This window comes from Zootoca vivipara, chromosome 7 (assembly GCF_965207765.1).
Source record: "Zootoca vivipara chromosome 7, rZooViv2.hap1.1, whole genome shotgun sequence".
Classification (NCBI taxonomy): Eukaryota; Metazoa; Chordata; class Lepidosauria; order Squamata; family Lacertidae; genus Zootoca; species Zootoca vivipara.
This window is the reverse complement of record NC_142590.1, coordinates 22,816,410-22,877,357: the sequence shown is the minus strand read 5'-3', so window position 1 is coordinate 22,877,357 and position 60,948 is coordinate 22,816,410. Positions and strand designations below refer to the sequence as shown.

Below are 60,948 nucleotides of genomic sequence, written 5' to 3'. Positions count from 1 at the left end.
CCATAAAACTGCTTTTCTAAATTCCCTGGGTACTTTTTGGCTTACTAATTTAGGGCAGATATTACATAAAAGCTCCCAGCAGAGGGGTAGTTGGGGGGGGAGCTCTTTTGTAAAGGTTGGGGGTTTTTGTGTGTGTGTCTCTGGTGATATTTTAAGTATGCAACAAGGAAACATCTGCCAAGGATGGTTCTGTTTGTTTGAAATATGCAAATGCAGTATTAGTTTTATATCAGTTTAACTATCATGTTGTTGTTTAGTCGTTTAGTCGTGTCCGACTCTTCATGACCCCATGGACCATAGCACGCCAGGCACTGCCTCCCGCAGTTTGGTCAAACTCATGTTCAAACTTCAAGAACACTGTCTAACCATCTCGTCCTCTGTCGTCCCCATCTCCTTGTGCCCTCAATCTTTCCCAACATCAGGGTCTTTTCCAGGGAGTCTTCTCTTCTCATGAGGTGGCCAAAGTATTGGAGCTTCAGCCTTCCTTCAAAGAATCTTGGGAATGGTAGTTGTGGTGAGAATTCTCTGTTAGAGGTTCCTAGAGTTTCTTGCAGAAATAGTAGTGAATTGGAAAAACTTGGGAGACCATGAATATATGTGCTTCCTCAGCAGGTGTGACAAGGAAGGAACACAGACACACACACACGGCATCAAAATTTCCATTTATCTCATGTGTAGGAGCCCTTCCAGCTTGCAACTACATTATGATCAAACACAGAATCATAATATTTTCTACTCCTGACAGTAAGTTGGCTTTGTTACTTACACATCCAAAGTCTATCAGTAGCTAGTAGCATCTCCTTGGGCTGTTTTAGGGTCCTTCTCTAGATCATCACTATTTTTGGTAGGATTCATTCACATGCTGGCATTTAAAGCTGGTTTGACCTCTTGCAGGAAAGAAAACTCCTTCCCCACTCAGCCGCAAACTGGACTTTTTTTTGCAATAAGGATAGTGACAAGTAAGTACACTGGAAAGTGTGGGATAATACTTGTGTCCCACTTGCAGGGGCATAGGAAGTGGGGTGCACGGTGTGTGGTCTGCCCCAGGTGTCATCCCTGAGGGAGTGACAAAATGGCACACTGTGTGTGTGGGTGTGTGACATTTACTGCGGGGCCTGGCCCGCAGCGTGCCCGAGCCACACATCTCTCCTGGGAGTGACGCAGTGGCTCAGGGCCCCACGCTGCCCGAAATGGCAGCGTGGGGGCTTGTGTCCACCGGGTGGACTCCGTAGGCAGCTCACCGCAGCACCCCCGTGCACGGATTGCCATGCCCCCATAGGCAGATCGCCCTGCCCCTGCTGCTCCGGGTACCAGAACAGCTAGCTATGTCCCTACCCACTTGCACTGCACATTTAAAGCAGTATCATGCCACTTTAAACAGCCGTGGCTTCCATCAAAGAATCCTATGTATGAACTGTAGTTTGTTATGGGTGCAGAGAGTTATGCGAAGACCCCTATTCCTTTTATAGAGCTGCAATTCCCAGAGTTCCTTGGGAAGAGGGACTGGTTGATAAGTTGCTCTGATAATCATAGCTCATAGGGGGCTCTTCACATCTCTCTCTCTCTCTCTCTCTCTCTCTCTCTCTTAAAGGAAATATTTAATAAAAAATATTTTTTTAAAACAACGACTCACAACCCTCTTAACAAAATGTAGTTCCCAGGATTCTTTGGGGCAAGAATTGACTGTTCAAAGTGCATGATGCTGCTTCAAATATATAATGCAGATAGCAACATTGCCTAACTTTCCCATGAACAATGGAATGCTCAATAAACTACTAATATTGCCTAACCTCCCCTTAAACTTTGTTCAAACAAATCAGGATACGTGCTCAATAAACAGGTCATCTGGAAGCAATCTTCCTCTAGTTGTCCCAGAAACCTACTACTTACGTTATATCAAGGGCTGTAATCAATGTTTCATCTTCCCCTTAATTAGCAAGTATGTTGTATTGTTATATGTGCTCTTTTTGTTGCCTACATTTTTAACTTGTTAACTTTAAAATGGTGTGTGTGTGTGTGTGTGTGTGTGTGTGTGTGTGTGTGTGTGTGTGTTTTAAAAACGAGCCACAGTTCCCAGGGTTGTGAGGGAATGACTCTTAAACGAATTAAGCCTGTATTGTGGATGCTTGAAGAAAATAGTCATTTTAGCCGGAGCATCAAAACTTTCACATTAGTACTCATTACCATACAGAATGAAAAAGAGCATGCCAATTTAAATATTTAAATATCAAATATAAATATTTAAAATATAAACACTCTGCTCCTCCACACGTGGTCCTGCTAATGGCAGATAGGTCGCCAAATTTGTTTTCAAGCTTTCTCAATATGGCTTGAGCAATTCAATTTTGGTTTTCCAGATGGGGTCAACAATACCGATGGAACAGTACACGTGGCAAAAGAAAACAGCTGAGTGAAACACTTAGGGGATATGTGTTTTGGCCAGCATGTGTCACCTTTAAATCAGGGTTAACTACTGCTTCAATTGATGCATTTCATGGGGGATGGGCTCTCACTGTGTAGAAGATGGGCAGCTGACTTACAGCAAGTCAGAGCATAGAGATTTCTAGCTGTCGTGAACTGGCTGTGTAGGAGTGGTGGGAGGCACCTAGCTGGGGAACCCCCAAGGCAATGCCCATGGGAAGAAGACTCAGATTTCGGGGAGTGGTGGTGAGATGACGATGAGTGGTCAGAGGGAGAAGAGGGAGCAGACTGGGAGGGGTAATTGTCGGAAGCTGAAGAAGTAACAGGGTTTAGTGAGCAGTATGAGTCTGTGGCAGAGAGCAGTCCAGAATCAGAGACAAAAAGCAGAGGCTGGAGAGAAGGAGGACCAAGAGGCGGAGATGAGGCAGGCTGCTGAAGAGGCCAGGGAGGCCTCCCTCTCCTGCTACGACCAACTCCCCTCTCCCAGAACCAGAAGATGTATGAAGAGGGAGGAGCAAAGGCAGGCACAGTGATCAAGACTCAGAATGCTTGGAAAGGACCCAGGGGAGGAGGAGATGTAGGGAACCCCACAGCTGCCTCACAGTGGCAAGACATGCTGTGCTCACTAGGCCTGGCCTCCCGAGTTGACCTTGTTTCCTTGAATATAGAGTCAACTTCACTGACGCCGTGTGATTTATTGCTGACCTGCTCCTGGCTTCTCCTTCTGACACTAACCCAGTATTGTCTACAGTCACTGGCACTGTCTCTTTGGGATTTCAGCAGGGCATATTCCCAGCCCTACCTGGAGATGCCACTGAGCTTTCAGCGGTCTGCCTCTGCAAGGACTGCTGCCTACAGATATTTTTGGCTGTAGCATGGAGACAATCTCATGGGTGGGCACAATCTGCGTGGCGAGTCAGTACACATGGAACTGTTTGGTGCATGGTTGCAATGTGCAACTTTTGAGTTGCCTCGCTGTATTTGCTACACCCAGCGGTGGCTGGTGCCCATTGGGGCTAGTGGGGTTGGAAGGCAAGGAGGCCAACAGCAGGTGGCGCCAAAGCTAGTGACAGATGGGGTCAACTCATTCTAAGTTTGTCCCTCTCCCTGGCAATTCTGCAAGGCCAACACTCAGTTAGAAAAGGAGAAAGCTGGCAAGTGGTGCCAACCCCTGGACTTGGCATAAGCAAGAAAGCAAGCAGGTGGGGGCTGGATGTGGGCAGATGGAGGCTGGCAGAGCAGTGCTCCATTAGCAATAACAGATCAACACCCCACCCCACCCCAGTTATAACATGTGAAGTGGCCCTATGCAAGAGAGTAGGAAGAAAAGGCAACTTCTGCCCTGCTTGATTTGTTCTTGAACATAGCACAAACAGGGCTGATAAATTCTTTATTAAAGACCCATGTATATTTCTTCTGTGATCAAAACTGTAAGTGTTTCTCATACCCATTTTTGCATGCAAGTTCTTTACCCCTGTGTCAACAAGGACCTCTGCAAGGCTTAATTGCCAATGCTGCCAAATCCCCATAGAGAATATGTCTCTTTTGATACCGGTCTTCCTTTTCCTTGTTAATGCAGAAAGATGATTAAAATTTGAATTTCCATAATGCTGCAGTATAAACGGCTATTTATAAGCAGATAACTGGATCAGTTGCTATGGAAACAGAAAATATCGTGCCGAAATCAAATCAGCATAATCTAGAAAGGATCACTTCTGTTCAGGCCCGGCACCCTGTTACTTCTCTATTCATCTTCTCTGCTCCCACAGCGATGGCTGTAGAAATCCCATCACGGCCCCCACATCCCTTTCTGCATTGGTGGTCGAAGTGGGATGGGTGGGGGGTGGAACGAGAAAAATCATACTGTGGAACTAGGAGGAGGTCTGCAAATTTTGCGCTCTCTCTCTCTCTCTCTTGAGAATTGAGCTTCAGAATTTGGTTTTTGTTTCGGTCCATGAAACTGTGGGGGCTAATTCACCATTCCAAGCAAGCCATACCATAATCGCCACTTTGCAATTCTGAATGCCGATGTGCTGTCAATAAAGCTATCAAAAGAAGCTGAGCCATGTTGATATACAAAGATGGCAATGCTTGCCGTGGGCACGCCAGGCTCCTGTGATGCTGGTATGTTTCTATGGCAACAGGCCTCTTGCCTCATCACTGTAGCAACAGGTGCCTGATCCCTTTGGCAGCCAGTCTGAAAATCTGCAACAGTATTGTAATTGTATCCTTTTTGCTGGCTCACAATTTTCTCCTCTCCAGCGCTGCTAATCAGGGCCAACGGAAAGAGCCCAGATCTTGCAATCCCGCTTGGCCACATTCGGTATAAAAGGAACTCAATAAGCATTTTCTTATCTGAACCCTCATTGCACATTTTTATCAATGAATTTCTTAAAGGTGGTCTGAAAGTACGGTAATTTCATGTGGACCACCCAGAGCTCGCTGATTGCTGGAATAGTGACAAAGAATGCTTAGACTAGGATGGTCTTAAAACAAATCTACTAGGGCACTTGAGCTTTTAAGCAAGAGTGACTACTTAAAATAATTTAACAGACATTAGTTTCGCCTGACCTGTTTAGTAATCCTGAGTATGTGCTTTGGCCTTATAACACGGGGATTCTAGTAAAAGAATTGGGCTACACAATGACACACCATGCATTTAAAGCACTATTATACCACTTTAACTGTCATGGCTACACCAAATCCTGGGAACCTATAGTTTGCTAAGGGCGCTGAGAGTGGTTAGGGAGACCTCAATCCCCTCACAGAGCTCCAGTTCCCAGAGTTCTCTGGGAAGAGGAATTGATTGTTAAACCAGTCTGGAAATTATAGTTCTGTGAGGGGAATAGCGGCCTCCTAACAGCTCTCAGCACGCTTAACAAATTATAGTTCCTAGGATTCTTTGAGGGAAGCCAAGACGTGATATAATAGCGCTTTAACTGTTTACCACAGATGCAACCTATAACAGTGCAACTCTATCCGTGCCTGCTGTGAACTCAGTCCTGCTGAATTTGGTGACGCTTTCTCCCAGATAAATGAAGAAACTAATGCTAAAACTTTGAGAATATCAAATTCTGTCATTATATCCTTTAATCTTCTGCGTTCTTCTGCATTGTTAAGGGCTCTTTGTTTTTACTTAATACAAAGTGTTCACTTTACATTTTGGGAAGTCCTGTGAGAGGTCAGTCATTTTTTAATTTTACAGATGGTGCGGTCCACAGCCTGCCTGATCATGGATATACAATCTCATTTAACTGAATCAGTTGCACTGTTTGTATTCCAAACTACAAAAAAGATTCGCAAGCAATTATTACAGAACTGTTGAAGAGGTACTGGTTTTAATGTTGTCCTAAACTTGTTAAAGTTTTTACTAATTACTGAGATTTATTTATTTTTAAAAAATGGAGCTTCTTTCCCCCTTGTTGTATGAAATGAATGCCCCATGGCCACCCAGCTGTTGCAGTGACTTGAGATCCATTTCCCCAGGTCATGAGAGGGGGGACAGCTAGCAATAGGAACCTCCTTTTTTAAAAGCACAACAAAACTGCACAACACCTCCTGCATACATCAGGGATGTTGTAAGGAAGATTTTCCCATGGAAAGCTACTTATTTGTCCAGTGTGATTTAGGAGATATATTCTAAATGAGTATGTTTAGGCATTTCGGTGAGTATAGATCTCAATGGCAGCAGTGCAACACCACTAAGAACTTTGTAATATCACTTTCATAGAATGTGAAGTCAAGGCAACCTGCTCATTTGCACAACTCCAGCCTAGGTTCCCCTCTATGTGCCCCACACCTTTGCCAAATCTCTGCAAGGTTGTGACAGCCCCTAGAAACAAATTCAGGGGGCAAACAGGGAGAGGGGAGAGTCCTGTTACTCAAGTGCAAATCTTTGCACTGATGGGATGTGTTACTCAGTGCCACTTTGGATACAACCCCTGGTACCGTTTTCTGTGCCTATTTTAGATTTTGTGTTGCCAAGCACAACACGTAGCAAAGGAGCATTAGGAAAGGGTCCTTCTAGATACATGATCCGACACATGGCCTTCGAACCCAGGAATGCTTTAAATTGATGGCAATTATTCACAAATATCCAAGTACACAGAAGGGTTATGTTGAAGACCTTTAAGCACCACTCGTTATAGAGAGTCTGCAATTCTCCCGTTTATATTTGGTTTTTGTACCCAGAAAAATGTTGGGGCTTAGGAAACTTCTCTTTAATATTAATATTTGATTGAAAGAATTTCAATTATACATTGCATTTTTGTATATTTTTTCTTACACACATTTTTGTTCTCCCCCCCCACACTTCCCCCTTTCCGCCCTCTGTATCACTTTATTTCTTCATATTTTTGATGCCACGGCTTCATTTCTCCATATTGCTTTAAAAAATTAATTACCACATGCCCGCGTACCTGATTTAACTCAGGAAACTGATGCAGCAGACTGTGTCCCTTCAAAGCTTGTGCCATGATAAATTTGTGAGTCTTGAAAGACCTACGAGATCTTGGTTGCTTTTGCTGCAACACATGAACAGGGCTGCCCCCCCCGACCTTCTTCATCATGTGAATCTTTGTTAATGCTTTGAAATGTTCTCAGCTCATGAACTGTGCATGAATAGCTCTGTATCGTTTTGTTGTTTAATCATTACAGCACAATCTGGCTTCTCACCATTGGGACCTTGGTCTACAGCTGGCCTTGAATCCTGAACAAATGGGAGTAGCATACACTTTGTTGATCAATGCCTGCAAAAATACTTCTTTATGCAATTAATTTTCCTGTTCTGGGGGGATGACTAAGGAATGAAGCTCAGAGGCCTCCCTCCCAGGCCTGCAGGCGGAGTTATCCAGGGTTGGCCAAGGGAAGACCTCCACTGTGGATCACCTCCTCCATCCCAAGACAACATGGTCCATAGCATTCTATAGTCCTTGAGATGCCCTCCCAGAGACTATAGAGTCACACCTTTAATCTTCAGAACTGTACATGCATATTCTATTACAGGGAACCAACCAGAGGACAAATTGACAACTGTAACTCTTGCGGGACACAGACCAGATACCTCTGCTTCAATGAGGAATTTCATATTTATTTTAATGATATTAGCACAATAAACTCACACAGTAGCATTGATTCTGTAATTATTTAACAAAATACATTTATAGCAATTTACAAATAGGTTTTTTTTGTTTTCATTTTAAAACAGTGCATAACATTTTATTAGAACACAATACTTTATATAGAATTCTCATTTAAAAACATATATTGTATTTTACCCAATTTATTTGTTTTTCTTAGTAAAGCACAGCCCAACAAAGAAATTGGTGCCCGTTTTAGCGAGTAAGAAAAAACTAGAAGATGCCACCTGTCAATTTATCCGATTTGTTTGAAATTAAGGTATCAGTGGAATGTAAACAAAGGTTAATTTTATAAAAGGCTCCATAAATGATATACATGCCGGAGTCAGAGTTCCAATGTATATCTTATTATTATTATTTTGTTCTTTATTGTAATTATGTTTCTGAGAAGCCAGTATTAAAAAGAGTAGCCTTTGGCACTTCCGAGTAAAAAAAGAGTATTTTCAATATTTTAAGTAAAGAATGCAATTACAATGATTCTGCAAGTGCTTTTAAAATTGTCTGCTATTAAGTAGGAAAAGTTTAGGTAGGAAAAATAGCACACTGCACTTGAAAGGGTGCAGTGAATTTCAGAGACTTAAAAGCAACTTGTGATGCCTTTATCTATGGTAAACTAAGTAAAAGAAAGAAAACTATAAACCAGGCATCCCCAAACTGCGGCCCTCCAGATGTTTTGGCCTACAACTCCCATGATCCCTAGCTAACAGGGCCAGTGGTCAGGGATGATGGGAATTGTAGTCCAAAACATCTGGAGGGCCCAAGTTTGGGGATGCCTGCTAAACCATCGCTCCCACTAAAGCTCACTCCACACCACCTACTGCTCTTCCAGAAGGGCTATTTTCTAGTCCTTGTATTATTGCAGTTGCTTAAATTGTCATTTTCCCTTCTTAGATTACCAAGTTATTAACAACTCTATGTTCTCTCACTATATTTCTAGGTCAGCCATGATTGTGTCCTTCCCCTTCATAGGTATCTATGTGGTGTATCTAAACTAAACTACAATCCCTCATTAAGCCAAGTGTTTGCAATATTTTTTTATAAAAAAATGTGTGTGTGTGTGTGGGGGGGGAAGGTCAATACCAAGCAGATCTGCTTGGCTTGTTTTACAGTTTTTTAAAAAAATGCTTATAAATACTGTATATGGAAAACCATCACCCCCAACCCAGCTAGGTAGATCTGTATGCAGATTTTCTACACAAAACGTTGGGATCTTTGGGTGCAAGAAAGTGCTGGATATGAAAATCTGCCGGCCGGATGCCTGCATCCAGCGATCAGGGCGGCATGCTTGGTTCCTGAGCTGGATTGGGGATTTGCATGGATGGCAACCGACACAGGGTCGGTTGAAATGGGATCTGGAGATACAACTGGATACCCGGGTCTCAACATGGCGCACCCATTAGCTCCAAAAAATGGTATGAAGATCAACGGTGCCTTTGAATCTAATCCAGATGAGAAATGCTAAACCCAACCTGCTCTCTGAAGTCACTGCACATGGGGCTTTCGTTTCCGCCCGAGTCACTGCCTGCTAAATATTGTTGCACGGGACCGACATGGGGTTTTTGAGCCGTTATCTGAAGATAGCGCAGGAGAGCGTGTTTTGCAGGTATGAAACCTCAGTTCTGTCACTGTCCGGGCAAGTGTGAAAGGCTCTCAGGTAGGAAAACTGGGAATGACCTCTGTTTTAGGACCCCAGAGACTAGCTTTATTTAGATGGGGGCAAGGTGTGAATGTGTAGCTCAGCTGTGAAACCGGGTGATCTTGGGCAAATCAATATCTCAGTCTAATTTACATCACAGCTGGGGTGAGGGGGAAATGCCACTGGGCTCCTTGGCAAGGGAAACGGCTGCAATCTTATACACAGACTAGTGGATTTTAGCCCGTTTAAAAACGGGCGCTAGAGGAAGCGGCCTGCCGGGACTGGCTTGGCGGTGGCGGGTCTTCCCGCCACCACCAAGCCAGTTCGCAGCGGGGGCTTTTCGCCGTTTGCCTTCCCCTGAGGGGGAGGCAAACGGCGAAAAACCCCGCCGCGCCGCAATTCGGCTCCGGGACTGGCTTGGCGGTGGCGGGAAGACCCGCCACCGCCAAGCCAGTCCGCAGCGGGGGCTTTTCGCCGTTTGCCTTCCCCTGGGGGAGGCAAACGGCGAAAAACCTCGCCGCGCCGCAATTCGGCTCCGGGACTGGCTTGGCGGTGGCGGGTCTTCCCGCCACCGCCAAGCCAGTCCGCAGTGGGGGTTTTTCGCCGTTTGCCTTCCCCTGGGGGAGGCAAACGGCGAAAAACCCCGCCGCGCCGCAAATCGGCTCCGGGACTGGCTTGGCGGTGGCGGGTCTTCCCGCCACCGCCAAGCCAGTCCGCAGCGGGGGGTTTTCGCCGTTTGCCTTCCCCTGGGGGAGGCAAACAGCGAAAACCCCCGCCGCGCCGCAATTCGGCTCCGGGACTGGCTTGGCGGTGGCGGGATGTTTCCGCCACCGCCAAGCCAGTCCGCAGCGGGGGCTTTTCGCCGTTTGCCTTCCCTCGAGGGGGAGGCAAACGGCGAAAAACCCCGCCGCGCCGCAATTCGGCTCCGGGACTGGCTTGGCGGTGGCGGGTCTTCCCGCCACCGCCAAGCCAGTCCGCAGCGGGGGCTTTTCGCCGTTTGCCTTCCCTCGAGGGGGAGGCAAACGGCGAAAAACCCCGCCGCGCCGCAATTCGGCTCCGGGACTGGCTTGGCGGCGGCGGGAAAAAGGGGAGGAATTCCTCCTCTTCTTCCCGCCGCTGCCAAGCCAAAGCGGGCCTCCCTCCGCGCCCGCTGCCGCTTCGGCTTCCTCGGGTTCCCCGAGGAAGCGCCGTCCCATGCCGGAGGTGTGCGGCAAGGCTGCCGGGGGGGGAGCGCTTCTCTCCCCCGCCGCCTCACCGCGCACCTCCAGCATGAGACTGGGCTTCGGAGCGGCGGTTGGCGGAGCGGCAGTTGGCTGTTCCCTGTGTCCCGAGAGCACGGGTCCAATCCCTGTGTCCCTGGTTGTCCCTCCGTCCAATCCCTGTGTCTCTGGGGGACATGCGCAGTACCCCAGGGACACACGGGACATCTGGACGCAGGGACAACATGGACATTATTGTATAGGATACCTGGGAGTAAGTCCCACTGAACCCAGTGAGGTTTGTACTTCCACGAACACATGTATGTGATTGCATAATTAGATGAACTTTGTGTCTTTATACCTACTGTCTGTTTGTCTGTTATTTTATAGCACTGAGCGAGTTTTGCCCAGAAAGGCGCCCTATAAGTATTTTAAACGAACAAACAAACAAAAAGGTAAGGAGGAGGAAAATCATTAGCATCCAAAGGTTGTATCCAGTGCTAGTTTTGCTTGGAATAGACTCACTGAAAATAATGGACACAACTAATTTAGGTCCAATATTTTCAATCAATCTGCTCTGAGTAGGACTTAGCTGGGTACAACTCCAAGTATTTCGAGGTCATTGGATTCTGGATAGGTCTGCAGGTTTTTCAAATGGCAGATGCTCCTGCGACTTTCAACGTTTCTAACTGACTACTGCAAGAGGCATTCACAGAATTTGATCTTTGGGAGTTTCTGATATGAATTGATCTTATCCGTCTCTCCAGATTAATGTGGAGATTGGAATTTTGTTAAACTACAGATTTTGCACTTCTTGAATATTCTCATGCAGTTCTTGGCAAAACAGAAAGTATCAAAATACTGTATGTTTAAAAAATGTGTTTTAAAATACGCTGTAACATTTGTATCTTTTCTTTTAAAAAATCATAATTTGAGAGAAATAGGTTTTAAAAGTCACATTTAAATGTGAATTTTCATGTCAGATTTTTATAAAAGAAATAGCAAACTAATGCAGAAACATGGAAGGGACTGAGTGAAAAAATGTGAAAATGTCTCAGATAAAAAAATAGTGTGGTTTGTCTATCCCTAGATATCTCCATTAGCTACATTCTGCATGACTTAGGGCAACACTTCAGTTTACAACTGCCATAATCCCTGATCATCGGCCAAGCAGGCGGCGATTGTCATTCCAATTCCAAACCGGTCAATTTTCTCCTTAGAAAATTATCTCGGCAGCACCTCATCTCCCCAGGATGAGTTCACAGCAAGGAAAGGCTTTTCAAATCCCTAACTGAAAAGTATGTTTAATGAGAATATCCGATGAATCTAATCTGTGGTACAATACAGCACTTGTGTATTAATTTGGCTGTTGCGGGCCATTCCAAATCTCAAAATAATGACAACCCAAATGAACATTGTAGGAGTAGCTTAATGGGCATTATGTGCCAAGCCAAACAAGTGATGGAACAACGTCTTGGATTGGGACTTTTGTCTATGGCAGGCATAGGCAAACTCGCCCCCCCCAGATGCTTTGGGACTACAACTCCCATCATCCCTAGCTAACAGGACCAGTGGTCAGGGATGATGGGAGTTGTAGTCCCAAAACATCTGGAGGGCTGAGTTTGCCTATGCCTGGTCTATGGTATTAGGCCCAGAGAGATTACCAGATGTCTTGTTCTCTGACACTACCCTCATCAGGTTTGCCTTATGGGATCTTAAATAACTCAGAGGAAGGCTAAACTGCCACAGTGGCGGCAGGGATACAGTATAAAATACTGTACTTGCTTAATGCCGCCTTACTTTGAGTCTTTATGATGGCAAAAACCCACCTGGGATAGGACCTCGCAACTTAAACACCCAGTAATTTAACTGATGCTGTTTCAGGTCAACCCCTTGACCGTTTTACAAGCTAAAAGGAGGTTAAGGTAAGCGCATTAGGATCGCTTTGCATTCTTAATTAAGTTCATGTCATCTCCGAAGGCAGAGAATGTGGCTCAGGTTCTGGAGGAGGGTACAAACAGGCCCAAATCTTGTCTAGGAGGCCCTGATACCTATGGCCAATCCAGCTGATTGATTTGGAAGCCTGAATTATAATTCCCCCCCAACTTCACAACATAGTAGCAATTATCAGAGTGAAGCACTAGATAGTCAATAATGAATAAAAAATAGGAAAGATAAGCAATGAGAGAAATCGAGAAACTGTTAAAAATGAAGTGTTAATCAGTGCTCTAAGAGATCCCTGGTTGTTGTTTTTTAAAAAAGCCCATGCTGTTTCAACTAGTCCCAGATTAGCTCAATGAGAAGTGACCTCTTTGTAGCACCTGAAACTAAACAAATTTTTGGAAAGAAACAGAAAAATTAGCCAGAAGAGAAAATGTTTCCATTTTCACGGAGTATCATTCACATGTGTGTGTGTTTTTTTTTTGTTCCAGTAAACATTTCAAAGAACTACACAAAACCTTTGCAATCTTTTTAATGTGAAATACTCACTATAACGAAGCTGTCGATATTTGTCTACTCTAAATGAATGCAGCCAGCATCATATTTTCAGCAATATCACTTGGAAAGGAATTACACATCAAAACGTCATGTGTCTGTAGCAATGAACAGGTATGTAAGTTTACTAAAAAAAGTAAAAGTAAAAGTAAAGTTAGAATCAGCACCGACTTGTATTAAATTTTGGTGCAAAACCCGCAAAGGTGAAGTACGACACTGATAGAGTACACCTTTTGCCCCTCGTCCTTAGACATATATAAATCAAAAAGTTGGCACATTCAGGAAATAAGGTGTCTGTATTTAAGATTGCTGTTTTTGTTGACATTGTTCCCATTGGAAAAACATTTTGAGTCTGGGGGGAAAGAAAAACCTGTTAGGAAACACCCCGCTCAATAGGTTCTTGCATTGTGCTTCCCCTTCCCCCTCCACTGGCAACATGAAACCCACAAATTCATGCACAATCACTACACATCAGCAACATCCAAAAATGGCCAGGCTGATGGTCGATATTTTGGCACATCAAGAATATTTCGGCATCAGCTCAAATAACAGAGAGAGCACAAAGCTAGTACCAAACGGTGTCGGATTGTCAGAGGCATGGCTGGGCGGAAACACCGAGCCTCATTCTTTGTAAGCTCTTGTGGGGGATGTGCCCTTGTAGAAGATGTTCCTGGTGTTCTCGGGGCTGCTTCCTCTTTCAGGAATCAAAATGATATTACCTTTCCTTCGAAGCGTAGAATCACGGCTGGAGGAAACGGACAGGGTCTCTGAGCCAATCTCGCTGCCTTCCACTGGCGTGACCCTGATGGTCGTCATCCCGTGATGGTGGTGCTCGCTGTTGTCGATGTTACTTCTTTTCCTGTCCCCGGACCCGTAACTGTCTTTCAAAGATTCACAGCTCTCCGAGTCTCTGTTGAGATCATTGAGCTCGTACGTCGGACGAAGGCTTCCTTTCTCGGGAGCTTTCCATTTCCAGGAGCCACTTCCTTCCCCTTCCGACGGCATCTGAATGATGGGCCTGTTGTTTTCGGGGTGGGCTTCGACCCGCACGATGCTGCTCGGCTCGTGATCCGTCAAGGTTTTGTATCGGATGGAGCCCGTGCAGGTGACGGTGCTGCCGTCGGAGCTCTTGGGGCTGCCCTGAAGGACGCCTTGCTGCTTTGACATGGCGATGACCTGCATGATCCTCGGCTGGCTGTTGCTTCTGCACCCGACAGTCTTCTCGGCGGCTTTCAGCCACTTAGCTCGGGCGGAGCTCGTTTTGGGAGACGTGTTCACATTCTCCTGCGTCTCTTCGGGGATATGGACAAGCTGCGAAGAACCCGGCCGTGACTGAATAGAAACTCTGGGCCCACCAGAAAGGCCAACGCTATTGCAGCCTGGCATGCTGCCGGGCTGAATTTTCAGGTACTGACTGGGAGGCCCATGGTGATCGCCATTGACGCCAACTCTGGACGGCTCAGAGCTACACCTCATTTCAATTGCTCGAGGTGGTGACTGCCCAGAATCTGTCTCTATCACCTGCAGGGACAGCTTCCGGCTTTCATTCTTGTTCTTCCACTGGGACAGAAGCTGTTTGGAGCGGGCAGAATCCATAGATGCATGGATGGTTGCATTCCGGCGAGCCGACTCTTCCATTGCAGGCGTGTTGGCTCTCGGCAGCGTGTTGCTGAAAGTCACCATGTTCTCCTTCCCCATCGGACTTCGTGGCGTTATAATTTCCACGTCGGCATTTGCCCTTTTGAGGTTGGTCAGGGAGCCAGTTTCCCTGTGGTTCCTGTTCAACATACTCTCGGCATGGTGAGGGGGGATGACGTCGTTGCCGCTTACGTTTTTCCCTGGTAAAATTCTGCTGGGATCTTGGCTCAGGTCAGTTAAAGACCTCAACGGTTCTCTGTGTGGGTTCTGGTTGAACATATTGTCTTCGCTCGGCAGGAAGTTCCCCACAGCATACAGGCCCTGGTGTTGGGAGAAGAAAACAAAACACAGGATCCCATTATGAAAAATAAATATTTGGACGTTATTGACATTCAGTGATTGTGTGTGCAGAAGCTAGCATGAGAATCCACTTTATGAAGCCTTGGTTCTAATATGTCTTGAGAGACCAACACAGACAAGCCAACAAATTGCAGGACATTTCTGGAAATGTCGCCTTGAGATATTTTAAGATTCTGAGCATGCCCAGTGAGATTCTGTTCCCCACCGTGCTCCAAACAACAGGCTTCACCAATTGTTTTGAAACATCCCACAATTTAAATTTCAAAAGTTGCTTGCCAGATGCTCCTGGGCAAGAAACATCGGCCTTTCAAAGCCCTTGCTGGGTGCTTGGGTTAAGCCAAACAGCCCTCTGAATCTCGACCACTGTGGGAAGCATCCGTTGATGCTTCAACATAGCTTACCTCCAAATCAAAAACCATTTTGATTTTGTGTGCATCATGTTCTAATCTAAACAATGTGACTTAAAATGAAAAATGAAAATGAAAAGGAATGGAAATAAAAGCAATAACCTACTAGAAATGCTATCAATTACTGTTTTAAGTTTGTGGTAAGGTGATGATTTCTCATCATAATTCACCAGTAAATGAGTTAGAACAAAAATTAATCCGAGGCAAGTTATCAATGTTGCTGAACATAAATTTCAAAGAATTCTCAAAAGATTATTTTTCTTAATGTAAATACTGCCATTTCCTATTCATATTCAGCTTGGGGGTAACTCCTGTCCCTCACACTCAATTTTACAGTCACACCAGCCTGATTTACTGATCCTGGCCTCCACCTGATTAGTTTTCTGCTCAAAGGTTATGCCCTTTCTGTTGCTTAATAGCCATGCAATGCAATATCTTGGCGAGAGACAAATTCATCAGTTTCAAATCAATCTGTGCAGAACCTCAGCAGGAGCTGGAGCTTCACTCTATTTACACATTCAGTGGTCCATTAAAAAGAAAATGCATTGCACTCTCCAAGAACAAAAACAAGTCTCAAGTTTGAAGAATGCCAAGTTCATCATGCGTGTACTCCAAATGGGCTTTATAAATGATATAAGGCTGCTACAGCTGCTCTTATCTATTTTAATGGTAGAAGTGTTCAGGAACTTGTCTCTATGTGTGTTGGGTGGTGGTTTTAGGCTGACTTCCCCCAACTTGGTGCCTTCAAGATGGTGGGACTACCACTTCCATCAGCTTGAGTCAACACAAGTGTGCGGTCTAGGACTCATAAGAGATGGGAAAATGTCTGAATGTGTTTACATGCCAGAGACCAGAGGCGCCAAGTTTCAACCAACATATCTGCCAGGAGCAAGCAAGTGGGTGAGGGAGCTCAGCTGCTCAGTCCGCCAGCCCTTGCTGTTGGGAATTGACAAGTAGGAGGCTGGGCAGGCAGGCAGGTAGGCAGGCACCATGGTGGCTTTTCTTGTACTTGCTGTGTGCAATGCCTGCCTGGGAGCTGACTGTCCAGTGCTGAAGGTGAGCCTTACCACCATGCAGGCCCAGTGGCACTTGCTGCTGCCTCTGCTGCCTCCCAAGGTAAGGTGCTGGCCTCACATTCACCTTCGGTCAGTCTCTGTTGGGCTGCTAATGCTGGGGGCATCCTCTTCCCAAGCCCCTGTAGGGTGATGGGAGCATGGGCATAGGCAAGGGGGGGCAGGAGGGGGCAGTTGCCCCCCCTAGAAGCAGGGCCGCTGGCCAGCCTGCCCCACTGCCCGCTGCCGCCCGGTGCCGTCTCCCTTCTCCGTGGCTGGCTGTGGGGCGGGTGGAGAGAAAGCCCCAGAGCCACGCAAAGCGTTTGGCTGGCTTTCCCTCCGCCCGCCCCACAGCCAGCCAGGGAGAAGGGAGACGTCCCTTCTAGCCGGCTGGCTGCGGGGCGGGTGGAGGGAAAGCCAGCCAAATGCTTTGCGTGGCTCTGGGGCTTTCCCTCCACCCGCCCCACAGCCAGACGGCTAGAAGGGACGTCTCCCTTCTCCCTTGCTGGCTGTGGAGCGGGTGGAGGGAAAGCCAGCTTTCCCTCCACCCGCCCGAGTGATCGCGGAAGGGGAGGAGGGGATCGGAACAGCCCGATTTCGGGCTGATCCTGGCGCCCCCTCGCCCCTACCGATTGCGGAGGGGGTCGGAGCAGCCTAATTTCGGGCTGATCCTGGAGCCCCTTGCCCCTGAACGACCATGGATTTCCTTGCCCCACTGTGGCCCCTCCCCCGTGCCTTGGCCCCACCCCTTGCCCCTTGCTCCCCCTAATTTTGATCCTGGCTACGCCCCTGGATGGGAGGAGGACTTCTCTTGGAGGCGGGTGTGTGTGGCTCAGACCAGGGTGGCTGCCTGAGGAGGTTGAGGGAACACTCCACAAGGGAGGCTGTTCGAAAAGGGTAATGGGCTGCCAGCTTTGCAGTCGAGGGTGACATAACTGGGCCAGAGCTGCCAAGTTCTGGATTGAAAAATATGGGACCAGCAGCAGCACGGCACCGGAAGGTGCTTCTATACAACTTCCAGACATGCGTAGAAGCAACTTCTGGTGCCGCTCTGCCCATTTCCAAAATGTCCGCAGCGCCAGAAGTCGCTTCTACGCACTTCCGGACACATGGCCGAAACATGGCCGCCGGCAGGAGCTGCTTTCCGGGGGATTTACAGGATATAAATCCATTCAGGAGACCATCGGGAAACGGTAAGAAAAAACGGGGTACTTGGCAGCTATGAACTGGGCTTCTAAGGCTCAGAGCGCATTGCCTCACAGGGGAGCCGCAAAAAAAGAAAGTTGGCCAAGGGAGCCATGGGCTCAAAAAGGTTGAAAACCTCCCTTCTACAGTACCGTGCAGAACAGAATCCATTACAAATAAAAGTGAAACACAGTATTTCTTATTTGTAGGGCATTTAGCTCCCCAAACGCAGGCATCTCTGCACACATCCAGTCTACTTACCAAGTACAGGGCAATTCCGCCTCCAATTAAAAAGCCACAGTAAACATCAACTGGGTGGTTTTTGTACTGGGTGATGCGAGTCAGTCCACATATAATCCCACAGATGATAAATGCGAATACTAGAAGCGGTTTCAGAAGTTTAGAGGAGTCGGTTAACGTGGAATTGAAGTACATCTTTAAAAAAAATACAAAGAAAAAGCAATTTAGTTAAATCTTCCAGATGGGATGGTTTGCTTTCTTGTTTCCTTATTGAGCTAGTAATGTGCCTCTCCTTAGGCCTGAAAGGTCCATAGCTTTTCATCCTGAGCTTTCGCTTTGAACTCCATGGGGTTCAGAACGTGGAAAGTTTGTAGAATCATAGAGTTGGAAGAGACCACAAGGGCCATCCAGTCCAACCCCCTGCCAAGCAGGAAACAGGAAATTAATCACATACTTCTCAACACTTTTCGGTTTCATTCATTTGATGTGGAGGTTGGAGGTATCTGATCTGCATTAATGTGAATTGGTGGCATTTTAAGAAGTACTTGACTTATTCTGAAATTAAAAAAAAACCAATTTCATAAAAAATTACCCTCTAATTTCAGCCCTGATTTCCGATTTTTTTCTGTTTCAGGCCTCCCTAAATAAATAAATGGGGGGAGGGGGAAGCAGAGAAAAAGCTTTTTTCTGCTTTTTTTGGGGGGGAGCGCTTGGCACCTGTAGTCTCAACCTTCCTGCTTTAAACAAGACATGAAATGACATTCTGACGTTACCCTTTTGTACACATTATTGCAAAAAGGCTTAATTACTCACCGAAACATACACAGCTGCAAATGCTGCCAGGGTGGCATGTTGCGAAGGGAATGACTTTCTGCAAAGGAAGGACACCCAAATTAAATTTCTCACTTAAAAATACATTCCGCAAGGGCTGATTTAAAAAAGAACCAAAGCACTGGGTGGCCCAGTATTGTAATCATATTTAAACCTACAAGCTGTAATATAATCACGTTATTGGGCTTAAAAAAAAAATCCCGTTCGGTGTCCTGGAGGGAATGTGGAATTTAGGCACCATTAAGAGAGTAAACAGTAAACTTCTGGTCTCAAATAATACGGGTTTTGATTTATGTATTGCAATGGACAGATTCTACAATTACACGGAAGAATCTGTAATGCACAACAATCTAGGGAAAAAAGGTTGAGTAATTATAGCCATTGGGTTGAATCCAAATAAATTCTGCTCAGAATAGACTTCTTGAATTAATGGACTTAAGTTAGGCATCCTATTACTTCAAATGGATCTACTCTGAGGATGACTAATGTTGGGTGAAATCCATTAATTTCAACAGTGGAGAGATCTCTCTCCCCACTTAAGGCCAGGCTCATACATGTGTATCGCTTGATTTCTCTTTCCTTCATTGCTCCGTACAGGATGATCTGCAGCTGAATTGTTGCCATTGAGAAGCAGGATGTGAATGAAAATGAATGTCTTGTCTGTTGGAGCTGTAATGGCCCTTTCACACATGCAAGCCTTCGCTTGATGTTTATCATGTGATCGGAATCACATGATTAAATGATATTGATGCTTATCATTTGAACATAGATATAGGCGGATCTGCCAATTTCAGCTTCTTTCGCTATTTCACTTTTCCAATCTTAAGTTCAATTCTCCACATTTGCACATGTATTTGCACACACACACACACACACACGTTTATATGTCATTTTCCCCAATAGTCCCATTTTGCAAAACAATTTTTCATCAAATAGCACATGTTTGTACGTATGTTCTTTTCACAAATGCATACATTTTTATGTGCATTTTGCACTAAATGTTCAGAAACACAGAAGGGATCTGGGGACTGTTTTGGGTGATAAAACAACTGCAAAGCGAGGCAGGCAAATTTTAGGGAGCAAGTGGCTGGGAATGATGCTTAACATCACTTTTTTGTTTTTGAACTTTTGTTTCTTGAAGCCACATTTTAACACCTGCGTCCTCTTAAAAGATTGCAAAAAGGGGCAATTGTTATAAATATCCCCTGCCATGGGCAGGTTTTAAGAACTTCTGCCAAAAAAAATGTACAACAACTCTGTAAAGAAAAAATTGTACTAGTATGATTGGCATGTGGAAAAGGGGCAGAATTTGTACTGACTTCTTGCTTGGGGAATATAAATAGATGTCAGCACATGGTTTGTGACGTGTCCAGGGCTTACCTTCCAAGTTCCGGACTGCAGAATCCGGGACCAGCAGCCATTTGACACCGGAAGTTGCGTCAATGTAACTTCCGGTGTCGCTTTGCCCTTCTATGGGCACAAAAATGGCCGCCGCCGGCTTCGAAAGTCGCTTGTACGCATGTCAGGAAGTGCGCCAACGCAACTTCCGGTGTCGCTCTGCCCATCTATGGGCACCAAAAATGGCCGCCGCCAACACCGGAAGTCATGTCTATTCACTTCCGGACATGCGTAGGTGCGACTTTTGAAGCTGGCGGCGGCCATTTTTAGTGCCCATAGAAGGGCAAATCGGAAAGAAAAAAAAATGGCTGCCGGCAGGAGAAAATAACTGAGAAAAACGGGAGACAAAGTGATACGGGGGACCACCGGGAAAAGGTAAGTAAAAAAGGGGTTTTCCCGGGGAAAATGGGAGACTTGGCAGCTATGGTCCAGGGGCGGCACTATAGGCTAAACAAGGAGTGCTGCCTTGCCCTGCTGCTGCTGCCGCCACCACCATACCTGCTGCTGCCACTGCTGACATCAATTTCAGGCAAGGTCATGCCAAAATGGATACAATCTGTCCCAAAATTGGTGCTGGAAGTGGCAGGGCAGGAGAGATGTGTTTAAGGGTGTCACTGTGTGGGCTTCCGCTGCCTGAGGCAGCAGCCTCACCCTGCCTAATGCCTGGGCCAGCTTTGTATGTGGCCCCTTAGCATGCCAAAGGGATGGGGAGTCACTGTTAAGCACATGAGAAAGTAAGGCAAGGCAACGGCCTATCTAGTCCAGCACCCTGTTCTCACAGTGGCCAATCAGAAACCCACAAGCAGCACCTGGACATAAGAACACTCTCCCCTGCACTCGTTTCCCGCATTATTGGGGAGGCTCTGGGGAGCTGAGAGGTTTTGAAGATTTTCAGACTAAAAAGTCGAGCCACATATTTGATGCTAGCCTTTCTGTGTCCGTCTTCTCTGAATAATCCCTGGCCCAAATGTCAGTCCTCTCCTCTGTATGTGTCTTTACAGGTTATTATGGTTTTTATGTGGCCATCGTTCCCCTTGAAGCCAGTGCAAGTTTTTAATAAACAATGCAGAGAGGTGCCCACATCTCCTTTGAAAATCCCAGATGCACGGCACTCTCAAATAACTACTGCATGTGTGCAACCACTGGCAGCTCTGGATGTGAATCAGGGATCGTGAAGGAAACAACAATAGAGCCATATCTTGTTTCTTTAGCTTTGGTTGGAGGAGCAGATCTGGCTCCTCCCCCCCAGCCACCTTGCCATTTGTGCCATATGGCTTCATGACAGCCAATGAAAATGGAGTCTGCTCTTATCTGCAAAGCTCCACCCCTTCATCTTGCTCCTCCCCCCCTTAGATGCTGCTTATTGGCAATATTAGTGCAAAATGGAGTTGGGTATGATATATCTAAATCATGAGAATAAAATGCACGTATGCGTGCCCAGGTCTTAGAAAAGCTTGCAGATATTATCAGCAGATTTTGGTCCACAGTTATGGATGGAAATAATTGGCAGCAAATTTTTGACTGGGACATAGTAAGTTGCCTTAAACTGAGCCAGACCATTAATCCATTTAACTCAGGACTGTTTACCTACATTGGCTCGCCAGAGTTTCAGGCATGGATCTCTCGCAGCCCTCCCTGGAGATGCTGAGGATTGAATTTGGGACCTTCTACATGCAAGACAGATGTTTTACCACTGAGCTACACCCGCCCCCCCCAAACAAGACATAATAAACAATGAAAGACCATTATTTTCCCCCCTCCCCCATCTTTTTGTGTCTAACCTTCCATCGTTGATGATGATGGGATCGGTTCCTGAGCAAATATCCTCCACGATGTAAGAATTTTCTGAGCAGGATACGTTGAGTGATGTATAGTTAGGCTTGCATACAGTCAGGAAATATGGCGTTTGGTACCCAGTTGACAGCTGTATGATGTCAGTGATGAGAGCTGTGGCACAAAGGCCAAAGACGTGGACACCTAGAAGTGAAGCAGGAGAAGCTTTAACATCGTTGGCCAGATAGATACACAGCACTTCATCCTAGGTCAAGGGATGGCAAACTGGTGGCCTGTGGCCCAAATCTGCCCCCACCGAACAATTTTATTTGGTTATCGTATTTTAATCAATATGTGTTTTCATCGAGAGCAACGCGTCATGGCTTAAAGCTAAATCTCTCTTTAGATTTAGGATGTAACAGCTCAGCTGTATCTTCACATGCACACTCTACAATTGTAAAGTTCTCGTAGTTGAATGGCGCTTCATCATTAAAGCTTGCTTCCCAGTTGGAGTTTGCTTGTGTAATAAAACATCCTTCTAGCCTTGGGATCATAATCTGGATAAGAGAGTGCTTTGCCTCCCTTGGAATCAATAGAACAATGCCCAATTAACAATGAAAAATGGATAAGGTCATTGGTGCAGTTAGGTAATTCTGTAATCATGATTTAATGGTTTTAAGGGAGCCTCCCTTCTTTAGAGAGTGGCCTGTTTCACACCATGGTCTGTTTAAGGCATGGTTTGTTTAACAAACCATGGGCTAGCCACAAGTTGCGCCACAGATGATCTAACAAGCCGTGGCTTGTTTCTCCGAAGTCTGGTTTGTTTTCCTGTGGCTCTTGTATAACACCTTTGTAGTCAGGTGAGTGTCATACAAACCATGAGTAAGGAAAGGTGCTGGATTCACACGTAACACCAAGCTAGAATGAAAACAAGATAATATAACCAAGACAACTATCTGGAAACAAACAATAAATGTCCATAAAAATGGCAAAAGTAGTTTCCTTCCCAAATAGGTATTATCTTAAACAACAGCAGACACAGTAAAGAAAGAGTTCTTTATCAGTGGCTCAGTGCTCATTTCTTCTCTTTCCAAAATAAATTTTATTTTGAGCAATTGCGAACACAGTAATAAAGAGTCCATTTGTGATATACCAGTGGTTCAGTGCTCAGACATCGTTCCAGTAATCAGACGTTTCGTTGCTAAAGAGCTTAGTCATCAAGCTTTGTAGTAAATAATATACAAGACAGTATGTAAACGACTTAAAGCAGAGATATATCTGTCCCCATCTGCATGTTTCCATTGGGAGGAGCATAGAAAGAAGACGGTGTCTTTCAGTTTGTTAAACCTGAAGGAGGTTGATGACTAAACTCTTTAGCGACAAAACGCCTGAATGACGCCTGAGCACTGCACCACTGGTATATCACAAGTGGGCTCTTTATTACTGCATTTGCAATTGTTCAAGATAAAATCTATTTGGGAAAGAAACTACTTTTGCTATTCTTATGGACGTTTATTGTTTGTTTACAGATCGTTGCCTTGGTGGTATTATCTTGTGTCGATTGCAGTAGTCATTGTATCACCACCCTGTTCATTGTTTTATTATGATGAAAGCAAAGCAAGGTTCTTAAGTCAACAAAAAGCATGGATTCAGACTGTGGTTTGTTGGCAGGAAGCAAACAAACCACAGTGCAGCTGCTGAGTGGGGTTCACATACAAAAGCTAAGCCACAGTTCAATGAACCATGGTTTAGTGGAGTACGCAAAGCAGGCTGGCATGTATAATATTTCACTTACTTCAAAATGTGATAAACAAGACCTGCTGTGTTTGGGGGGTTCTTCTGCTCAGTCTGGACTTCTCCCCAAAGTTCTGGCTTTGTAGCACAACTAATTCTAAACAGGTAATTTAGTTGCTAGCCGCAATGATTTTAATGGGACCTGCTTCCACTAAGTATTATTTTTACTTTCTATTTGTTGTTTTTGAATGCATTATACTTTTTATTGGTAATAAAAGTAATATACCCAGGATAGCATGACTGATGTTGTATCATAATTAGTTGGTGGTTTTTTTTTTTTAAAAAAAATGAAGTATATTTACATCTCTTCAACCATCTTACAGCAGGATACACGGTCTTCCCCCCACCTTTCTCCACAACAACCCTGTGAGGAGGGTAAAGTTGAGAGATGATGATGGGCATCAAATGAGCATCTTGGCTGAGTGGGGATTTGAACCTGGAGCTCTACATGTCTAGTTCTATACTCGTGCTGCTACACCACACTGACTTAAGTAGCAGTGGGATGAGCTGTGCTGAGAAAAGTGGGTAGGTGCTTAGTAAATTGACTGTGCAATAGTTCAATATTATAATGAAAAGGAACACATTGTGCACTGTGGGAAATGGATACTGAGCCTTGGTGGTGTGAAGCTAAGAAATTGCTCAATGTGTGTGTACCCCCCCCCAAATGATTTTAGCTGTAGACTTTCATTCTTTATTTCAAACAGAGCCATGGCAGTTGTGTTTTTATTTCTCATTTAATCTTGTAAAAGGGGATCTATAATAAGTCTTCTTCTTTTTTTTACAATCAAGTAAAATGTTGACTTTTCCTTATGATGTTTTGTATTTACTGCCCATCAAAAAACCTCCTTATTTATTTTTTAGCCTAACATTTCCAGATGTCAGGGCCAATTCAGATATCCTTCCTAGGTTGTACTATTTTATACTGCAGAAATATTTACATTTTTGAACATAAGCAAAGGCAGGGATTCCCACCTGTCCAGATTGGATGATACTGATGAGATTATATAACTTCAGAAATAATATCTTACTTTCCTCTTCCCTTCTCGTCCCTTTCTCCCTTTTGTGTCATGCCTATTAGATTGTGAGGATGTCATATAGAGGAGGGAGAAAAGTTGTTTTTTGCTGCTCCAGAGAAGCGGACACGGAGCAATGGATTCAAGCTACAAGAAAGAAGATTCCACCTAAACATTAGGAAGAACTTCCTGACAGTAAGAGCTGTTTGACAGTGGAATTTGCTGCCAAGGAGTGTGGTTGGAGTCTCCTTCTTTGGAGGTCTTTAATCAGAGGCTTGACAGCCATCTGCCAGGAATGCTTTGATGGTGTTTCCTGCTTGACAGGGGGTTGAACTGGATGGCCCTTGTGGTCTCTTCCAGCTCTATGATTCTATGGTGGTCTCTTTTAATCTCTGTATATCACTTATGAAGATGTTTGACCCAGCCCTCATTCTTGTAGATCTGAAATCTGACATGCCCTTCAATTTATTTTTTCAAAGAGACTAAAAGCAGCAAGATTCTTAAAAATCAAAACCAGAAATTCTTCAACAAAGGCATGAGCCAAAACCCACCAACAAATCGGACGGCTCTCCTAAGGAAAGAGTTGAAGTTGCAGCCTCCCGCATTGATATTGGCCTCGGCTCCTATGCCATTCCGACGTTTTGAAAGGCAGCAGTAGAGAATTCCTTCGCCCACCATGATCTGTTATGACAAAGGAAAGGTTCAAGGCAATGCTAGCAGTTGTGTAACCAGAGCATGATTTGTTTAGAAGTACTTATATATAGTCATAAGAGACCAAACTTCATTTGTGCCTGTTAACATTGTTTCAAGAACATGGCAAGGTTAGATGTACTGCATTTTCACTATCTTGAAAACTCATTGTTTTGCAAGGGAGATATTTTGATCTGTTGGGATGGGGACAGTGGTTGACCTTGGATCTGTTCCACCTCTCTAACAGTGGCATGCTTTGGCGCTTCTTGGATTGATTATATGACTGTATTAATAAACACAATTAGAACATCTGCACCCACGCCGTCCTCCTCAAAAGAGCCCCTTGTTCAGTATTTTTTTTTCCACAACAACCCTCCCAGGTAGTCAGATACTAAGATACAATGCCCAAGGACACTAAATTAAACTCATCGCTGGGTGGAGAATTCAAGACCGGCCATTTCCAAACCCAATGCTTCACATTTTGAAATGCCTTGTTTTGACACTGCCGTCAGGACTGAGCTGAAATAACTTGCCCCGCTCTGTGACCAAACATGAAAGGAAGGAGACAAAAACACACTATGGGTGAATTGGGCCACTTATTTTAAAGCAACCAGCTCCCTACTCATAACCAACTATGGGTGAGCCAACCCTGCCAAAGGTGAGGGGTACCATTTCATCTAACCTGTCCCTTAAGCCCCACCTTTCAGGTGAATAAAGAGGCCCTCAGAATTATAGGTCGATGTTACACGTTGGCCCCAAAGGTCCCCAGTGAGTCCCACAGCCCTGAAGGCGAGTCTCAGAACTACAACCTTAACTGCCTGATAACCTCTGGAGACCTGCCTGCCAATGTTTAACCTATTTACCGTCATTCTTTGTTCATTACACCTGCCAGCAAATCAGTACAGAATAGTGAAGAATAAAACCACCAAAGCCAATCAACTGTTGACTCCCCCCCCCAAGCTGGCCCTAAATGGTGACCAGCAATGCCTGTACTGAATAAAGGATGGGAGGATCGGTAGAATGAAAAGGTTGAAGGCAGGCCAGGCCAGGACTAAATAACCCTGCACTGGCCCTATCCCCAACACTGGGGCTGTGTGTGGGGCACCATTTTGTCTATATATGCAACAGCACTCACATAAACACTGGCAATAGTTTGGGGGCCATTCTAGATTTAACATCCTTTAAGCCAGGCATGGCCAAACTTGGCTCGCCAGCTGTTTTGGGACTACAACTCCCATCATCCCTGAGCACTGGTCCTGTTAGCTAGGGATGATGGGAGTTGTAGTCCCAAAACAGCTGGAGGGCCGAGTTTGGCCATGCCTGCTTTAAGCTGACTGAATGGCTTGTGAGTATAAAAATCAACAACACTCCGCAGTTGTCCCTGTTAAGCAAAAATTGCAGCGAGCTGTTCATGCGCTGAGGGAAGAACTCAGTAGTGCTCTTTCGCTTAGATTTTATCCTACCCAAAGCCTGAAATGCCCACAAGATCAATGCACAGAAACCTATGTTCGTTTTAATCTCTCTTGCACCTAATGGAACGTAATAGTTCCTTCAGTTCTTCGTGGACTGTTTAAAAAAACAACAACACAACCACCCACAAACCCACAACCTGAGCGTTGGCACACATTTGCCTGTCCAACCCTTGATGAAAGCAAATTCATCCAAGGTGTAAATTGAGCTATCAGAGATTTAGCAGACACATGGTGGCATTCAAAATGCAAAACCTTTCCACACGTTTACTTGCCTGTCGTCAAGGAATACCAGACTTTTAGAAGACATCTGAAGGCAGCCCTGTTTAGGGAAGCTTTTAACGTTTAATAGACTATTGTATTTTAATATTCTGTTGGAAGCCGCCCAGAGTGGCTGGGGAAACCCCGCCAGATGGGCGGGGTACAAATAATAAAATTATTATTATTATTATTATTATTATTATTATTATTATTATTTATATGCATGAATATACATTTAATGCTCACTCTTTTGTTGTTGTTGTTGGAGGTATAACCATAAAGAAATGGATTCTAATTACCATAAAGAAATGGATTCTAATTACCAATAATCAGGGTGACCTCCACGTATTTTAAGTATGAAGCAATGCTGACGAGATGTTATTTATTTATTTCATGTTGAAGCTTCAATTAAAAGCTGTGGAAACCCATGACTGCTGATGCAGCAGACATCCTGCTGTGTGCTGAGCGGAGAGTTCAGTGGTCTGACGTTCTTGCTAGCCCAATAACCTTCTCCCTGCTGCACTGTGTATCTTAATGGGCTTTTCTTATTTCGCCTACAGGAAAATAAGGGCAGCGGAGGTGGTATAATTCCTCGAGAATGTAGATGGCAAAAAGGACCATGGGGGTTCTATAAACTGAGAGCTACTGTCAAAAACAGCCTCCGAAAACATGATCTGTCTCTGCACAGTCATTATGAAGGTGTCGCTTCGACAAAGAGCAACTGATGGGGATTCTTAAATTTGCGTTTTGTTTAACATTGCTCTTTAAAGCTCCATCAGAGCAAATGGCAATCTGTGAGAAGCCCACATTGGTGTTTTTCCTCCAATTCCGGTTTAAAGAGTGGGTTTTCACAGGGAAAGCTTGGGGCAACAAACAGACCACACTCAGACACAGAACATTAAAGTGAAGGTCTCTGCCTGGAAAGAGTGAGGCAAAAAGCAAGTGTGGATAAGCCCTGGGTGAGTAGTTTCTGAACAGGGCCGGCCCTAAGGCAAGGCTGGGTGGCGCAATGCACCAGGCCGCCGGGCCGCCGGGGGCACCACGCTGTGCCCGCCAGCAGAGGCGTCTTTCCCTTTGGGGTTACTGGCGTGTGGCACCAGGGCTCTCAAGGGCGCCTGAAGCCGAGCGAGCCCAGCGCCGCCTGGAGCCCCTCGACTCCACCGCCGGAGCTTTGGATGGGCGAAGCGGCAGGAGAAGAGCCTGAAGCCGCATCTGGGCCAAAGCACAGGGCGCACTGACACTCCGCGAGGCTGCCTGAAGAGGAGCGCCCAGATCCCGACAGGATGGGGTGGCCAGTGAAGCCCCTGCCAAGCGCCCTTCTTATTCCGCGCTGCCCTTCCTCTTCCGTGCCGCCCCTGTCCTGCCGGCCCGGCCAAGTTTCCCTCAGCGGCTCCGGGCGCGGAGCAGGCATGAAGTCCGACGGGACGTGAAGCTCCTGGGCGACGTGAAAGTGGGCAGCAGCAGAGAGTGTGGATGCTTGAAGGAGAGACAGATAAGGGCTCCTGCACTCCCCCCCCCCCCGCAGGAGATTCGCTTTTCTCCTTGAGGCACTAGGAGAAGACGAATTCATGAATGGAACTGAAGCTTGTGCACCGTTTTATTTCTGAGCACAGGGGATTGCTAGAAATAGACAAATCCTTTGCACACGCTGCCCAATCCAATTTAATATTGGGGGGGGGGCACCGGATAGATTTTTGCACCACAGCGTTTTATACCCTTAAGACGGCCCTGTTTCTGAATTATTCAGCTGTTATTGATTGATTTATATCCTCCCTTTTTCTTCATGGGCCTCAAGGTGGCTTGCATGGTCCTCTTCATTTAATTCCCACAACAACTCTGTGAGGTAGGGGAAGCTGAGTGTGAGTGACTTGCTCAAGATCACCCAGTGGGGATTCGAACCTTGGTCTCCCAGGTCCTAGTCTGACACTATAACTACTGCACCATGCTGCTCCTCTAATTAGGTGGATCACCTAATCTGGATGGGGTTGCACTCTTCCTGAAGAAAGAGGGGAACACTTCTCTATATTTATCTATCTATCTATCATCTATCAATCATTTATCTATCTATGATGCTGTATTGTTTTTAATATTTGGTTGGAAGCTGCCCAGAGTGGCTGGGTAAGCCCAGCCGGATGGGCGGGGTATAAATAAAATAATAATAATAATAATAATAATAATAATAATAATAATAATAATAATAATATTAATTCTGTCTATCTATCTATCTATCTATCTATCTATCTATCTATCTATCTATCTATCTATCATCTATTATACCACCATTCATCCATAGATCTCAGGGCAATGCACAGCATAAAAATACTGTGCAAAAACACAAAGTAAAACCAAAACCAATACAATAACCCCTCTCCCCACCCACCACTACATCACTCTTGTATGCAGATGTAACTGTGCGATTCAAACATTTGCTGATTTATTCAAACATTCCCTTATGAAAACGTGAACTCTGCTCTTCTGCCGATGCGCCGGCAGTAGTTTGAAAGGGTGTGAAGAGGAGGGGTAAGTGGGATGTTCTGCAACTCACCGTAATGGCGGGTGCCGCAAAAGCCAAGCTGAGCAACATCAGGAAAGGAACAGCCTCTTGTGAAGGTTCGATGTACGGCATACTGAGACTCCTGTCATAGCAACTGAATCCAGAGTGAACTGGTTTGAAGACATCCGTCAGCTCAAGGAAATAGAGGCTAACCACAGAAGATGCCAGTATGGGCAACTGGGAAGGAAGGAGGACGACGACTTGTTAAAAACAATGCATACATTTTTTTTGAGTCTCATCTGCAAGCCTATATAGCCATAGCTGCCAAGTTTTCCCTTTTCTCGCGAGGAAGCCTATTCAGCATAAGGGAATTTCCCTTAAAAAAAAAGGGATAACTTGACAGCTATGTATATAGCAACACAAGCAAACTGAAGACACAGAGTTGTGATGACTTTGTAGCTGAAACGGGGCTAATCAGAGAGAGTTGCGTGCCAAGGCCCTGGGCCCCACAGTTCCCTTCAATAATAAACACACAGACCTGGATATTTTAGGTTTATGGGATAAATTAGGCCACAACTTTATTGGTTACAGATGTGAGCGGGTTGGCTTAGGCATTGAGTGAAACCAGGCTATAACCTGACTCCTGCTCATCTGCAGGATCCACACCCCCGGATCCCAGAATACCCTTACTACCCCCCCCCCTCGGCTGCATCACAATTTAAATCGCCCGTGGCCACGCCCCCAGCTGCACCGCTTGGCCAGCTGGGGGGGGGTGACAGTCAGGCACCAGCATGACGCGGGCGGCATCCCTCCACCCTCTGGCCGGATCACTAAGGATACCAGATGCCTGGCCACAACACCGCCCACTGTTGAAGGTGAGTGGACTTAGCAGCACACTTGGTGAAACCCCAAGGTCAGCGTAAGCAGAAACATGATATTTAGGAGCAAAAACATCCAAGGGGCAAACTGGTTAGGATCTCTTACTCGCAAGTAGGACCCTGGTAGAGGGACATGCCCGACTGGCATGTTCTCTCCCTCCTGGTCGATCGTTCAGGAGCTTCATAAGCATTCTTCAGCCCGAACATCACAGCGACTGATGCCAAGAAACATCAGCACACTTACGGATGCACAGAGTTTGCGCAGTTGCGTAACAGAACTCAGTAGCTCAGCATTTGGCTAATCTACGTTTATTTACATATAAACACACACAGATCACTGCAACATGGCTCCCTCTCTCTCTAGCATCAGACAGCAAAGAGAATGAACAAAGGACAATAGTCCCACTTCAGGAAACACAGTAACACAAACATCCTGTCTCTGTCACGTCCCACCCTGTGGAATGAAAACATATACCATCATGTGATAGACAACAATCCCATGAATGCAAACACGGAGAATGAATCTCCAATATTTAGCAGCAAAAGCATCCAAGGGGCAAACAACTCTCTCAGGGTTTGCTTCCACAATATTTGTGTACTTCTGAAACATAAAAGCACTGCCACTCAGAGACTGAGTTTGCCATTAGCACAAACGATAATTTAAGCACCTTTAATTTTTTTTTAAAGGTAGCACGTGGTGTGCTATGGTCCATGGGGTCACGAAGAGTCGGACATGACTAAACGACTAAACAACAACATTTTTTTAAAAAAGCACAGAAACCTGATCATAAATCGGTTTACATCTCTTAAATGTGTTTGAATGTGCTACTGCAGCCCCCAGGGCCACATCATGTGCCTTTTCCTGACGAGAGGCTTTTCAGGGAGCTGCAGTATCTTGGGGGGGGGGCGGCGGGGGGGAGAGGAAGTGGGAAAGTTCACGCTGGGTTAGCAGACTTTCTCTTGCACAAATCTGCGATGTAGCACCCTGATTGCTTTTTTCACACCTTCCTCTGGAGCAGCTAACCCCTAGACTGCGGGTCACATCAACCCTCCAAGCTCTCCAGTAAACACAGCACTGAGATGGCCAGAGAGGTTTAACCTTCACCTCTCAGCTCAGTGCCCTGGTAGAGATGCAATTTGTTCCCTCTCTGCTCATCAGGCTGGTCATTTGACGCCTGGGAAGAGGCTGATAACTTAAGTCTCTACATCCTGGTCCATACAAATCTCAGATCCCAAACCAAATTGGGCCAATATGGGTCACTCTGAAATTTGTCCAGAGTGGGTTGAAGCAGCACTAGATCACACTGAGGCAGTTCAGGTCCACCTGCTGTGATCTGGGGCTGTCAAAAGGTGGAGGGAGGGCAGTGGTGGTCAAGTAGTGAAGAGACGACAATACAGGCAGAGATGTTGCCTGCACCATCTCTTTCTTCCTTTCTCTCCTCGCCACCAACCACATCTTAAATTAGAGTTCAAAGCACTGATTCAATGTGGTCAGAAGGGGGAGAGAGGAGATGATGCAGGTGAGAGTCTCTGCCTGTATAGTCTCCCAATGATGCCCAGGACACATTTAATTGGGGTTTAAAACCTTGATTTTTAAATAGGGGCTATATATGTCCCTCTCCATTTGGTCTGGGTCCTGAGTTGGGTCCTGATTGGTCCAGGTTGGACTGTGGCCTGATCTGGATCATCAAACTGGACCCCAAACAGAATTGGGGGTACCTTCCACAGCCCAGGTGATAACCCCCCCCTCCAGCTCTTCAGCACAGATCAGTTGTAGAAGGTGGGGGCTGCATGCCTATTCTTATTTTGATTATTTATTAAATCTGTATACTGTCCTATACCCGCACGCCTCAGGGAGGTTCGCAACATAAAATCCCAATACAAACACAAGATACATAATAAGAACAAAAACAAGGACAACCCAATTATCCCTCTCCTCCCCAACACATTTTAAAAGGGCATTGGATGACAATCAGCCAAGGGCCTGGTTAGAAAGGAATGTTTTTGCCTGGCGCTTAAAGGTGCATAATGCCTATGTGCCACACTCACTGCTGCCATGTGACCTCAGAGGCTTGACCCGAGTGCGAATTCAGACCTCAGGCCAAAAGAGTTTTGCCACCACTTGTATGTAATAGACTTTTTTTAAAAAAGAAAAAAGCCAAGGGAAAACCATGTATGTTTTCAAAGGAGAAGTTGCAGGTAGGTATTTGAACTTATGAATATTTACTGAGTGTGTTGCTTTGAACAGCAGGAGCATTGCAATTACAAGTATTAACATCAAACACCTTGAGCATGTCCGATGTAATTAGATGGCATTGCTTTAACTTCTGGACTCAAATTGGAATCTTAAAGGCAAACAGATACAAAAGAGAGAAGGGGCCTAATATCGGAACACTTTAGCTGGTTGATGGAGAGCTGGCTTCAGCAATTAAACCTTGCTCCTCTTTGAAATTTACGGTGGGGAAAAAACAAGTGAAGCTTCTGTACAGTGGGTTTATGGGAGATGCTTCTAAGTATTCAGTGACAAAACTGTAAGTTTGGGATCCTGATTTTCTGGAAATGCATTGTGCAGGAAACAGTAGCCCTTGATTTCAGGAGAATAGGAGGCGAAGATGATCAGTATAATTAATAAGCTTGTTTAACCTCAAAATTGCCTGAGTTCTTTTTAGTATCGCACAAGTGCCATGATAATAAAAAGGACAAACATCGCCATGTTAATCCTTAGGAAAGCAGAGTGAAAAGATAACCACCAAATCAAAAGTATTCAACATGAGGAATTATTCTACTATCTCTTCAGATGCTTCTGCTAGGTATTTAATCACTCTCCCAACACAATGAAATTGATTGGCAATGGATTGAGGACTGAAAAAAGGATTTACGTCACAAAATGCATACTTTTGTCTGCGGAATTTAAGATGACCACTCACATAGATGTAGCTTTCTAAATGGTTTAAAGAAATCCAAGGACAGGTCAATGAACAGCAGTGAGTTCTGAAAGGAGGATTGATGGCTCCATGTTTTAAAGCAGTACACACCTGATTATTCGATACCTGGGGCCACCAGGGGGGGGGGGTTGCTACTGCGTGCTTCTGACTTTCATTGGCCAATCTGTCTGTCCGCTGTTGGAAACAAGTGTTCAAGGCTCCATGGATGTGGAGCGAACCTGGCAATTTATGTGGTTTGGCCAGAAGCAGATGTGATCAAGAGCACACACTTTCTACTTGCATCACGACAGGAACAAGGCTAGCCTCACATGAAGGTCCTGAATCTCACTCCCCATCCTCTTCCGGCCCAGGAAATTCAGAAACATTTGCTTCTGCTTTTTCATTGATTGCAGCTTGTTGCATTGTTCAAATCCAACAAACTGTGGTTAAGCGTAACTATGGTTTGTTTTAAACTAGCCAGCTTCCAACTGTGATTTATGATTCTGCCTTACTTCAACAAATCACAATTTAGATTAGTGTTTGGGGGCAACACAAAAATGTGCTTACTTGATCTCCTAGCAGCCACACTGCAGGAGAAGTAAGGTAAAGGTAAAGGGACCCCTGACCATTAGGTCCAGTTGCGGACATCTCTGGGGTTGCGGCACTCATCTCGCTTTATTGACCAAGGGAGCTGGCGTACAGCTTCTGGGTCATGTGGCCAGCATGACAAAGCCGCTTCTCACAAACCAGAGCAGCGCACGGAAACGCTGTTTACCTTCCCGCCGGTAAGTATTTATCTACTTGCACTTTGATATGCTTTCGAACTGCTAGGTTGGCAGGAGCAGGGACCGAGCAACGGGAGCTTACTCTGTCGCGGGGATTTGAACCGCCGACCTTCTGATCGACAAGCCCTAGGCTCTGTGGTTTAGACCACAGCGCCACCCGGGTCCCTTGCAGGAGAAGTAGAGGCGAGCTTTAGGATATAATAATAATAATTAAAAGCTTCCCTAAACAGGGCTGCCTTGAGATGCCTTCTAAAGGTCTGGTAATTGTTGTTCTCTTTGACCTCTGTTGGGAGGGCATTCCATAGGGTGGGTGCCACTACTGAGAAGGCCCTCTGCCTGGTTCCCTGTAACTTGGCTTCTCGTAGCGAGGGAACCGCCAGAAAGCCCTCGCGCTGGACCTCAGAACGATGGGGGCGGAGATGCTCCTTCAGGTATACTGGACCGAGGCTGTTTAGGGCTTTAAAGGTCAGCACCAACACTTTGAATTGTGCTCGGAAACGTACTGGGAGCCAATGTAGGTCTTTCAGGATGTGGTCTCGGCGGCTGCTCCCAGTCACCAGTCTCGCTGCCGCATTCTGCGTTAGTTGTAGTTCCTGGGTCACCTTCAAAGGTAGCCCCACATAGAGCGCATTGCAGTAGTCCAAGCGAGAGATAACTAGAGTATGCACCACTCTGGCGAGACAGTAGGGTCTCAGCTTGCGTACCAGATTGAGCTGATAAACAGCTGCCCTGGACACAGAATTGACCTGCGCCTCCATAGACAGCTGTGAGTCCAAAATGACTCCCAGGCTGTGCACCTGGTCCTTCAGGGGCACAGTTACCCCATTCAGGACCAGGGATATCCAAACAGGCACAGAGCCCAAACTTGTAGAAATTCTCTGACAAAAAAAAGTAAGCAAGAATTAATATCCTGTACTGTAGTTACATGAGGGGAAGGACTTGTTGGAAGTGAATATGCACACCTTTTGTGGAAATGCCCTGAAAAATACTCTGGAATTGTTCATGGTTCTGTTCAGCCTGCCCTGTCTTACCCAGGTGCTGCTGCAGTTCTTAATAGTTAATACAGAGTTTTTTTGCAACACATACACAAGCCACCCACCATTTCTCCTCCCAATTTGATTGACAAAAATACATGCAAAATGATTAAGTAAAATATATTTATTTCAGAAACATGCTGCTTTTTTTAAATATAAAAATTTATCGATATAAATACATACAAAATACAGTAAAAATAATGTCTAACCAGTACTCCCCTTTTAAATATGAGATAGTTGAATGCTATATTGTATTCTCAGTTGCTTTCAGGTTCTCCTCCCCATTGTATTGTTGCTTTATTTTTTCTGTCTCTGCATGCGTTTATATTGCATTGCTTAATTGTGCTCTCTCCCGGTTTCTTTATTTCTCTCTCTCAGAAGGCCATAAAAGAAATGCAAAAGAAACAAACAAAAGCTCCCCAATATAGGAAACACTACCTATTGCTTCTCTGGTTATTAGAACATGCTGAAAGCTACAAGGAAATCTGGCCTTCAGAGAAAGAGCTCTGAGCATGCTCAAAACAGAGCTATCATTCTGCTGGGTTGCCACATGGTGCAGGAATGCATGAAACAACTTCCCTGTACAGGGTTGCCCTCAGAGGTCTTCTAAAGTTTGCATAGTTGCTTATCTCCTTGACTCAGAGGTCACAGAACTCTATACCCTCCAACATTTCTCCAATGATAATAGGGACCTCCTAAGGCAGGCATAGGCAACCTTGGCTCTCCAGATGTTTTGGAACTACAACTCCCATGATCCCTGACCACTGGCTCTGTTAGCTAGGGATCATGGGAGTTGTAGTTCCAAAACATCTGGAGAGCCAAGGTTGCCTATGCCTGTCCTAAGGGAAAGCAGGACATTCCAAGTTCAAATCAGAAACTGGGGCGGCTTGTATAAATCCTGGAAAATAGGTACACTTGGAGAGTCTGCTAATCTGATCCGACGCTGCTGGATTGTTCTACACAACAGAGGGGTGGGAACCTGCCCAGGGAGGGAGGGGAGAAAACTGAAGGTCTAACAGCAAAGAGTGTAAGTGCTATGTGTGTTCTGGATCTAACCGAAGCCTCAACGAACTAAAATTCCTGGTGGCTGCTTCTCTCACATCAGACATACTTAGAAGAAGAGGGTGTAACTGCCAAACATGTAGCCAATTTAGGCCCAGATCTTGTACAGCAGCCATCAGATGCTGTTCTGATAAAGGGAATGTTTTTGAACTTTCCTTTCCTGCACTAAGTGACACTCCTGAACACACATCTTCTCTAAACGAAATGGAATGAATCAAAATCAGCACGGAACAGTTGACAGGCAGCTCCTGTCCAATTCAGTCAGTGACAGGTCCGTAAGCTGCAGTTACACAGAGATGCTTCCTTCCCTTGTCAGCTGTTCCCTGTCTTTGTGTAACTGCAATGGCCCTGCCTCTTCCACCAGCTACTCCAGATGCAAAGTGTCTCTGAGCAAGTACATTCCATAGATGGATAAGAACTCATCTTTGAGCTTCTATGCTACAATCCTTATTTATTACTTATATAGTGACACGGTGCTTTACACAGTACAAGAGAGCAGACTCCAGCCCCCTAGAGTTTACCATCTGACACAGGAGAAAGAGAAGGAGAGGAAAGTGGAGGTAGGAATGAATAAAAAATAAGAAACAATTCCACCATCACACCAATTGCACACACTGAAGTTTAAGCTATGTGCTTTATATTATGGATAGCATGCTATGGAAAAGTCAGTTTGGGGAACAAGGCACTCTCTGCATGCTCAGAGACACCTGAAACAGCATGTCTGTCCATCAATCTTACTCACTGGTCAAGCATTTGGGGGGACCGCAGCATACAGCTTTTAAAACAGGAAGATGTTGCTTAGATAGGCATTTAAATGTCCACTGCTTTAGAAGCTTTGAAACACTTCAATTTAAAAACCACAAGTAGAGTTGATGCAGGTATGGTAGCAACCACAACCTCCAGATTTGCTTCTGGAATTCCTCTGTGTCCTATGGTGCTAAGCGTAGAGGAATGCAAAGCTGCTCACATGTGATATTGGCACTGCAAGAGTTAATTATATAATTTATCTCCTTGCTTTCCACCTCCTCCTTTGTATCTCATCAAATAATCTGTGTCCTTGTAACTTTCCCTGCAACATGTGAGGACTAAATCCCACTCCATCTGGAGGATAAAAAAACCAGACTTTTGCATAATCTCCCCCCCCCTTTCTAATATGATATAATGCAATAACAAAGGAACAACTTGCTATTTGCAAGATAATGAATGATCGAAAGAGGGTTTGTTCCCTTAAGTATCCACGCTGGCATTTTAAAACAAAGGAATCACGTTCTGTTTCTTTTTGATGCACACACGCACACCAAACCACAGTCCCCACAACTTTGCTTTGCATATATGTGCATGCACAGTCCGCATTCATTAATGGGGTGTGCATGCATTGTTGAGCCAAATATTTCAGAGGGAAGCAATGGTACTCTCAGGGGCATAACTATACCAGAGACTAATGAAGAGAGCCTCTCGGTCAGATGGCTTTCAATGGGGGTCTGACAAAGGCAAGGTATGTAAGGCTATCATGGGCTAGTACTAGTCCAGGTTCAAAGATCAAATAATCATAGAATGGTTGAGTCAGAAGGGAGCCTGAGGATCATCTAGTCCAAACTCCCTGCAATGCAGGAATATGCAGCTGTCCCATATGGGGATCGAACCTGCAACCTTGGCATTATCAGCACAATGCTCTAACCAACTGAGCTATCCTATCAGGGATAGAATGACTCTGAATCCCAATTCCTATGGAACTACAGCAGGAGAGGACAGTTGCCATTATGCCCTGCTTGCGGTCTTCCCAAGAGACATCCCACTGTGGGAATCAAGATGTTCTGCTAGATTAGCCTTTGGTCTGATCCAGTAGGCATCTTCTTATGTCTTTATGGTTGAATAGCATTTCCCTTTTCTCAAGGAACCCTTCGAACCATAGTTTCCTGAAAGGTCCCGGGGGTCTGGTACAGAATCCTTTGCCTCGTGAGTAACCCAGGACCCCCAAAATTATTGTTATGTCCATTAAACTGACCAATATAGATCGATAGTGTGGGGGTGTCCTAAGACTGTATCAGAGTGGCAAGAGGCACTGCATGACCCTCTACTGAGAGTTTCCGAGCCAAGGGTATAAAATCAATGGGCACAATCCTGCACAAGGCTAGGTGTACTTCACTCCCCATTGATTTCATTGGAAGCTTCCCGGGAAATTTAATGAAGCTGGCTTGGATGCTCAATTTGCAAGACAGAGAGTGATGCGGCAGGGCATGGCCTGAGTTGGGCATAAGTCCAGACACATATATTTCCTCTGCCATGACTCAGCCTTGGAATTCGTGAAGTGAGATGTTAATCTATTTTCATGAGCTCGAGGGTTTCCCAAATCCTGCTACTACTTTTTCCAGACAATGCAGCTTTTATTCTCCAGGAATATATTGCAGAACGTGCTAGTGCAGCTTCTTAAACAATACACGGTTGGACAGGGCAGTTCGTTTTAAATACTATTGTACTGACAACCACATTTTGTCTGAGCTTGTTCTTTGACGAGTGACATGTTTTTCCACTTTATGATCACAACATGGGAGATCGCCTTAAACCCATCTAGCCCAACTGTTTCTCACTGTGGATCCTGATGATGTCCACTCTGCTCGGTTACATCATTCCTCCTTCCCAACTCTAAGCAAAGCAGAGAGCAAGGCCAGCTCCAGACAGGTAGGGATGGTTATGAAGGGGGTGTGCAGCTCTGGGGGTTCCTGACTTAATGCAATTTTGCCTTTGCATGTGGATACATGGACCTGAACGCTCACTTAAGTGGCAGGCCCACTGTAATCCATTGCTACACACACAAAGCTATCGTCTTCCTTCTGCAAAATGTACACAACAAAGTTACTTCATGTCCTTCAGAGAGCACATTTCATTGGTCCACATTGGTGTGCAGGAGAAGCAGAACTGTGTGTCAATGTGCTCAAAACTACGGATGACCCCACTCAGCGGCAGTGTTAGAAACTGAGATATGAAAGCTAGGAGCTGAGTGGCACATTAAACCGAGGTTGTGGGCACCACAATGGAGTGTTTAGCTTTTTTATAACAAGAATACAAAGCAGAAAATGAATGAACTGCAGCTAAAATCTTATGTTCATTTTTCACATGGCTTAGTCCTCATCTGAAGACTGCAAAAAACAAAGCCATACTTCCCCTGCCTGCCCCCCCCTAATATTCTTATGAGGGTCACTTCTCCAGTCTTCAGAGAGTGGCTGGAAGTGGGGAGGCAGGAAAAGGTCCTCCTTTTCTTCCAGCAGTGGCATTTGTAAACTGAAATCTTAGGCTCAGTACTGCGCCCAGAGCTCAGAAACTGCTCGCATTAATGAAATTCCCCATCGCAAAATGCACCTAGAACAATGGGAGTTTCGAATGCTGCTCAGCGGTTTCATGTAGATGTTAAATAGCATAGGGGATAAAATTGAACTCTGAAGAACTTCACATTGAAGGCTCCATGGGGCTGAAATGAACCCCCCCAAGCATCACCCTCTGGTAGAGACCATCCAAGTAGGACTGGAGCCACCACAAAGCAGTGCCACCAACCCCAACTCAGACAGCCTCTCCAGAAGGATACCATGGTCAATAGTATCAAAAGCCACTAAGAGGTTGAGGAGAATTAACAAGGTTATGTTTCCCATGTCTCTCTCTCATATAGGGTGACCCAAGCAGTTTCTGTGCCAAAACTGAGCCTAAACCCCCATTGAAATGGATATAGAAAATCAGGTCCCTCCTTCAGTTCACTTTACATCTGTGTGTGTGGCAGTGGATGTGTTAGACCGTTGTCTTGCCTTGGTGACAGATTCGATGGGAGCCAAGAAATTGAAACTCAATCCAGATAAGATCGAGGCATTGTTAGTGGGTGGTTCCCTAGACTGGATATATGGGAATTTGCCTGCTCTTGAGGGGGTTACCCTCCCTCTGAAGTGGTGGTTATGTAGCTTGGGGGTACTCCTGGATCCTTTGTTGTTTCTTGAGGCTCAGGTGGCCTCGGTGGTGCAGTGTTGCCTTCCATCAGTTTTGGCTGGTGGCCCCGCTGTGCCCCTAATTTGGAGAATAGCCTAACTTCTGTTAACTTCTGGGTATACAAATTTAATGGCTAATTATAACAGACCCAGTGCTCTGAAACAGGCAGCTTCCACTTGTCCCATTGCCTAGAAAGCATGGGTCTGAGTGGTTTTCCGCTCCCCCCATTGCTTTCACTGGGAAAATCCGCTTTTTAGTGTCGAATTGGAGCAAACATCAACCCACAGAAAACCTGACAGAAGTTTGCTCCAATTCAGCTGTAAATATTATTGGGTTGTCCCAGTGGAAAGAGGCAGGACAAGAAGAAGTCTAGATGAACCTAGGCTGCAATCAAAAGCAATTTCAGCACCATGGACAAGGACTATAGTGCTGGTTCAGCACCATAGGAAGAAGTGCAGCTGTGGAGGCAGAAAGAGCAAATGATCTCAAAATAGGGATGGATCAAGTGGGAGAGAGCTTGATGTAGTATTAATCCAAAAATTAGAAATGATTACCACAATTTGAAAAACAAAACAAAACACAGTACAAACTACCATAATGGGGGAAGATTGTGACTAGGTGACATCAGTTGCTAAATGCTGATGGACAAATTTAAGGTCTCTGCTAGCCCTTTTTAGGATGATCTGTCCTTAGATTAGACTTGGACATGTCAAATAAAGGCCAGCTCTCTGTAATATAGGTCACCAGTATGTTTGTATGCAGGGCTAAACCCTCCCAAGGCAACTTTGCAAACAAGACATAAAAGCTAAAGCATCTCATTTCAATAAAACTAAACAATTAAAACGGCAGCATTTAAAATAAAGGGAGTGCCCTTGTGCTCATCTTCTGCGCACTCATTTCCCACACACATTTGGCTGGCCACTATGAGAACAGGATGCTGGACTAGATAGGCCAGTGGCCTGATCCAGCAGGCTATTCTTATGCTCTTATTTCATACTAAGCACAACATTTGTTTATTCATTACTTAATATCCCACTCTTAAACCTGAAGGTTCCCAGGGTGGTTGGTATATGGCAGGTATGTCCAACAGGTAGATTGTGATCTACTGGTAGATCACTGGACATCTGTGGTAGATCACTGGTAGGTCATTGGCTCCCCCCCCCAAGAAGCTGAACAACTGTGGCTCCCCTAAAGAAAGCTCAACATTTTACCTCCTTCCTGAAAAAAACTCAACAACTCTGACCCCAACCCCCCAAAATGGGCCTTCCTCCTTCCTAAAAAGAAGGGGTTAGATCACTGCCAGTTTTTAACTCTGTGAGTAGATCACAGTCTCTTAGGAGTTGGCCACCCCTGGTATATGGCAATTCATAAAAATACATCATTACAAACCTCGTAACACAAACAATATAAATAGAACAAAAATCAATATAATAAAATGACTAACATCAGAGAGAATCCAGCAGCAATTTATGTCTCACACGAGCCATTTATACTTGTCAGGGCCATTGATTAAGGGTCTGCAAATGAAAACTTCTCATTGCCCTGAGAAGAGAGATACACCCCCGGTCTACCAGGGGGATCTGAAAAGAACTCTTAGCAATTTGAAATCCTGTTCCCTAGAAGTCAATGGCTGCAGAAAATTGCACTGAGCCTTTCACTGACCAGATGCATTTCAAATCTTTGATCTTGACCACCTAGCCCAGATAACAAAGATCTGTGAGTAGATCCAGGGCAATTTTCTCTGTCTACTTCAGCTGCTATACTTCCAGCTATGATCCTACACCAACGCTATAGTCCTTGTACATGGTTCTGAACTTGCTTTTGTTTCTACCCAATTTAAGAGTGCTGGGCCATCCATCCATCCTCAGGTATATGGGCCATCATCTCTTCTCAGTGCTGGACATCACAATGCACCAGGACAACACTCATATAAAATCAACACAAGCAATTCAGAAAAAAACATTTCTTTAAAATCAGCCGCAATGTAAATGGTTTGAAATGGTCAGCGCAACACCTCGGCTCAAGGCTGCTTGAAATAAATGGGTTTTCAAATCTTGTTTGAAAGTGAATTGGGGGCAAATGTACATGTTCCACATATTTGAGGCCCTGTCTCTAGTGGCTGCCAATATGCTAGCTGCCTCTGGGAACAAGGATACACTAGAGCTATGAAACTGCTGGCAGAAGGTCAGAGGCATTTCTCCCAAGCAACCTGGCAAGTGGTTGTGTGTGTGTGTATATTTCTTCCCCAAGGTTCGTGGGAATACCATGAAAAAAGCCATGGGTACTCATGGGTATACTAAAGCAATAGAAGGTATGTTCGTATATCTAGGCACCAGTTTCCCCAGTACTGGCAAACTGATTCCAGCACCACATTTTCAGCCAGTCACATGTTCTTGGGCTTTAAAATAAAATAAAATGAGGCAGTCCTTGGGTTGGTTGCATTTTTGACAGACTTATAAAAGTGAGCTTCCAACAGTCTTCCAAATGTAGCAGCTTCAGAATATTATAGTGTGAGTGAAAGCTGGTGGGCTGAATTCATCCATAGTTAAATTCATGTCACGAACATGTATTAATTCTGAAACCATCTCAACTGTAAGAGCTGCACAGAGGCAAAGAGTTGCATCTTCCAGACAATTTATGCTATCCTTTGTCCATGATTTTAAATCGAACAGTTCTCTCCCCTTATCTTTGCCTTCCCTTTGAATTTATTCTGGGCCTTGTTGTCAAGACCATGTGGGTGGTGACACTGGATAATTACACTGGCAAGTCTCCTAATATTCTATTTACCTTTTCCCAGGACAATCTCAGTGTTTAAGCCTTAAATGGAGTCAGGATTCAACTTAAGTGTTGTATACCTTGTAGGATCTACAAATGACATTAGCAGAGGATAAGTATCTCAAAGTATTGGTCCAGGTAGATCTTTGGGTTTCCCCAGCTCTGCTCTGAATAAGAACCTCAGAATAAGTTCAGGTCCTATTTGGATTTTTCACCGAGCAACTCACATATCTGCCAGAGCACCTAATTTTCTGACCCTGGGGCCAGAAGGCCCGGCTCTTCTGTTGGAGGTTAAGGATTCTCTGAATCTGATTTTGGGACACAAGCCTAGCTCCATTTAAGTATTTAAACACTGAGGTTGTCAACAGGAAGGAAGTTCCAATGTATAGGTGCTGCCACACTAAAAGATGGATTTCTTACAAACGTGGTATTATTTGGCACCCAGAACAGCACCAGTTCTACGTTGTGTTTGCGTGAAAGAGTATACACCTGTTGCTTTGCACAGGTCAGGTATGGTGTACACAGGGTCACAGATAATACAATCATTGAATGTCACATGTGAACACCTCTAGTGCATGCCTGGCTGTGACGCTGGCTGTTAACAACCTCTGGCAGGCTGGGCGAATGGCTTGCTTTTGCTTTCTAGGAATAATCAATGACCTTTAGGAAAACAGGTCTAATTTCCCTGCTTACCATACGGAACTTTGGCCTTGCTCTCTTCGAGCTGGGAGCCACTTCATGGGCTCATATCACTGTATGTATGCCTTCTTTGTACAAAAAGATTCCCAGCAGATAAGCAGAAAATGTCACTCTCCTTTTCCCACACTTGAAACGATGCTATGCTTTGCTAAATTAATCTTACCTCCATCTAACAGTTCTTTGTTTGCCCTGACAAATCCACAAAGCCTTGCCTGATGTTTAAATGTGTTGTGTTTGATTTAATATTCATGTATGAGTCTTGAAAGTTGCTTTTTTTAATTAAAAAAAAGGGCTCCACATATAACTCAGGCTTGCTAAATTCTTTCTGTCTGTAGGTCCTCAGGAAACCCCATCCACCAGGATGTTCAGAAACAGAATGTGCAGATGGGTGGTAGCAACAGACTTAGGCTCAAGAGTATGCCTGATCCAAAAAGAGGACATCAGTTTTCATGAGATTATCATGCAGTATTATTTACTATAACTGAAACAGAATGCAACACATCTAACTTGTGGTAGTGAAGACACCAGAGGTGATTTGTCTGCCTGCTTAGTTTGCAGATCAAGTAATGAAAACTTGTTGATGGGCATCTTCAAAGCTTTCACTCTCTCTTTCTATGGTTATTTTAAAACCAGTCTTAGGCCATATTTACGGAGGCCCAATAATTCTTTGGGTGATTGTTTAAAGCGGTATCATAGTGCTTTAAATGTACAGTATGCTGTAAATGCAACCCTGGACTGGACGACCCTCAAATAGAGGACACCATCAAACACAGAACTATCCTCTGTAAAGTAGGATATATAGTCACCCTGGGCTATGCCCTCTGTTGACCTCACATTTGGTGCTATTGTGAGGGAGCCCTATGCACTCAAAGATCATCCACATGAGTGAGAACCCCGATAGACTCTACACTTCATAGACTGTTTTTAATAATTACCTCAGCGCAGTTTTGAGGGCGATATGTGTCTGGAACCATCCAGACCATGGAAATCCAAACATGAGAATCCTCATTAAACACAGCACATTCCAAAATGAGTAACATTCCACGAAAGCTCATACCGATGACAAACTTAGTTGGTCTCTAAGGTGCTACTGGAAGGATATTTTTTTGTTTCGACTACATCAGACCAACATGGCTATCTACCTGTAACTATTCCCCTTCTCAAATGCCCCACCTGAGAAAGTGTTCTCTCCTCTGCATGCAAGTATATTTCTATTATATGCTCTTCACTGTTGCCCTCATGTTCTGTGGCTACCTAAAACCAGGCAAGTTTACATTTTCTTCTTTCCCTCCCACTCTCCACGCCCTCTGGCTGCCTTGCCCTCTCCTGCTGGCTTTGGAGAAATAACAGCCAGCAGTGTGTTTTATTTCTTTCATTGTTCAGTGCAGTGAAGTCTTAATGGTTGGTTTCCCTGTATACAATTCTGAGAGCTATTCCCTGGGCGACAAAATGAAGTGATGACTTTCAAAAGCCATTTTAGACTGATTCGGTGTGGGTTCTACTGGAGCGATGGCGGCCTCCACATACTCTGTGATTTAAGAGGAAGAGAGCCAGCCCACATATCCTCCCCCCTCCCCTGTACAGAGAAACAAAATGCATTAACGTGACATCATCGTACTTCCCATTCCCCTGCTGCCATGTGTGGGGGCTTGAAGTGCAATGACGTCATTTGCTACCAGTCGGCTGCTGAGCCAAGTTCAAAAGTGCTTGGGTTGACATTTAAAGCCCTCAATGGTTTGGGACCCACATACTCATTGGATTGGTTACTCCCCTACACACCAACCCAGACTTTAAGACATTGCAGAGACACCCCCTTAACAATGTGACATGTGCCAATGAATGGTATGTAGAAACCTGTGAGAGGATGCTCTCAATCATGCCACCTTGATTATGGAATGCCCTCCATTCACAGACTCAGTTGGTACCAATGCTGACAGCCTGTGGGCACCTTCGAAAGCTGCGGTGGGAGACCTTTGACCTTCCAGACGTTGCTGAACTACAACTCCCATCAGCCGCAACAAGCAGGACCAATGGCCAATGATGATGGAAGTTTTAGTTCAAGCAACACCTGGAAGGTCAAAGGTCCACCACACCTGCTTTAAAGAGACATTTATTCACACAAGCATTTGGCTAAATTGGTCAGTAGAGTTGATTCTGATTTGCTGTAATGACTTTTGATGTGTTTTAAGATTTTGTTGAGCATGTAATATGAATTTTCCCTGTTGTAACCTGCTTTAGGATTGATTTTGAAAAGGCCAGGCTCAAAGTGGCTCCAATGAAATAAATAATGTTCCATTCCCCACACGTTCATTAGAGTCTTCTAATCAATGTTGCTCAGCTCTCTGCAGCCTGTTTTGGAGGGTGTGAAATCAGCAAACAGCTACACTTATCTAAGCAAAACTAATATGAAAACTCTGAGTACTTTCCTTTGGCAAAGCAGCCAACCATTCTTCGACTCCCTTGACTTTGTCATTTTGGATTGAACCAAGACCATGGATGATGCTTAGGTGGCTGAGTGAAAGAAGGCCCAACTGGAAGCAGTGATCTAGTAATTCAAAAATTATGCATCTCATTCTTTGAGCACCTATCAATGATGGAGCATTTTCAAATAAATATAGGAAGCAGACTCATACCAAGTAGGACTATTGGTTCATCTAGCTCAGCATTGTCTATAATGACTGGTAGATGCTCTTGACCGTTTCAGATTGGGGACATACCCAGCCCTTCTTGAAGATGCTGTGAATTGAACCTGAAACCTTTGCATGCAAAGCAGATGTTTTACCAGTGAGCTTCAGCCCTTACTCTACCCTATGGTGTCAGGAGGACCATACTCTTCAAAGTATGGTGACTGTGATGTCATAGCTGCTCTCTCCCAATATAGGCCAAACTTTGCAAGAGTCAGAAAGGGCCTACAAAGAACATTCCATCCATTATCCTATCTCCTCCTACTCTGCTACATGCCCAGGAGGGAGGAAAGACCCCAAGCTTCTGCTTTCTTTCTTTATATCATCTGAGCACTCTGGCAGAGATGCTAATGACTCCATTTTTATTTCTTATTTATGGAGAATAAGGAGGTGGAGGACATTTAGGGAAAGACTTTAAACTTTTCTTACATGGGATAACTCACACATTCCCTCCTTCCCCTTTCAGAACTTGAGGAATCTTTGAAGACTCTTCCCTGAATATATAGGGCATTTCCCATAACAAAATAATAAATGCTTTTCTGAGTGATCAATAAAACAATGCACCCAAGGAACGTTTTAAAAACACTCATTTACCCGCATCAGTTTTCAGTGTATCTGCAACCTTACACCTTTAGTGTAATCATTTCTACAGTCCTTGTATTCCAAATACCTAAAACGTAACCGCTCTATATGACAAAGGTGTAAAATTTGTGGACCTTCAGATTTGTTAGACTACAAATCCCATCATTCCTGACCATTTGCCATATTGGCTGGGGCTGATGGGATTTGGAGTCCAACAATATACTCGGCGAGCCCACGGGTTTCCTATCCTTGCTATATGCCATCTGATTATTGCAAATGAGACACAACAGCTAGGCTTTGTGAAGCGGCTATTGGTTATCTTGGACCAGAGTCTTCCTATTATGTCAACACAGAGCCCATCACTGGGAGTCTAGATGGGATGGGCTGAGCTTCTTTTCTCCAGGTGATGGTGGGAGGTGGCTGACTTCTACAACTTTTTCTAAGTTGTCTTGTCAATCATTTCTAAAGCAAACACAGACTGACTCAGTCCAACACTTCTTTCCTCAGCATATCCTCAGGTCTTCCAAGGATATGCTTGCTCACTTCCTGAGCTGTCAACGAAACATACAAATACGAAATCCCTTTTTGCACCCCAGCTGTAAAAGAAACAGTTCACAAGTTCACACTGTCAGAAAAGAACCACTATGAGTGCTTGTGGAACACTAACAAGGAACAACACAGAACAGCCATAACAGTTCTGAAGCTATCAGTGTGGGAAGCGGGGCAGGCAAATGCATTCACACAACCACTTTGCTTTTATGAACACACACAGCACACCTCGGACTACGTATGGAAACCGGAATCATCCAAGCACCTCCCATGTACCCAAACATTCACCATGTAAGTGCATGCCAACAAGAATGCAACACCAATTGTTTAGCCATCTAGAAACATTTGTTCCCAACCTTAATGTGCCCTCATTTTAATTTTCTCAAATAATGCATGCCCACTACATGTACGTGTAGAACAACCCCCTTCCTCCCCCCAACCTTGCTCTCCTATTGGAATGATCCTGCGCACGTGATGTGATCTCCCCTTCATTTGCACCCCTCCTTCAATCTTTAAAGGAATGATTCCCCCAAACAAACAGTGGAAGAAGTCTCTGTTTGTTATGCGTTTCACCCCCTCCCCCAATTTCAAGCCAGGTTTACACTCCTACAGATCGATGCTTCCTGATGCATCATCCTGATCTTTTTTTTTTTTTTGCTTTTCAGGAAACGGCTCTTTAAGGTGATCCAAAGGGAAGGGAAATACATTGCCTCTCTCCCCTCCCACCACCACCCCTTGATTAAAGATGAGACCCAGTTTTTGGGCAGGACCCACCCTCCCATGTAAAGCATACGTGCGAAATGTTGACAGACAATCCACCTCAAACACACACACACACCACTAATGCACAACTGTTCTTTGCTTTTGGGAAGCTGGCACTGAGATGGTGCGCGTGCCAGGTGGGGCAGGCGACAGATCTGCCCCCTTACATCATCTCTCCCCATCACCATCACCCCCACCACCAAAAAAAGAGAGGATGGAGCCCCCCCCATCGTCTGCCCCACTCACCTCGACGAAATAAAAACAAGGCAACAGCGTGACGCTCTCCTTGACCACTTTGCTTTTCGGCCTCTCCTTCGCAGACATGCTGGACGGCGCGGGCAGGAGACGCGCAGCCGGAGCGGGGGGCAGCGAGTGCGCGACCGCGGCGGCGCTGCCGGGCAGCCGTCCCCCTCTCCTGCCCCACTGCCTGGCGGCGGCGCTGATGTCACATCCCCCCGGGGCCACCTCCCGGTGCGGGAGCAGCGCGCAGCCCAAAACCTCCTCCTCTTGGGGCGGCAGCAGCAGCAAGAAGCCCGCTTGGCCGTCGCCGCCACCGCCACCGCAACCACCACCGGCGCTGGCCGGCCGGCCTGCCGCTAGTCCTCCGGCTCCCGCGGCGCCCCTGTCGGCCAGCAGGCGCCGGGCGGCCTCCTTCTCCAAAGCGGCGGCGGCGATCAGCGCCTCCTCGTGCCCGGCGCACTCCCCTCCGGCGAAGGGCCCGCCTTGCCTACATCGAGCGCTGCCGCCAGCCGTCGCTCTCGCCAGCCGGCTTCTTCGTGCAATATTCATAGGTCTGACGTCAAGGAAGCTGCTCCATGCGAAAAGGGGAAGGGGCCCCGCTTGCCTACATGCTGGTGGAGCGGGAAGAGGAGCAGGAGGAGGGAGGGGCGCGGGCACAGGGAGGCGGCCGCCTTAACCTCTTCGCCGCCGAGCCCCGACGCATCATCATCCTCCTCGGCGACGGCAGGGTGGCGTGGCGTCGGGGTTGAAGGCAGCTGCGCGCGGGAATGTAGGTCGCCCGGGGTGGGTGGGGGGACGCACGCGCGAGCGAGCGAGCGAGCGAAGGAAGGCCCCCTTCACACGTTCGCGGAGTGGGCGGGCGGGCGCCTCCTATGGGACGCCTCGAACAGAACACGTGGCCGCTCCGGCGCGCGCACAGGCGCCCACACGCGTCCGGGAGACACGGAACGCACCATCCGCGAGGACGCGGGGGTCGGGGTCGCGGTCGGGTCCAGGATTACACGAGGGTGTCCAGTTGCAGAGGCCAGACGGGAGCTCACCTGGCTAAGGTGCTGCTGGACTGGACACCTGGCCTAAGGGAATTTGGATTGCGTAAATACATGGGCGTAGCCAGGATTTTTGTTAAAGGGGGCAGGATTTTGTTGGGGCAGAACCTCAGATTTGTATTGATATTTATTGTTTAGGGGGCAGCTTCCCCTCCCCCTTGGCTACAGCCATGTAATAGTAATCATCATCATCATCATCATCATCATCATCATCATCATCATATAGCTGTTTCTGCACAGATTTAGAAGTGGGGCCAAGAATAATGGAGTAGCCCTTAAGAATCTTTTTGCTGTATCAGATAAATGATGTCTGTATATCTGTATTTTTTATATATTTGCTGTATAATGTGAGAATTAGTTTTGCTTTTTGTGCATTGAGGCCCCTCCTAACAGTCGGTAGAGCCTGGGACTCTTAAGATCAGGGTTGTGGGTGTGAGCCCCACGTTGGGCAAAAGGCATTGCGGGGGATTGGACTAGATGATCCTCGTGGTCCCTTCCAACTCTACAATTCTATCAAAATATGAGGCTCAAAGTGTAACCTAGTTCTTGGTTGTGTAAGCTTGTGCTCCAGCACTCCTAGTTCTCACAGTGACAGACCAGATGGCTGTGGGAAGCTTGCAAGCAGGAGCCAAGGGCAGTAGCAGTGCTTTCCCTATTTGTGATTCCCCAACAACTGTTATTCAGGGGAAAAAAATATTGCCTCCTGTAGTAGAGGGAGAACATAACCATTGAGGCTGCTGGCCACTGCTAGCCTTATCCTCCCTGAATTTGTATAATCCTCTTAAAGAGTAAGTTCCGTGCTCAGGGGTAGGGGGAAACTATCAGGATTGTAGGGTTGCCATATTTTGAAAAGTAATATTTCAAAAGGGACCCCCCGAAAGTTGTTAAGCTGATTTTAGAAAGACCCCGATATTGTTGAGCTTATTTTACAAAAATGCCAAAAAGGGCGATTTATTGATTGACTTGCCTAAGATCCAGGTCACCTTTCGGAAATTCCCCCCGGACGTCAATTCCACCTTTGAAATCCTGGTAATGTCCTTAGGATTGGGACACAAGCCTGGGCAGTGTGTATGGTGGTCCTGGGATGCCCAGACAACAAGACCCCCTCTCAGCTTTGATGATGTGGTCCAAAGAAAATCTCAGCAATACATTTGGCACCAGCTTGGCTGCAAGAGTTGACAGAAGGAGGCATGCAAGGTGCCATCCAACCATCTTAGGGACTCCGGATTTGTGCAAGGGTTTACTCCTTAGCCTTCTCTTCTCACAAAGATGTCCCACAAGGCAGCTGAGGTTTAGGATCAGAGTTTTCCTTCTCCTAGATGGGCTACCTTACCAGGTTGACAAGCCCTATCTGCTCCTCACTTCCCTCTACAACTGCTTTCTTAACTGTTGGACCAACTGTTGGTCTCATCTGCTCAATCTGTCGGAGCCTGTCTTTGCGTGCAGGGGAAGTCCCTAACTCGAAGAGGACTTGAGACCCATCGGCTACCCTCACCTGGTGTAGCCGACCAGTTAAAGCCATTCTTAGGGTGTGCCTGACAGCTTTTAGGAGCCGCAGGTGAGAGCTGAGTGCGGGGTGGGGACCAAAGGTGGACAAACTACCCCAGAAGGAGCATGACCTGTCTGCCACCAGAGGTATAATCCCTCCCCTAATCCCACACACCTCACTTCTAAATCAATATTTAAAGTAATCGCAATCAGTGAAACAGCAGTTTCATAGCAGACAACGTATGACTCAGCATTGCAGCCATCCCTGGCCATGCTAGAGCAACAGTCTTCATCTCTTACAAGACAAGACTGACTCCCAATAAAAGACTGGAGAACAGAAATATGTTTAATTATTCTGTGAACCGCCTTGAGACTTCCAGGCATAGGGCGGTATATAAATTCAATAAAGAAATACAAGTCAGAACATAGCCAGTGATGACATCTATCAGATTTCAGGAGGGAGCTCCATAGCTGGGGCAACACTACAGAAAAGGCTCTTTCCCAGGTCACATATGGGTATAAACCCACAAGGGCATCTCCTGAAGGTTTTTACAGAGAAAGCCATTTTTTAAAAATGTATCTGGGTCCATTGTCATTCAGGGCTTCATATGTTAGAAGTCAACACCTCAATTTGGGCGTGATAACATATCAGAAGCCAACGCATCAAAGGGGGGCCATGAATGTATGAACCAGGGCTTCCTTTTGAGTGAGCACTTGGTGGTGAAACTTGCTTGGCTTCTGTGGCTTCTGTTCCTGCATTGTAAGGGGTTGGACTTTACGAGTTGGATAACTCCACCATTCTATGACTATGTTTTACTATTTCTAGAATAATGGTTAGAAGGGAGAGGCTGAGCTCAGGAGACATGCAACACTCTAATCCCAGATGAGTGAAATCTTCTAAGGTTACTGAAGAAATGGGATTCTGTGCATGCTCAGAAGCAGCATTTAAATGCTATGGCAATCCTAAAGAAAGCAGATGTGTAAAATAAGAATGGCATGTATTGATGACTGGTTATTGTACTGGTTGAAAATCAAGGTGGCAGTTTAGATTTCAGTAGGGATGGGGCAAAGAGGTATCGGGGAAGGTAGGGGGATGTAAAGGCTTTTTTTCTGAATATACTGTAATTCAAGATTAAACTGAGAAGAGGAGGTGTAGGAGAAGGGCGAGGAGAAGGAAAGATAACCACCAATGTTCAGTCTTAAGAACCAAACCATCTAAAAAGCCCATGGGGGGTGTGTGGATATTTAAATCACTAAGTTATATCAAGTTTCCTATTTTGAAATTCACATATTTCTTGAATCAGCATTCATACTAAATGGTTGCTGTAATAATTATCATATTTGTTTGCATCTAAACAGAACCTAAAATATGCAATTTAGAAGCATAATCCAAAACTTTTAGCTATGCCATCCTTATGTGCCCTTTCCTCTTGATAATGATACCTGCTTAAAGATAAGAGGCAGATTTTTATTTGGCACTTGGTACACGTGTAAGGATACTAAGCAAGATCATTTCCTTGAAGATTATCAAGTTTCCAACAAGGAGATAGAAAGTGAATGTGCATGGTGTTTGATTTGTAGAGTCATAAACATTCATAATTTGAGAACTGAAAACATTCTAGGACTCAGGTAACTGAAGAACCTCAAAGAACAACCACAGTGACTCGGTGGATGACCACGGTGAGAAAAAGAAGAAGCATTTCTGGGATTCCTACATCTGTAATGATCTCTTGGTCCTGTAGGAAGTCTACAACTATTAGCATATTGCAAAATTCACTGTGAAATTTTAAATGCTTAGGCTCAAATATCAGATATTTTACACAGAGGCATGATATATTTTCTCATGAAGCAACCTTCAACTCAGTGTTTGAAATTGTGTGTGGGATTGAACAAGTTTGTATTAAACTCAGATTTCCTTTAAGCCAGGCTTCCCTCCCTCTCTCTTTAAAACTATAATTGAAAAAAAAATGTAAAACATTTACACTCCAATTAAAAAACAACAACTCCTGGTTTAAACCTTTATGTTTCCTGTATTGTTTACACATGTGCCCTTCATATCTGATGAAACCAGCATGAATATTTACCCTACTCAGGCAGAGGTGGGAAACCTTTTTCAGGCCCAAGAGGGATCTATTGCAACCTTCCAGGGGCTTCATATCATCAGTGGCTGTAGCAAAAGTGGGTGTGGTCAGAAAAAAGTCACCCTCCATCCTCCATCTAGGCAAACGGTGTGTGGTCACCATCCAAGGACACATTCCAGCCAGGTAAACTCACTAGAGGAGGATGCAAAGCAGGGCCAGGGAGGGGATGTGACCCAGGCAGAGTTTTGAGGGCCATCTGCAGAGGCCTTGAGGGCCACATTTGCCTTAGAGGGCTGAGGTCCCCTCCCCCTACTGGCACCCAAGTAGCAATGCCATGCAAGAAGCAGCCCATAGATGCAGCTGTAGCAAAGGAAAAAAGTGAGTGGGAAGGCAGGCCATATAAGGAAAGATTTTTGCAAAATTCAGTCGAAAGGAGAGAATGAGAGCACGCAGAACCACAGATAATTTCTGCTAACAGCTGCAAATACACTTCCAAAGATGACAGCAGGGATAACATGATGAATTTTGTTTGCATATCATTAGATTTTTCAGTAATCTCTATATGTCCAAATAAATAACTGGACATTATGTTCTGCTTAAAGGTAAAGGTAAAGGGACCCCTGACCATTAGGTCCAGTTGTGACCGAGTCTGGGGTTGCGCGCTCATCTTGCATTATTGGCCGAGGGAGCCGGCGTATAGCTTCCAGGTCATGTGGCCAGCATGACAAAGCCGCTTCTGGCAAACCAGAGCAGCACATGGAAACGCCATTTACCTTCCCGCTGTAGCGGTTCCTATTTATCTACTTGCCTTTTGATGTGCTTTCGAACTGCTAGGTTGGCAGGAGCTGGGACCAAGCAATGGGAGCTCACCCCGTCACAGGGATTAGAACCGCCGACCTTCTGATCAGCAAGCCCTAGGCTCAGTGGTTTAGCCCACAGCGCCACCTGGGTCCCATGTTCTGCTTACAAGCATATATACATGTATCTTAATGGTCCCATATATTGTCACTGAATTATTGTGCTTTTGACATTGTTCTTTATGCATTTAAACCCCCCTTGCCTTCATTCCATCCCCACAACACACACCATATGTGTGTGTGAGTGTGTGTGTGTGTGTGTGTGAGAGAGAGAGAGAGAGAGAGAGAGAGAGAGAGAGAGATGCATCTGATGAGGTGGATCCCACAAAAGCTTACATCATATGGGCAGAACAATCCAATACCCTCCCCTTATGTGGCGCTGGGGGGGGGGGTTGGATTAGGCAAATATGTCCCTTCCACCAGCTCTCCGTCTCAAGGAGTCACCTTCTGGTTTCTGAATGTGTGAATAGTCAGGAAGCCAGACTCCAGGGCCAATGGAAAGCCCTGAAACGTGGTGTTCCAAGAGTGAGACGGAAGTGGGGCTCAGCCAGCCCAAGCTCCAATGTATTTAGACTGATCGGGAGCCACCTGCTACACCAGCCTGCCTCCCCACCTTCCACAGTGGCTGCTATGAGCATCAGGGCTGCCTGTGTGGTTGTGGCCCCACTGCTTCACAGCCCTGCAGGAGGAGGGGGAAAAATTGGATTGCGGCCTAAGGGTGCATATAAGAGTAAGGCTTATTGAATTCAATAGCGCTTATTTTTAATGCATGGGATTGGGCTATAATTGTGTAGATTCCCCACTTTACCTCTGATCATGCTGACCAAACATTTTGCCAACAAAATGAACGAACAAAAACCTCAGAAAAGACACCAAATTTCTCTCCCCACATATCATTAACCTATCAAAATAAGAACCTCTGAATTGCATTAGGCAAAAAGCTGGTGACAATTGACCCTCTTCATAACTTTTCCCAGTTTTATCAAAATAACTTTTGCTTCCTTCATAACTTCTGCATTCTTAGAATTCCCTGTCGGGCTAAAATTGGTGCAAAAGTTGTTGCATCTCTGCTGAAAAACTCACTGCCGATGAGTTTTCACCTGCCCATCTCATTTCTATCTTTTTAGAAAGAGGTAAAAACTTTTTGGCGGGGTGTGTGTGTTAGTATTTTAATGACTTGGGAGGCTTTACCAAAAGTAACATTTCTTCCTTGATAGTTTATGGTTGATTTTAGTTTCACCTTAACAACACAGTCCTACACATGTCTATCCAGAGCTAAATTCTGTAAAGTGGTGTTTACCCATAAGCAGGTGGGTATAGGATTTCAGCCTAAATGTAATTGACGGATTTTCTCTGTATATTCATGATGCTTGGAGAACCATGAAAAGCAGGACGATGGTGCATGAAAGAAACTGATGAATGGATGGAAGGGAAAATGATGAATGAAATATATTGAATCGGTATGAATCTGTAGATTACGGTAAAACTTGGCAGCCCTAGTTGCATCTTGGCAGGTACCTTTGCATTGAACCTGCCAATCTTTGACTTTTAGTGTGTTGTCCAGAACTGGCATGAGGTGTCTGCTAGCTTGGCTTGCCCATCGTAAGATCTCTAGGTAGCAGCCTAAGCATTATTTCAGTTGAGAAAATGACTCACGCATTGAGTTGTGCACCCACAAAGGCATCCTGTATTGTTCCTGGCAGGATCCTGAAGGAAGCTGACTTCACCATGAGCAATTGTTTCCATGGTGAGCTGTGTTATTTTGGGGAGAATAATATTATAGGGTGAAACCGGAAGCCTCCTTTAAGCTGCCATTGAAGTTAATGAAAATGTTGCCATAAATGCAGTGCATCTCTGTGTGCTTATCTGTTATGTATATATTTGCATTTGTAGCTGTCAGGAGATACTACCCTCTCTTTTTGGGGGGCAATGCACAGACATGGCCGGCGCATCCATTTAGGCGAGCTAGGCAGCTGCCTAGGGCACCAAAATGGAGGGGCACTCGCCAGCCAGCCTGCCCCCCCCCCCGCTGCCCCGGAGGGCGCCTGGTTGGGAGTCCGGGCTGACTTGGTGTCGTCTGGGACTCCAGGGAAGAGCCGAGCTGAACAGAGCTCAGAAAGAGCCCTTTAGTTCCCGAAGCTGCCACTGGGAGCGCGGGGAGTCCTCAGGCTGGAAAGAACTTGCAGGAGGACGCGCTTCCCTCATGGGCACACTTTCTGTTTCTCTGTTTCTCTGTTTCTCTGTCTCTCTCTCTCTCTCTCTCTCTCTCACACACACACACTCACACTCACACTCACACCACCACCACCTCCTCCCCCAGCGGCTGGACGGCAATGCTCCTGCGTGTAAAAAAGATGAGTGATCCTTGCTGTTGCCCCATTAAGGTGAGGGATCGATAGGACGGGTGGGGACAGAAGCAGCCTGCAAAGAAAGAACAGTGTCATTTTCATATGATAATATTCCTTAGCATTTTTACAGTCTACATAAATGGTGTTTCACATTCATTTCCATAGGCTGCGGTCCTAAATTCCAGGAACAAGAAGGGAGAAAACTAAAGGTGCACAAGCTGCCCTGTCGAGCTCTGGTGATATTTTGGTGCATGGAAGCTATGGGTGAGACGTTCCTGGTTCGAGAACTGGAAAACTGTTGGCTCCTTCAGATCCAAGCTCTCTCCCTAGTATGCCTCAATCTGCCCCTTTTCAGGCCTACAGAGGTTGGAGGTTCACACAATCCACATCCCTGCTCTTTGTCCCATTTTCCTCCTTCTTGGAATCCTTATAACACTACAGGTGAAGCTCGGAAAATTAGAATATCGTCAAAAAGTGCATTCATTTCAGTAACGTAACTTAAAAGGTGAAATGAGATAGATGCATGACATGCAAAGCAAGATATGTCAAGCCTTTATTTGTTGTAATTGTAACTATTTGTCGTTAGGCGGGTCAATGATAAATGGAGTGTAATTAATGAAATGTAATAGCGATGTTTATTTTTGTATTATTGTAACTATTTGTTTTATTACTGTGCAATTTCCAAAAGAAAGCATTTGTAAAAATTAAAATAAAAATAAAAAACAAAAAGTTGCATTACTGAAATAAATGCACTTTTCGACGATATTGTAATTTTCCGGGTTTCACTTGTATATTCTCCTTAAGGGTTTCATGCACCAGAGACAGTTTTTATTAATTTACGTACTTAGAACATTGGTTTACATTGGGGGGGGGGGAAACCAGCACCCAAGAGAAGAAGGTTGTCTCATTATACTTGGTCCACTCCTGCTTAGTTGGAGTAATTGAAATCTCAGATGGGCCGAGTAAGCAAAGACTGCTGCGGAGATGATGTCAGGGTATTGAGGGCAATGGGTGCTGTTTATAGAAAACATAGCATAGCCACTTGGGCATTGGCAACATTTAGATTAACTTTCAGCCTACCCATGCAGCTAGAAAGATCCTGCCGTCTTGCCAATAAAATTCCCTGTGGCTTATGAAGCAACAGAAATAACGAAGGCAGAAAGGATGGCCAAAATGGTCTTTGAAATGAAGGAAGTAGAAACAATCGGAAATGTGCTGGTTGTCAATTTGCTACTTAGCCAGGTTTAAGGTTCTTCCGTCAGTGTATAAAGCAGGAAAAAAAAGGGGGGAGGGGAAACCTAGTCACCCGACGCAACTCCTTCTCTATATGAACCTGCCTATTCACTAAGATCTTGGAAGGAGGCCTGCCTGCATGTGCCACAACTTGCAAGATTCCAGCTTGTGGAAACCTGTAGCAGGGCCTTTTCCATAGTGGCACCTACTTCAAGCTTTTCCCATCTGCTAAAAAAAGTACTGTATTTTTCCGTGTATAAGACCAGGTTTTTCCCCCTAAAAAATAATGTCAAAAATTAGGGGGGGGGCATCTTATACTCTGGGCCATCTTAAATCAAAAATAGTGGGCGTCTTATACATGGGGGCATCTTATAGACGGAAAAATACGGTATGGATTCATCGAGGAATTTTCTGGTAGCTGCTGCTCAGTGAGAGCAACTTCTCTGCCTGCTGTATTTGCCTACTGTGTTCTGTTTCATCGTAGCTTTACTGAATTGCTTTGTATCGATCTTGCACACCACTTTGGAATTTTCTTCTGAATAAAATATATCCTTCTGAATGCAGACATATTTTTAAGTAAAATAAACAAATAGTTCCACTTTTTCCACAAAGTATGTTCTTAGGAAAATTGACAGCTGCTGAGTTTATCACATTAATATGATAATCCTCCCAGGAGACAGGTGCATTATGGGAGTCAAAGTCTGCTGTGTAAGAACAGCCTTTGGGCTGAACTTGGCAGTTTTAGCTCGTCTCCAGAATGCACATATTACTCTTGCAAAGTGAATTGGATCCCAGAGCTGGACACAGGACAATCACTTCTATTGCAGATTCACACCAAAGTGTATATCCATGCAGGAACAGCTTACATCCATAATATATAGACTTAGGGATATTTTTTTAAAAAAGCTTTTGAAAAACTTTCCAGTTCAAACTTGATACTGTTTTGATTTCAAATTGTGTGTGTGGAAGTATTTTGGTTGTTCCCACAAACAGCTTGTTCAAAAAAATAAGACGCGAATCTGGGAAATATTAGCAAGGGTGGGGGAGCAAGGGAAAACAACTGTGAACGATATGTGAAAATGGAATTTTTGAATAGAATTGAGGGAAGACAGTTGTTAATTATTAACGTTTACATTAGCTTTTAGCAGCTTCACTTCCCCCCTCTTCCTAAAGTTTTCTTTCTATCGGAGAAACATTCTCTGTTTTGATCCACACTGTGGACCTCAAGAGAACACAATAGAATTGTACAAAACAGAAGGAGTTTCACAGTGGGGCAGGTTCAGTGTGTGTGTGTGTGTGTGTGTGTGTGTGTGTGTGTGTGTGTGTGTACGCACACATATATACAAGAGACATCTCCGGAGAGTACAAGAAAGTTGAAAAGTGCCTTCAAGTTGCAACAGCTCAAAGGAATTGTCTCAACTCTATTCATCAATTTCTCATTTCATATACAAAGTGGTGTCCTCTCATGTCTTCTCCTTGTAGACCCTGCAGTATTGAGGTCAATGTCTTAAAGCAACCATTGCATGTGGTGTTTGCTCCAAAAGAGAAACTCTCTGACCTAGTGAAACCAAGCGTCCGTCATTTTGAGGAATGTGGGGTTAGTGGGACAATGCAAGCGCTCCGCCTTCCCCATGCTGAAAATCTCTCTCATCCACTGGTCACGATGATTGAGAAAGATGGCAACTCAAACCTCTTCAGCTATAGTTCAACCAAAAAGCAGGTAGGCATCGGAGTTCAACAGCCAATGGCTAGGCCCACAAGAGAAACACCCAGAGAACAGCTGTGATAGAAGAATCTGACTGACAGTGTCTTGCGGTAAATAAAGAAAAACACCACACACAGTCAAAAGATCCACACTAAAAGTAAAAACTTTACTGAGGCAAAAACTTAATTACATGCAATGTACAAGCAAAGTGAGTGTGTGTGTGTGAGAGAGAGCAGCTCGCTGAGCACAGGAATTTATCTCTCCTGGCTCAGCGTGACCTTGAGGTAATGAGGTAGTCAATATTTGCATCAGAAGTGAACCTGCTAGAGGCTTCCAGAATCTTCCAGCACTTTCCAGTTTCTTCCCTCAAAGACCTTAGTCATGACATAATCATAGGCACTTTTCCAGAGATGATGCAGTCGTGGAACAGATCCTATATGAATATCATAGTAAAGTCATCATTCAGCTTTGAATGTGGCGAAGTTGTGATGTTCCAGTCGTTGTTGGTCTACATCTGCCTTCATCCCTTGCCACTGGCCATACTGAAGTTACAGGGTTCTCATCATTTATCTTCTACATGACACATAAAGAATGGGCAACTGAGGACCAGACAAGAGCTCCCAATTCCCTTGCAACTATCTGAGCTTTCAGAACTGCAGCTTTAGATTATACCATCCCATGTCTGTTAACATTAGCTTTCCTAATGTTTCCTAATGTGTGATTCATACTAGCAAACTCTTCCTTAATTTATAAAGTATAAGGTCAAGTGTCTGGGCTCAAGCCAGGCTGGGAATTGTATGCCAGCATGGAAGCTCTCTCCCTAAAAGCAGAATATTGGCAATTTGATTTACACTTACATGGAAGTAGGTCCTATTGGACTTGAGACTTACTTTTGAGTAGGCAAGCACTCCTCTGCATGTATCATCATTTTAAGATGCTTGTCCTAAATCATAATACAAAATGATTTGGGGCACCCCTGTAGTCCTTTTAAAAGGAAACGAGAAAGTGCAAGACAATCTCTTCTCCTTGCCATCATCCAGTTTCAAATTCCCCTAAATTTGAGGATTCATTTTATAAAATTTATACCCCACTTGATTGGGGAAAAAACTCTCTAAGCAGTTTACAAAAAAATATAAATCAATAAAATTATCAGTAAGAAAAGGTGATGACAATAATGTAAGAGTTTCCAAAAATTAAAATAACAATAGACTAAAAACAGATTTAAACCCATTCCTTTTCTTCTTACTGATCATCTATTCAGGAACAAGTCTGTGCATCCACAATTCGCTTTGGGTTGTTGTTTTTTAAACAAAACGAAAGCCTGATCAGTCACTTATAATTTCTGTAAGTTTTAAATTAGAACCTAACTCCGAAAAGTGAAAAGATGGAAGTCCACGTTTTGTGAAAATGGTGAACAGTGAAAAACAGGAGGTGGCAATTGATATTCATGCTGATACAGCAGAGGAATGCCAGGAATGCTGATGTGGCTGAGCTTGCAAAATATCGCAACACTTTATGAATGCAAAATACAGAGGAGTCAAATTTTGGGCACTCATGAAAAATTCAGCACTACAGCCCCCCCCCTTGATTAGAATTTTAAATAAGTTTTAGTGTGAAGATCCAAAGATATCATCCTACTGACCAGTGGTGAACACTCCCTGATTCATAAACACCAAATTAAGCTCTCGCTCTTGACTCTGATTTGCTGTCGTTGGAGCTTCAGAGTTTTGCTTACACTCCCCCCCACCCCTT

General features: G+C 45.1%; 1 protein-coding gene across 1 annotated transcript; it reads right to left on the bottom strand.

The window, feature by feature from the left end:
* Positions 1-12,594: 12,594 nt before the first annotated feature.
* Positions 12,595-48,987, bottom strand: PLPPR4 (phospholipid phosphatase related 4). Its single transcript, XM_088673797.1, has 7 exons — positions 48,445-48,987; positions 29,547-29,732; positions 25,133-25,262; positions 21,783-21,978; positions 18,586-18,643; positions 17,794-17,967; positions 12,595-14,849 (listed from the first exon to the last, which is right to left on the bottom strand). Exons 1-7 carry the CDS (start codon positions 48,985-48,987, stop codon positions 13,512-13,514), a joined length of 2,625 nt encoding a protein of 874 aa, XP_088529923.1. The 3' UTR covers positions 12,595-13,511.
* Positions 48,988-60,948: the final 11,961 nt, after the last annotated feature.

Excerpts from the sequence above, each read along its gene's own strand:
- PLPPR4 (XM_088673797.1), bottom strand. The coding sequence starts at position 48,987 with ATGAATATTGCACGAAGAAGCCGGCTGGCGAGAGCGACGGCTGGCGGC. Across the intron at positions 21,979-25,132 it reads GAGAGCCGTCCGATTTGTTG|GTGTCCACGTCTTTGGCCTT; the intron begins GTGGGTTTTGGC and ends CTTCACTTCTAG. Across the intron at positions 14,850-17,793 it reads GCGGAATTGCCCTGTACTTG|GGCCTGTATGCTGTGGGGAA; the intron begins GTAAGTAGACTG and ends TCCCAACACCAG.